The sequence below is a fragment of the Netta rufina genome (genome assembly GCF_964035555.1).
Source record: "Netta rufina genome assembly, chromosome: 8".
NCBI lineage: Eukaryota > Metazoa > Chordata > Aves > Anseriformes > Anatidae > Netta > Netta rufina.
The window spans coordinates 4,115,099-4,187,187 of record NC_140131.1 but is presented as its reverse complement, the minus strand read 5'-3'; the positions used below and the strand labels follow the sequence as shown (position 1 = coordinate 4,187,187).

At 41.2% G+C, this 72,089-nt stretch overlaps 1 protein-coding gene across 2 annotated transcripts; it reads right to left on the bottom strand.

Annotated features, from left to right (window-relative positions):
- Window positions 1–39,084: 39,084 nt before the first annotated feature.
- Window positions 39,085–62,287, bottom strand: OMA1 (OMA1 zinc metallopeptidase). 2 transcript variants are annotated; one of them, XM_084291447.1, is made up of 9 exons: window positions 62,149–62,287; window positions 60,983–61,514; window positions 60,304–60,532; window positions 59,002–59,175; window positions 58,799–58,906; window positions 56,978–57,106; window positions 52,971–53,045; window positions 51,043–51,192; window positions 39,085–43,626 (listed from the first exon to the last, which is right to left on the bottom strand). In XM_084291447.1, the coding sequence occupies exons 2-9, from the start codon at window positions 61,492–61,494 to the stop codon at window positions 43,405–43,407; spliced, it is 1,599 nt and encodes a 532-aa protein (XP_084147573.1). In that variant the 5' UTR covers window positions 61,495–61,514; window positions 62,149–62,287; the 3' UTR covers window positions 39,085–43,404. The 2 variants fall into 2 exon arrangements, with proteins under 2 accessions (XP_084147573.1, XP_084147574.1); XM_084291448.1 differs by lacking the exon at window positions 39,085–43,626 and adding an exon at window positions 48,128–48,201.
- Window positions 62,288–72,089: the final 9,802 nt, after the last annotated feature.

The following is a 72,089-nucleotide window of genomic DNA, read 5'->3' as shown; positions in this document are numbered from 1 at the left end:
GACATAAGCACACGCGTGCTGTTGTTGACCTAAATTCTCCATAATTGTTCAGGATAAACAATCCTAGTGCTAACACTGTGGCAGGGAATTGAGCTCACTCAGTACTTCACTATACAGAAAACCTAACAAAGCAGTTCCCATGAAGGCAGCTAAAAGAAAACAGTCTGGATGCATATCACACACGTGGTCTAAACTGCATAGCTGGGACCAACAACTTTAAGAAATCTTTTAGGAAAGATTACAATGGAGTTATCTGCAGAGAGATTTAGGGCTTAGGGATCCCTGTTTTTAGAGAGAGTGAAAGAAAAGCCATTTATCCTGGCTGTATGTAGGGATGCAGAGATCAAAGTGACAAGGAAGCATGTGGAGACAGAAAGCCAAGAGATCTCCAAGAGGAAAAAGTGGATCAGGGAGCCCTGCGTGCTGGCTGAAGCTGCTGCTTCTCTCCTCCCTGCAGATCTGTTTGCTCAGCAAATAAGCAGCCAACTGAATCTCCATTTAAGAATGAAATCAGCATGTTTTCACATCTGATTGCCTGAACACAAGCAGCCAGGACATAATTTTGAACTTAAATGTGACTGGCCTGCCTTCAGGATTTCAGAAGTGCTGGGCAAGAAAGATCCAGGCAGTGTGTCAGGAGGCCGAGCCCGTAAAGCTCCTGGAGTTAAACAGGTTGGTGATGAAGACAACCTGTGCCAGGGTCCTGTCACTCAACAGCTTGGTTTTTGGTTTTTTAACAATCTCTGACCTGGTTCTTGGAAACTTCGAGCCACCCCACCGTCAATACTAGGTGGTGTTTGACACCAGCAGCTGTACTTGCAAGCAGCCTCCTACCAGCACTGCTCCCAGTAGCGGTGCTTCCATTTCAGTCCCTGAGAAATCAAAGCCTGATGTAAGAGGCTTCTGCAAACGCTGGTCTTTGCTCTCCCGCTTCAATTTTCCCACCTGCAAAGTGGAAATAACAGACATTTCGCAGGGAGATGACGCATCCAGGAGGCAAGGCACTACACTTCCCTCGTGCACTGCGCCGCTCCACGGGCGCCATCCGCCTGGAAGCAGCCAGCGCTCTCCCCAAACATTCATTAGCGGTGTTTAGTCTAAGGAAATCTCCGTGGCCATATGGGCTCCTATAGCCTTATTAATCAGCTTCATTAGTGCCAAGCAGAAAGTTGCATTTATTAGGCTCGTATTCTTTTTGAAGACCAACAGGGGCTTCCCCTTCTGTCTGTGGCTCTGCTTGAGGACTCTCTCGTTGCTGTCCTCGCTGCTCTGGCCGTGTTCCTGCCCACCCACGCTGGCTGGAGGCTGCTGATACCTACTTTCATTCCCCTCTCCTTTCCTAATGCATATTGTCAAAAAATGTTTTTCCCCGCAGCAAGGCTTAGTCATAAATTCATCTGGAACTTTTTACCCTGCTGTTGCATTTGCATGTTAATCAGCAAAGCTTCGTCTCCCGGCCCAGAGGAGCGATCAAGCCACGGGCTTACAGAAACCCTCGGCTCGCAGGGTTACCAATCTCTTATTACTCTCCGAGCCCCTCTCTGAGCTTCATTTAATCTATCAGGACTCAAATCTGGCCTTTAACCTGTCACCCCCTCGCCCCGATCCCGGCCGGGATGGCGGTTTGACCTCCCCGGGTCACGGCCCTGGATTTTCTGCCTCCAGATGTTCCCGTCTGTTCCCCCGCACTAATACCGCTTACCACGAGGATGAGATTGGATTTCTCAACTCATGGGTGAAGCACTGAAAAGAAATGACCGCTCTGATAGCTCCAGCTCACTGATGTTAAAGTGATGCTGTCATTTCACCATCAGTCGGGCCTCTCCTAGAGCCTGGCACTTACCGAGCAGAACAAAAACCACTTTGATCACTTCTAACTAGATGATTTTGCAGGTGGATGCAAAATCCATTTCTGTGCATGAGATAAATAAATATTTAGTTAAAATGCTGTCAGATTTAACCTTTTTGATGATAGAAATAATTTAAAATGCTTAAAGGAAAGGGGAAAATTTCTACATCCCTAAAGTAAGCATTGCCTGACTTTAGCTCAGTAGCAAATATTCAAGTTCGGATTTCTTCAAAAGTTTTTGCCGGTTGCATTCAGCCACCATTTAACAGCACCTTTAAAATATATTTGAAGCAGTCATTTCTGGCTCTAAGTTTCACAAGAACTGAGTTCATGTTACCAGATTTGAACAGAGACCTGGATTTTTCAAAGACCTCCACCTCCCACATCCCAGCCCGGGGCCATCCCCAGCACGACCTCATGGCCAGACAGCACCGAAAAACTGGCAGGGTGTAAATTTGGGTGCTTTGGGCTCCCTGCAGGCTGCAGAACACACTCTGGGTGCTGAGCATGAAGCTATTTGCACATCTCTGATCAACGACTAGATCAGGAGCTTGATGGAAGACGGTCCAGCAGTCAAGCTATGGACTTGGGATTCTTGAGCTTCTGCCTTTCTCCTGCTAAGGATTTCTGTCTGGTCTTGACAGAGAAGTTAGTTGCCACAGTCTCTGAAAATAAATTCATCTGCCACCAGCCCTCACTCTGGAGAAATCAATTCCTTCTCATTAACTGCAAGGAGCACCTAAGGATCTCGCCTAGATTTCAACAGCCAGCCTCGAGATGCTTAGATCAGGTGGGATGAATCCCCGCGTTGTGCACCAGTCTCCTCCTATAGACCAGCAGCCTTGTCTTACTGCCAGCACGCTGCACACTGACAACGGTTAATGAAAAAGGTGGTTTTAGGTATTTCCCTGCTGTGGACTTCCACTTCATCTAGTCCCTTGTCTACAACTGGAAGTCGTGTTCAGAAATAGCACTGGAGGAAGGACTAAGCTCTGTAAGCACCAATTTAAACTCTCCTTCTATTCTGCCGGAGCAAAATGTTTGCTGACAATAAAGCCACTCGCTCCCCTGGGCGGACGGAGTTCGGACTCTGTCTGTTGAGACTGACAAAAAGATTATTGCTGGAGATCCTGCCCTTTGTGGTGGGGACATCTGGGACAGGGATTACAGTCAGAGAGCTCATTTGAGGTAGAAGAGACCACGGCCACGCTGGGAAATGGCAATAGGCAGCATCTGAGTGCTTCCAAGCCGGCTGCCTTAAGGGTGAATGTTGGTGTAACCAGCTGATGGTGGGGTAAGGAGCACGGCCACCCCACAGACGGGTCTGTAAGCACAGCAGGACTGAGCAGACACATAGAGGTCTCCTGCGTGCAGAATGAAACCTTTGAAACACCGTGATTTTACACCAGAAATGCTGGTATTAAAACAGATCCGTCTTAATCGGCATTTTCCCTCGATGCATGTTGAAAATTGCTTTTGGTTTTAATACGTTCTTGTAAGGCTTCAAAGGTGACTTCCACAGTAGCTGCCCTAGATCATTTTCTCCCCTTTCCTGATTTCTGAGAATCAAAGCAGATGCTGGGTGTAGGATTGTTAAGCAAAACTCACAAAAAACAACTGACCACACAGAGGACCCCAAACTCTGGGAAAACTTAGACCAGGGACAGGCCCTAAAAACATTTGTTGAGTCCAGAAATCCCCTGTCCCCTAACTTTGAGAGCACCTACATCCTTCCTCCCTTCTGGGCTAAGAACTCCCATCTTCAGCCTTCCCAACAGGCAGATTTGTCTGAAAAGTGTTGCTTACGGTTCAAAAGCTGGCAGCCTTAGGAAAGCACGGGACTTTTAAGCGATCCCAAGTATTTCTTCATATATTTTTAATCCTTGCAATTGACAACCTTAACTGGTGTGTAAAAACTAATGGACCTCAGTAGGCACCCAGCTGAAATAATAACCGTCCCTTGAATATAAAAAAAAAAAAACAGGAACTCCCAGCATCTCTACCAAGTGATTTACCTTGAAAATGAGGAGTTGTGTCAGTAGCATGTTTTTTCCCACACAGCAAACCCCTTCTCTAAATATGTGGGGCCCCGTTTTGCTTTTACTTACTCTGTCAAGCTCAGTGGATTTATACAGATGGAGGCGGGGGGGTGGAATCATACTTGCTGCATTTAGCTTTAATTTTAAAATAAATGAATTTTCCAGAACAGTGACAGTATTGACCTTACATATTAACCAAATAGAAATTTTAATGAAACAAGTATAACACTGAGTATAACCATAATAGATATGCAAATATTGGTCTTTTCTTAAAGGTCTCCCTATCTGGTCACATGGATTTTTCTTGCACATATGGGGGTGAACTCGGAGAGCGTTTATTAGAAGTGGAGCAGGAAAGGATGGCTGCACAGCTATGGAGAATCGGGCCATCAATTAGCCCTTCGTTCTCATCACAAGGGAGCTCTCCCTGACTTCTCCCTTGAACAATGATCACAGGAGAGCTGTAAAATTTGCTCCTTTCTTAATTTCTTCTTGCTATGTGACAGCATCCACCTTTGCTTTCCATTGGTATTCAAGAACAAGCCCTGCTCCAAAGGAGGCAAAGATGTATGCAGATTTTATTTTAATTGGGCTTGACTAAACAAAAGGCAGCGTAGAGAACGATTCCCATGGATGGTGACTCACCCAAATATGGACCAGTCAAAAAACCAACAGAGGTGTCTCCTAAGGTTCCCAGCTGCAGCCGACCCAAACTGTGTTTTGCTTAAAGCTCGAAGACCCTGGAAAGCCAACAGGAGGCAGGAACCTGGCCTAGATTCATGCATAAGAGCACAAGGGTTATAAACTAGAAGGTTTGAAAAGCAATCAGAGTCACCAGCTGAGAGAGGTTTAAAGCAACAGCCTAAAATCAGAAGCTTCAAAATAAAAGTCAAGTAAAAAACGAGATATTGAAAATAGCTAAAAAAATCCGTGACCTGAAATCACACTGTCTGTATCGTAGCCAAGATCCAATTCCCTAATTTCAACACCTGCCTGATGGTTTGTTACACCTTACTATCTAGGGCCAGCTGGGTAAAGGTATTTAGGTACCTAAGGACGCAGAGAAGTGCCTATGGGGACTTGTCACTCTTCCTAGACATCGAGTTCCCACCCAAGTGGTTTCCACACACTGCTCTGCCTGCTTGCAGGGTACTTGCATCACTCAGCACCTCTTAAAGCTGGCACTTGTGAACAATTTTCCCCAGAAGCTCCTTTCCCCGGCGTTCAATTTCCACAAGAATTGGGGTGTACATCTCCTGGTGGAACCAGTGATGGTCGGAATGAGCCTCAAAACCCTGCCTTTGCATCCCCTGAGGGGGTACCTGCATTGCCTCCCAACCACCTTCAACCAGTCGTGGAAGTGGGGCACTTCAATATCTGCCTCTAGAAGTTTAAAAGTGCTACTTTGTGCTACTATACGGGAATATTAAACAATCCTGTGGTCATTTATACACCTCTGGGTGCAGTCCTTCCTATTGTACGGCTGTGCTACACCAGGATGCTGTACAGGGTCCGTCCCCGGGCAGATCTAACAGTGTGGCCGCCTCTGGCCATTGTCCAGCTCCGGCTCTGTGAAGGACACAGCGATGTGCTCCGAGACCCATGGCAGTTATACGATGAATTAGTTTTATCTACGCCACTGATGAATCCTCCCCAGATTCCATTATAAATGCCCAGGCTCCCTCCACGCACCAAACTGTCCAGTTTCATATCTGAGCTCCAAGTCCCCCTGCTGCTTGCCTCCCAGTGAGCGTCCCGCAGGCTGGTTCCTGTCCCGGTGGTGCTGCTCCTTCCTCCTCTTTGCAAGCCCCCAAGGGCCTGGCCTGGGCTCCTTTCCCTTCCCCTTCAGTGCTCGGTCCCCTGGTTCTCTCTCGCTGCTCCGCTGTCACCTCCAAGCTGACAACTCACAAATCTGTCTCTCCTACCCTACCCCACGTCCATAAATCTCCTCAGCACGTCACCCAGGATAACCCCCCTGCCAGCTCAAGGGCAACCTGGACAAAATTGAGCACCTGATTTCCTATAACCTCCACCCTCCCCCTTCCTGCCTTTCTCCATTATTTCCTTAATTTCTCCTCCCTCCCTGCTCCCCCCACTTCTCCCAGGCTCGCAATGTCAGCGCTGCCTTTTATTCTTCTGCCACCTCCTTCTCACGTGCCGGCTGACAAGATTTACTGAATTCTTTTCTCCGTGCTGTTTGACCCTTTCATTCAGTCACGTCAACTCAAACTTTGCCCATGCCCTTTTCAGCAGCTCTCTAGTGCTGTGCCTGCAGCTCTGTCCCAGTCTGCAGAGAGCCCCTCTTCTCTCACCTTCCCTTTTGCTCCCCGTGTGCCGGCTGGGACAATCCTGGCATCCCTGTTCCATCCTACACCGAGCAAATTCTCCCTGCCTCACAGCTTCCCAGTAACAACGTGCCTCTGTCTGAAATAGAAGCGCCACCACAAAAGAGTTTTTGTTGTATTTTTGAAGTGTGTGTTGGTGGAGGTGTTCGCTGTCTACTGAAGTCTTTTGTTGCAGTAAAACAGCCAATATTGTTTGGAAGCAAAGGTAATGCTAGCAGGTAGGTTTTGTCACAAAAATTGTTCTTCTCTCCTACAACACAAGGTAACAAGGCACAGAGATTTTTCTAGCAGTGGAGCTGCAGGTGTTCAGCAGCTCCTTCTACATCCAAAATTGTGCTTAAACCTGTGCTCTGTCACAGCATTTTTGTGTTGGAAAAGGAAGGGGAAACATTTATGGTGCATCTGAGTCAAAAGAGGGACACCAGCACCATCCCTGGGAATGTCAGCACCAACACCAAGCATCCCTACCATGAGGCCAGGTACACAGAACGGCATCCCCTCCTTTCCTGGAGCAGGCAGACAAGAGATCGGGTCTTAAAAATTAAGGATGAAAGAGATATGCCAAAGTTCCTCCAGTTTGGTCAAGGAAACCTTTCATTTCTTCAGCTGTTTTTACAAGATCCTGAAAAGAAAACATTTCAGCCCAAGGTCAGAAGGAATGCTTTGTGTTACACTAATTAACTTCAGATCAGGATGAAAAACATTAGATCTATTTTGGATTGATCCACACCAAATCTACTTCCTCCAAGTTTACTCTTTGGTTGACAAATGGAAAAGCGATTGCCCGGCCCTGTAGGTGAAATCTTGTGCTTTGTCCCGTTCCTCACTCCGAGCAGTTTCAGCTGGGTCTTTTCATCTCAATGGTAAAAAGACTTTTTCTCAGTTTTTCCTGATCTCTTCCAAGAGTCTCTCATTTTTCAATCTTTCTCTGAAAAATGGAAAAGGACCCTCTGCAGAAAACTGTCCTCTGACCTCTTCTTTTGAGTCCCTTCCCAGCACAGTCAGTTTCCCGGCTCCTCTGTGCATTCTCTTTGTATTTCCCAGCATGAAACAGCTTGGGGTCTCACATCCCCTCGAGTGCCCTGTGAATTTTTCCCTACTCAGGACATTGAGCAAACTACCCAGCCCTACACCCTGGAGAAAGTCCTCCTTTGCCCTTAACAATTCCTTAAGACTTTTTCAAAACAGAGAAAAAAGGAAAAAAAAAAACTGTTGTATTTGCTCAAAAAAGAAAATGTACGGAAGCCAAAGCCGTGCATATCCCAATCAGCCTGCAGCACTTCAAGACCCATTTTGTCAAAAGACAGAGACACTTTGCCTACATCTAGGGGACATTCTGTGCACTTTTCCATCAGTGTCACTGGGGTTGTTGGGAACCCGTATCTGCAGAGGGAAGGGTGTATAAAAACTACCCCAAGGCAAGCGGGTTTAGCTGCCAAGTGCGTTCAACCCCCCAGAAACACCCACAGGGAAGAAGCTCCCACCCCCAAATGGAAATCTCTTGGTCCGAGCAGAAGCAGAACCATCAGCAGGGAAGAAAACAAAGCTGGGTGTTCCCCCAGCCGTCACTAGATGTGTTCCCAGATCCTGCACGGGTCACAAAGCAAAAATGAAGATGTTTTGCACAGACAGGTGCAGGCACTGCTGTGATTAATCAAGCCATAATTAGGGACCTGTCGGCAGGCGCTAAATATATGTTCTAGGGCTTCAACCCTCTTAGAAATCTGTGGATGGAAAACTTGCCAGGCACGACATTTATAAAAACAGGGAGCCTTTGGATGATAAATGCACGCAAGAACAGAATCTTTCACCAGGCTACAATAATGACAATTCTCTCTGTTTCTTCATATCTATAAATACTTTTTTCTCTCTATTTCCCAGATTTTTTTTCAAGTATTTTAGTATCAACTGACTACGAGGTTTAACTGACTAGTGCTACCCTTCCATGGGTAAAGCAGGCACAGTTTCAGCATGTGCAGCAAACCAGTGGGTGTACTGTTTTGCACCAAGCCATGTACCTGCAGCAGCCTGCAGAAGCATCAGAGGGCTCAAAGTACTGAGAAAAAACAGCTCCCAGCTTGCACAACCTTACCTACCTATCTGCACCTCACCTGTCCATCTGCACCTGGCCAAAGGCTCCACGAAACACCTCCATTCGACAGGGAGCAGAGGGCAGGAGTGCAGTGGCACGTTGTAGCCTGCAGGTGAATTAATGCAGCTGGAGTCTGAGATATCGCACTTATTTCTCTGCAGATGTGCGACAGGGTGCCGTGTCAGCCCATGTCCAGCAAAAAATATTTGCTGTCCTATGCTAACAACATGATATACAGAAACAACACGACATACAGAGGCTGTGGGTGACGTGATTAGGTATTTCTATCATGATTATGTTATATAGAGCTATACTACATAACACTATTAAACAAAAAGGGGTTCTGAGAACTGAAATGCTGCTCCGGACAGAAACCTGCCCTACAGACCCATGTCCTGGAAGCTCCATGCTCTGCATCTTTGTGCTTTTCTTCCTGTCAGCGATCAATTGCTCCACCGAATTTACCGAATTTCATTTCAGCTGGATATTGGTTAAAATTTTGCGAGGAAGGCGAAGCGTTAGGTATCCGATTGCGCTCGGTGTTATTAAACGCGAGGGGGAAGTCATCTGATGGCTGTTTAATTGTGGCTGCCTTTAGTGAGTAATATTGATGATTAATCAATGGACCAAAGGGAAGAAGCTGCGAAGGGAAATAAGGCCGAATCGATGCGCAGGAGAGGACGTGAAGTAAGCTGGACCCCCAATCGATGGTGTTGCTCCTTGCTCAGTTAGGCTGGCGATTGGGATGTGCCCTCTGCATGAGCTCACAGGCGATGCAAGGAGGTTGCCTCACAACAAAGACATTTCACTGCTTTTTATTTATATTGATTTCCCAGTGAAGTGTGTCTTGGCATTAGGGATTCCCACAGAGCTGGGAAGAAAGATCAGCTTCTTCCCTCAGCAGGTCAACAAATCCTGGGTGATGAATCTTGGCTTTTCAGAAAAACCGACGGGAGCAGAGGTTTGGCTCTAAGTTGCCTCCGAGAAAGGAAGAACTGAAAGTGTGTCCTTAATAAGGAGAAAAAGGTAAAAATATTTGAAACTGAAAGCTGTGATTAAGAGGGAAGAAAATGTAAAAATATCCAGGCAAGGGAAAGCCAGATTGATGAGGTCAGTGTTGTTAAAAAGAGAACTATTCAGTATGACAAAAATTATTTTTGTATTTATTTAGGGCATTGTTAGTTAAGGCAGGTGCTTTCTGGGGACACCACCACATCACAGGCACAAAGCTTTCTTCTCACCCCACAGCCAGCTGGCAGCAAAGCGATGAGCAGAGCTGGAAGTGCTGTCCTCTGCTGGCTGCAAGTCATTCGCACAGCCCAGCTGTGTCAGTCCCTGATTTAATGTCTGAAAGAGAAAGTCTTGTGACTTAGGGACAGGTAACTTCGTGCCAAAGCAGGAGGGAAGGGTGCTCCCTTGGGCAGCAGTTCCATACTGGATGAAGTTTGGAGATTAAACACAGAATAAGCAGCAAAACTAAGACTAACCCAGGCATGCAAGGTCCTAGCTACTACCCAAACAGCCAGACATCAGCAGTCCCTGCAGCACCAGGGCAGAAAGAGTTAGAGTGATACTGATAAATCACTTGGATATCGCTAGAAATGAAGATGCTGTTAATATTTCATTCTGCTTTGCTCCTTTCCTTATTATTTTTAAGCCTTCGTTGGTTTAGAGGAAAATGTTTCTCACATTGCCGGTGAGCCAGGCTTCCCAGAGACACTCAGAATAAGCAGTGAGGGCTTGTGACTTTTCCCAGCTCCTGTGGCCAGGGGATACTCAAACACTGGGTAACACCGAGGACTCACACGTAGAATAACTTAGATCTTGCCAAGTTTCCGTGTTCATGCTCCATTAGCGCTATATGGGATATTTCCCGGTGTCAGTATGTGGTAATAGACAATAAACGTCGCCCTGTAAGCTGTTCCCGAATGCCATAACACAGCCACCTCTCTTACAAAGCAGAATGGATGAATATGGATATTCTTCTCTCTCCTCTGCCTCCCATCTGCATGAAACATATGCCACGTCCCGTGATTCCAAAGGACCAGAACAGGGCCTACAGTCCACCTGCTAAAATTCGTAATAAGATGTGCATAATAAAACCTTGCGGAGGAAATCACTTCTCTAACCAGGAAAAAAGCCCTCGCTTTTAATGAGGGTTTAATTAATGTCAGGTTGGCTCCGTTGGTAGCATTCTTGCCTCTGGTGCAGAAGGTCACGGTTTTGAGCCCTGTCTCAGGCTCCGGGCTCATAACCAATGCTGACACTGCAATGTACTTTTGCTACACCGTGAGAGGTTCTGACCTTCAAATGAGGTGTTTAAACTCAGATTCCTCCTGCGAGTCTCTGGTGGTTCTTCCAGCTGGAAGCTAAAGGTGTTCTGGCACTTTTCAAGCAGTGCAGGGAGTAGCCCTTGCATCCTGACTTACCCTTGCTGAATAAAGTAGGTTATAATGCACAAAGCTGCGAGTGTCAGCCATTGCTGACAGCTGAGGATACACACTAATGAGGCCCCTCTGTTTATTTATGTGCTGACTCCACTTACAATATGGGAAATGCTTTTTCTTGGTGCTTAAGGAGGAGAAACAATGGGAAGACATTAATTTGATTTCCAAAATGTGAATTCTTTGTGTATTTTCAAAGCAAAACGGTACCACTTAAAATAAGCTAATATTGTAGGCAAGGACGGACAGAAGGAATAAGAGAAACATGAGGCTTGTGAGGTAGGTAAAAGCCATTTCAAGTCTTCTTGCAAACTAAATGTTGCATTAGAATCAAGACTGACCTTCAGCAGCAGTAGGGTTAAAACAGCAGGAAAAGTGTTCATGAAATAGCAGTCAAAGTGATATCAATCTGTGTGATCCTGCTAATCAGCTGAGTCATCACAAAAGCCAGCGTATGAACCCATCTGGAAATTAAGGTCTTTATGATCCGTCCATTCAGACCATCACAGATGATTTAGAGCTCAGTGTCACAACTGCTCCACTTCCAGCCTTGCCAGGCCTCCCCGCCCCTGCCCTCCTCCCCTCCTTCCAGCACACACCTTGCTTTAGAACAAAAAAGCAAAAAAACATCTTGGCTTGGGAGGAAAACAGAACAGGTTACAGAATAAGTTTGTGTACGACATGCCTCCTACACAACAACTTGTTGAAAACAACTGAATACAGTGCTGCAAGCCAAAGCTTTGATTATCTAAAATCCGGTTTATGGCTAGGTAAATAAAATACAATCAGTTCACATATAGAAATTTAATTGGATTTATTTGTAAGACATCCTATCTCCTTCCTTTTATGCACTCTGCTGGGCCTACTGCCACCTGAGCAGAGAAAAATTGAAATGATGCCATCTACCTTTATGAAATTCCATCCAAGATATTTACAGAGTCTCACTTCAGGAAGATGGACTTTTTTATTCTTCAATAAATCATGTCTCGTCTTCAGGTAGCAATTACAATGTTAGAAAGGCCCAAAAAGTAATTTACGGCTCTGGAAATCAGAGAAACTCGACAAGAACGTAGGGTTTTAAAAAGAAGTGAGCTCCTGTCCTATGGAGGCGATCTGTCTGAGCTCCCAGGCAGCCTCCCCTGGGTATTCAGCCACAATGGTTTTGTGTGACTGCAGCGCTTGAGACCCCGAGCAGTGATAATATTCTGACTTCCAACTCGGCTGATAGCATCTGCATAATTCTAGGGATAGTTGGTATTTCTTGGAGCAGGAAAAACAGCTTGCATGGTTCCTTCCGGCTATATTCTTCTGATTATGTGTTTTCTGGGATTTTATTTGCAGCGAAAGGTTGCATTAGCTTCTAAAAAGGTACAAGGTTCAAGCACAGAGCTGTAATGCATGAACAAGGAACTCAAATTTCCAATTATGGGGGGAAAAAAATTAATCCCTGACTCTTTAAACTGAACTGGTTGAGTGCAAATGGCATTACTGCTGTCAGAGGGGAAACCAGACAGCAGGCTGCTAAAGCCACACGCCAGCCCTCTGGGCAAGTGAGGCCATGAATGGCACGGGGCAGGATCTGGCCCTGCGGATGAAGCTGCTGACAGGGCAGGCTAGCACGTACACTCGAGTGGGATTTATCTCACCTAATATTTTTAGCCTAATTCCAGCAGGGCATTAAGTCTGAATGAGCTGTCGAGGTCCTCACTGTACTCAGTGATGAGAGGAGAGGCTTCCCTGAAACACTTCACAGTCTTGAAATGCGTGGGATGAGCTGTTGTGCAGGGCTGCCTGTTTCTTCCCACTGACTTTAGAGGGAATTCAAAAAGGTGAATGAAGATCTTAACGAGAAGTTTGAGAACAGCACGTCCTCAATGCCACGTTAAAGAGTTTCTATTGAAGATGAGGCAGGAAAACAACAGTAGAAAATGTTGGCCTTCTACTCTTTACTGCATAATGAGCTCATTGAAACTGAAATGAAGCATGTGAAACACGTGGGATTCTCAGATTCGGACACTGGTCCCTTCCAGCAGGTGCTCTTGGACTACGAGGGGGTCAGTAGGGGCTCACAGGTCTCCTTGCATTTCCCAACGGGGCAGCCTGCAAGCAATGTCACATCCTGCTAAACTCCAGCCTGGGTTTCCCCAGGCTTTTTTAGCCATGGTAGCTATAGCAACAGGAGCCCAAACAACTCTGTTCCCTACACGATGTGACTTTGTTGGGTGTTTCTTACAATTGGAATTCAACTGAGATCAAACGCAGGGGTGCCAGCTCTCGTGGGGAGGTGTGATGCCCCCAGCAGGACCCCATCGAGCTGCCAAGTAACCTGGGGAGATCAGAGCTGGGGGACCTGCAGGACACAGACGTGCATTCAGGAGCCATGCCAGTTCCCCACCACAGAGGGAAGAAATCGATTGCAATGTCACAAAATAAAGATTGGCAACAGGGGTTTCTTCCTCCACTAAAGCAAGTAACATTCATCCTTTTTATTGTGCTCTTTTATTGAAATGCGCTCTGCTTTTCAGTGCTGGTGGCTGCTGTGCTTGTTACAAGGCTCTTTGGGTGAAGATGGATAAATGATTTGGGAATCTCTGCTTTGGTGGCTTGTTCTGAAGGCCACTGCCCTCACCCTGCTGCTGTGGCTTTGGCTCTGCTTCCAGCAGCGAGCAAGGCAGGGTCCTTGTTCATCCCTCGGGAAGAGATATTTATATGGGTATTGATCGAGCAGGCTGGAGGGCAGGCAGACTGCTACCTGACTGCTTCACTGTATGGCTCAGAAGGATGCCAGTGAAATCTTTTTTTTTTTTTAATTCCTTATCCCCTCTGCCAGTGCATTTCAAAGCAAAGGTAGAATTGCCACAACCGCATTTAACAGCTACTTGCCATAATCAAAACATATGGAAAACACTGAGACCAAACAAAGCCACAGACAAAATCTCAAGTTCCTTAATCATTAAACCTACGCAGTACCTTTTGCTTAGAGTTTGTCCTCACTGGAAGCCCATTTCACAGAGGAGTCATTCTTCCCAGGCTGTGGGAACGTGGCCAAAAACTGAAGAGACTTCTCTCTGGGAGATGCTGTCCCCTCTAGGTGGAACACAGGCCTGACAAATGTTTTTCGTTTTATTTTGTGGGGTTTTTTTTGAGAGCAGAAGCCTCTTTCCTCTAAGGCTTCCACTTAAAGCTCTTTGGTTAGGACTGAATTCAAACACCCAGGCCAGACCAGAAGCCTGCACAAGAGTGGTTTCACTGTTTGCCAACGCTAAGAAGAGTCAGACACATCCTTGGAGACAGGGAAATAATGGAAAGGAAATATTATCTCCAGAAGCAAAGGACAGATACCACAGCAAAATCTTCTTGCAGCAGCAACATTTCTGCAGACAGCTCCCTGTTCCCAAGAGGATAATTTCAGCCACTTCTTGAGGGAAGATAACACATTTTCTGCCTGCATGCGTAGAAAAGAGACCTTTGGAGAAGTGCACGTGCTAGAGCTACGAAGCTGATTCTTGCTAGCAATGGAAGCTGCTACCAACGCCACCAGAAATAAGGCTGCAGAACTTGGTAGAGCTTTGACAGTATGGCAGTCTCTTGCTATTGTTTTTAGTGATTTTAACCACCCCTTACAAAACACAGAAATCAAAATCCTCTCAGCAATCAGTTATGGTGCGAGGCAGTACGGAGCCACAGGCTCACTCCACAAATCCCTCACGTCCCCTTTGTCTCTGTTCTTCTCCCAAGGCAGGGACATCACAAACACCCAGGTCCAGGACTGAACCTTACATTACACTAATCATCCTCCTCACAATGATTTTTTCTGATTTCCATTTTAAAACTGTATTTTCAAGGACAAATTTATCTAAGTTTAAATTTAAAAAGGCAAATCGTTTGGCTAACTTGACAATTCTTAACTCATTTTTCCTCTCTTCTCTTAATGGGAAAGTTGAGAATTCAATTATTCATCTGGTTGCAGCTTTCAGAAGAGTAGCTCCCACCAAGTAGCCAAAAAGCCCATCACTCACCGGCTTTAATCTGGAGCCTGGTGTCAGAACAGAGACATACACCAATTCCAAAGCTCAAGTCAGATTACCATATTTTTGAAGTCCTTTTTTTAGAAATGTGGATCCAGAACAGTAGCTAAGGAAGGGCTGGAGAACAGGGCAGCAGACTTATATTATATTATTTATTTATGGAATATCCTAGAATACTTTTACTCATTCCCAAGTTACAAATAAAGATATGCTAGTGCCTGACATCGTCACTGCATAAAAACTACTGATCAAATCTCAGTGCATTCAATTCCATAGCCTCAATATAATGTCCCGAGACAGATCCCGAAGTACAATGGCATGAACTCACTCATTAACCGTAAGCACTACCCAACCTGACTTGAATTCAGCAAATAATGCCAAATTGGTCATAATTGAGACATAAAACTCCTGTTAGGTCGCGAATAACTTATTTTTTATTCATATTTGTAGCTGGTGAAAATAACTTGAAATGAGAAATAATTCCTCAAAAGTTCACTCCTGTGAAGAGTAGAACAGGTGTGGTCTGTGTTCCTATTACCTGAATGATCCCAGAGATGAGTTTTAATTTGCCATAAATACTTTATGCTGCATCCTTTACTACTGTATTATTCATTTTCTAGCAAAATGTGAGGCAAGCAGTCTCACACGGGGAAAGACTGGCGATGGATATTAGCAAGTGGATTTTTTTTCCCCTTTTCCAATCAGCCCTCAGGGGTTTCTGGAAAGCAGGAAAGCCTGCTGTTACTGAGACACAGTTCCAAGATCGTCAAGAAATATGTAGGGAATATTTTCCCTGTATTGGGAAGTGCTTCAGGATTTTTTAGTTTTGACAAAAACATAGACCAAAGTATTCTGCTAACAGTTTCAGTTTTCTACTCCAAAGTTTATCGTGAAAACAGTTGTGCTCTTCTACTTCAAAAAGTTTCCATCATGCTAAATGTTTGCCATAGTCTGAGAATATACAAGTTTTTAGGCATTTGTTAATGCCAATCATTCCTTAAATTACTCACAAACTGAGCAAAAATTTGTATCTATTCACTCTATTCTTCCTCAAATATTTTACCACTTCACCCCTCAGGCATCTCCCAGCAGAACAGTACTTCCTGGGGAATATACCCCCAGGTAACAACGTGATCCACTTTCTACAGCTGCAAGTTCTTCATTGAATAATAATTTACGCTGAAAAATAAAAGCTCTGACCTAGCTCAAAGCACACTGATGTTATTTAGATGTTTTTTATCTGTCTATCAGAACCTGAATTGACTACCTACAAAAAAAAAGCTAACTCTTGCTGTTTCCCAACACTCGAGGATCCTTCTTGATGGAGCTCGGGAAAAGCATTACAGTTCAGACCTTAGGAAACACTCTCAAATCTCCCAGTCCTTTGTCTGTTCTGCTGAGATCCTTCTCTTTCTCTGAAAAATATGTGTAAACAACCTTGCCTACCCTCAGCAGTGTATCACAGAGTCCATTCCTGGAGCCAGCCCGCAAATCTGCGTGTCTCAGCCACGATGCCTTTGGAGGCAGCTAGGAAATAAATAGATAATAACAATAACAGAAACTGGAGTCCGGGCTCCTGCTCCAGTTTTACTGAAATGTGTTCCTTTTGAGCTACGGGTACAGGTCTCCCGTATGATCTTTTGCAGAATAACTGACAAGAACAAAGCCCACAATTATTAACCTTTCCACTTGTTCCCATAGTTTATTGTGACAAGACAATGCAATAAGCCTGAAGGTAATCAAAAAGCAATTTTGTAGTAGTGAGCTTAAAATGACAAACCTTTCCTTTTCTAAATAAATCACCATTATTCCCACATGGTCCATGCTTGACAAGTTTGTTTCCTTAGTAACAGAGTACTTAAACAGGGTCTGCGTGCACAGATTATACCTTTAGCCACAGAAGTGAAAGAGGAGACAATAGGACAAAAAGTGGTCCACCCACCTAGGTCTGTGATTTAAATATTTATCAGCTAAGGACTGAAGACAGGGATGTGCAGGAGCATGGGGATGCCTCTTTGCTCCGTGCCTTTTGTGCACTTAGTGAAGCCTGTGGACTCCGAGGGGGTTTGCATTCGACAGTGCCTAAAGTGAATTTAACACTCCCTGATGTTTGTTCAATAGCTCACCTAACGGGGAGGTCAGCTGTCTTATAAATTATTGAGCAGATTAACAGCGTTAGGACTCAGTATAAATAAAGGGGACGCACTAGACAAAGGAGACGTACAGTGTGTCTGCCTCAAAGACAAAAGAGTAGAGAGGCCGAAGGAAAGATTAAAATGCTGTGGATCCATTTAAGAGCTTTCTGTTTCATTTCTTCAGGAATTAAGTGACTGACTGCTTGGTAGCAGCCCATGTGTTTGACTCGGGATACACACAACCTGCTGTAACGTGGTGCTAAGCCCACTGCTGGAGATGTTTCCTCAGCCCACTGTTCGTCAGTGCCTAATAAATTCCCAGCTCTCTTCCCTCAGATGGAGACCAGTCAATGGGCTGGCCTCTGAAAAATTTACCTTACTGCATAGCCAAACAATGCCAGCTTTACTAACAACAAGTTAAGTTGGTGCAAAGCAGATTATAAATCTTTCAGCCATTCTTTATTTTCCCCCTAGTCAGCTGATGAGTTTCAAATTCCCTTTGACGAGCAAATGTCATGAAAGGCTTTAGAAAGCCAGCATGTTGGTAACTCTCTATCAGATATTACCAAACCTATCATTTTTACAGCCCTAGATTCAGCTACCAGCCACTCATACTCAAAAAACACTGAGACAATGTCTAGAGATAATCCTGTGTAGCCCAAACACAATTCTCACTTCTCTCCTGACCTGGCCATTTCAGCAGCTGTCCTGAAGAATCACATCACAATAGTTTGTCAAGTGCCAAGGAACTTAACGTGGGCAAAGGCAAAGAAAAGAAGATGTAATATTTCTAACTCCTTGCATCAGCATCAGTACTGGAAAGGCAGCGGTGATAGCGGTAAGTGGTGGGGACCACCCAGATGGTTTCTGCAGAGAAATTGAATGAGTTTAAGCCCAGCTTCAAAACGTAATTTCAAATAAAGCTGGTGGGACTGTAAGGGTGAAAAATTGTATCTGTTGTTTAGAAATAAATTTTCTCAGCACATGCAGGAGATGTTTATAAACAACTATTAAACTTGAGATTTTTTACAAAGTAGGGCAGCACACATTCCAGCAGACATCGCTTATTTTAGATTTCAATCAAAAGCAACAGACTCCAACACTCATTATGATTTGAAGTATTATTCATCAACACTTCTAAATTACCAGGAAGAACAGAAGCAATCACCCATTTCCTTCACTTCCCTGCAGCCACACAGATTGAACAGGCTCCTCAGGATTCCTAAATGTACCGCTGCTACCCGAAACTCTGGCCAAGAGACCACGAGATGGGTAATTTGCTGAAGGTCACCTGCTAGCTTATTGCAACGAACGAGGGGATGAATACTGAGAGTTAAGCTCCTTTTGGGGAGAGATTTCTTCTCTTCATCAAAGTCACCTGAAGTTTAGAGACAAGAAGGATTTATGCAATTTTGTTCAATCAGGATTTGCCTCAAAGTATCCCAGAAAACAAGACTCACAGGCCAAAATGTAAGAGCTCCAGATGAAATCTGAAGAGCTGGTGGTTTCATTAATTACTGAGAATCACCAAAACTGCTCTGACAAACTATTTTACTTACTGTGTTATTGGCCTTCAGATAGTGACCCAACAACTGTGAGCCACTATCAGTGACTCAGCAGGGTAGGAAATGTATTCCCACTATCTAAAAGCTCTTTTCATACACTGCCTTCTGAACACTTTTCCTCTTGCATTTTTCAGTGTAAACAACATTCAATATTGAGATGTAGGATGAAGATCAATACAATTTTGCTAGTGAAACAATTTAACTCTATGCATGGGGAATTATGAGCCCTATTCCTTTAACTCGGGAAATTAGGTTGTCTTTTTAAAAATGTACTGAGATGTAAAACTTGCTAAATCTAAATTACCAGCTTAATAACATATTTGCCCAAACATTCTTGGATGAAATATCAATTTTGAAGAGGCGCCAGATTAGATTCATCCGAAAACATGTTGCAGAATAATTTAGAGAATATTAAAACGTCAACTTCTCTCCAATCCTCCCTCTGAAATGCAAGAGAGGGTATTGTTGTTCAGCTCAATAAGTCCATAGTGTTGCTTTGTTTCCCTTCCCCCATGTTATGTTCTCCTGTACCTGTCTCCTGCTACAGGGGAGGAGCAAAACGATCCTTTATTAAATGTTCTCTGATCAGGAGCAGAACTGTCCCCCCAAGTACAACTTCCACCTTCCCAGTCCACGCACCGAGGTCAGATGCTGTTGTCCTACCCTCTCAACATGTAGGACACTCACACCTAGCAAAATGAAAAATGGTTGAAAAAAAAATTCAGAAATAACATTGTGCTAGTCCATCTGCGACAGCCCCACGTCAGCAATGTCTACCAAGTGTTTCTGTAAGAAAGGAGCACTCGGCATTACAGGGCTGAAGTGGACACATAGTGGATAGATGTATTTGCAAAAAATATTTCCTCTTTGCCCCAATTTCAAGAACTTCAGTGTAGATTTATACACTCTACTGGCAATTTGTATTAGCAATTATCAGATGACAAAGCATGAGCCTGCAGAGGATGACATTTCCCTCTGCACTTAAGGAATCAGATGTGCTAAGCTACTTCCCACCATTTTTTAAAAAAGATTTTTATCCCATTTATGATAATCAAAAGTATCTGCAAGCTAACAATTTTACTTGTGGTTTAGAATGTTTTTTCATTAACAGTCTCCAAGTTGACTTGGTTTACTTATTTATAACAACTACGGGAATCGGATAAAGTCAATCTCACTGCCAAGCCAAGAATTAGGAGTACAGGACTCCAAGCTACCATCCCTGACTCTTCTCCTTTTCCTGTGTGATCGTTGGTAGGTCACTTCCCATAGCTTTAAATGTGAATATTTATACTGAGTGACTGTACAGGGAGCTCACTATGTGGAATGGCCACACCACCAAAGTTTCTAAGCAGAGAAAGAATAACCCACATTCAGATATCAAGGTCATCAGAAAGCCTATGAATTACACTGAGAGGATTTAACCTCTGATAGATAGTTCCTGAAACAATTGGCAAAATAAACGGCAGTAAAATATTAGGCCTGAATCTCTGAGCCTTTGACAGCACACTACTGATGCCAGTAACTCACATGTGTTAGAAGATATCTCTCATCCACATATTGGCTGAGCCTCGTCTCACTTCACTGATAAATCCTGGAAAGACTCTGACTCTGGGAATAAGGTACCCTTCCTCCACAACCCGTTTGTGTCATTTTGCCTTCTGGCACTGGCAGTGCTGCTCCTTCCTCGGGACTCCAAAATTTGTCAGTACCAGACTGTACTAAACCCACACCGCGTGGTGGAACCTCCCTGGCATCACCCACCCCTCTGCAGGTCCGTCACTGGGAGTCCAGCCCCGGAGCAGGAACACGGGAATGCTCAGGGCTTTATCTGCTCCGTGGCAGCCACACCTTGGCCTGGTTTTATGGTGAAGGGATTGTGCTGAAACCCACCCGCACAGAAGGAAGGGTTATTGTCACTGTTTGGGTCTTGGAGCACTCAGCTGCCAAGGAGCCGTGCCGCAGCCCTGTGCTGGCTCCTGTAGCTCCGGCGGTAGGAGCCTGCCTCTCTCCAAGCAGCAGGGCATAAACTGCTTATGACAGGTAACACTTAGAGACAGAAAACCCACTAAGAAGCATTCCCTTTGCTTGCTGATCAGAGAGGCTAAAGACTTGAATGAAGACTGGGCAGCCTTCCTCAGCTCTCATAAGGCCACAGCCCTGTGTCCACAGTCAGTCTTCTGCTAACCTGCAGAAACAGCTGAGGACTTCTGTGAAGCCATGCTTCACATCTCAGCTGCTGTAACTGTACCTCTCAAGAAAGAACTGAGGTTTACAGACAGAGCAGTGGCATCAGGCTATTAATTACCTACTGTCTGTAAGTCTCTTTGAAATGCAACGTGGAAGCTCTAAGCATTATTAATAAATTCCCAGTTACTATGCTGATGTGCAGTTCAAATGCCTAGAATAAACTTATCCCAGCCACCATTCACATCACTAGAATAAACTGTAACATTCTGAAATAGCATTACTGAATGTCTGCACACCTTTTACAACTGAAAATAAAATCCTGAAAATATATTCTAAATGCAACTGGTATGGTGGTGCCCCTCTGCATTTGCAGATACCTTGAGACAAAAACTCTGAAAGAAATGAAAATCCATGGCTTCCAGACTTGGTACTTTGAAGATTCATCAAGATTCATCACACACCCACCCTGACCACCACAACAGTGCAGTGAACTTAACCTGCATGGACAATTTAGAGCATTCTGGGTCTCCCTGCTGCTCATGAAGTCCATTCAGAGAGCACGAGACTTGAGGACAATGCGGCAACACCGCCTCTTTTAGGGAGTGCTGCAGCAGCGAAGAATAAGACAGACTTACGAGAGCTGAATCATTGCAGAGACCTATATTCTGTAACGTCCCCGATGCCCTGAATTGCTTTAGTAATCACTTTAGCCTCAACTGCTTTTAGTGAATACTTTACCCTTCTGTGCCAGCTCTTCTTACGCAGATATATAATTTTAGATGAATTTCTTGATTAGAAGCTCGTAGTTATCCAAGTCCTTTGCTCATCAGTAGTGTGACATTCACCATCTGCCAGCACACCACTCTGGGAGATTAAGTAGAATAGATTTTAAACGGTATGTTATTGACATTTCAATTATTTAAGCTTTGGTAGAAAGTGACCAGACGAGGTTTAGCTTATATGATCCTTCTCAAAAAAGTTCTGCCGGAAGGGAGCGAATGAAAAGAAGGGGCAAGGGGTGGCACAGGTGACCATAGATCACAGCTGAAGAGAAGAGGTAGGCAAGTTGGATAGATTCACTAGGGAGATAGATCCAAGAGTGCTTTATAAAACAGTCAAAGTGATACAAATGCCTTTTCTAAATACCTCAGAAAGACAAAATACATCAAGGAGGAAGCACGAAGAGAAAGGGCATTAGCAGCAAGCATGAAATGAAAGGGCACGACCAGCCCTAAAACTGTTGGTATAAATCAGCCACCAGCAAAATTAGGAAGCTAGTCAGAAGTTTTCTAATCATGAGAGGACCAAGGGTCTGGAAGACTTCCAGTGGAGGCAAAAAAGAAACCCAGCTATTTATGAATGGGATTATAGCCCATACTTGCAATGGGCAGGGCTCAGTGAGTTAGGAAATCTCTCCCAGCCCTGTTTTCCAAAGGAACACAGCACTCCATGAAAACTCAGCATCATATTCCCAGTAGAGAAGTGTAAGATATAAAAGATAAAAGTGATATAAAAACCAAAGATTGCTACTAGTAGAAATTAACGAAGGGTATCTCAGTTACACAATGTTCTGTGTGCCAGCACCTGCATCCTGGACAGATTTGTGAGACAGCAGGCCCTGACCCCAAAATGTCAAAACCACTGGGTGCCTCTTGTTACATGAACCTCTCCCTTAGCAGTTAGCTTAGACCCTCACTGTAAATGTTCTCTGCTGCAGAAGGTCAGCACAGCTGGCCAGCAACATTTACCACTTCTACTGCATCTTACTACGTACTTACATTTCTGCAATAGGCAGGCAGGATGAGGCAGAAGCCCTAAACAGGAACAAAAGCGATGATGTGTTTGCTAGGGTAATCTTTCACTTTTTAAATAAGTGCAGATGCGCTGAACCTCTTGATAATGACTGCGGAGTGGGGAAGAAGCAGTCATGTATTCAGTTTTTGTATTAATAATTATAATAATTAAAACTGTCACTGACGAGCACTGAAAACATGAAGGCCAAAATATTCAGCCACGGATGTCTTAATCCAGGCATCTACATTCAAACGCAGCCAGTTGAGCAGAGACTCTTTTATAGCCCAGCATCTCTGGCTCCGAAGGCTGGCCTACTCGAGGACTCGGATAATCATCTCATTTATGAACAACTGCACAATTGCTCGTCTTTTCAGGAAGATACTTCAGCAAGTGCCTAAATGCTGATGTAAACTGGAACATTTTTTTATGAAATTAAAGCTAGGTGCCCAATTTAAGCATACAATTTAAAACAATCCAGCATAAATTACACGTTTCTGTACAGATGCTCTCACACAAGCGACAAATCAGACCTTTTTTTTAACACCATAAAGCCTCTAGACCAAGTGTGAAGATCAGGATATTCTCTTCGATTTTTAGAGAATATCTGATGCACGTTTATTGCCAGACTGGAAGAAATGCTCTGCCAAGAAAAAGTGAAAGATTCTCCAAATCTTATTCCTGGGAAAAAAGTTTGTCATGCTACCTGGAGCAATGAAAAGAAAACAGTAAATATAATGAAGCATTAACACCCATCAGGCGGCATCTTTATAGGCAATTGTCTGCTTCGCGTACCTTGAATTGTGTAATGAGACCAAGTGGGTTTTACTACCTATGAAGTAGAGTAATCATCCTCAAATGAGCTGCCTGGAAAGTAATATTGTTGTTATGAAATGGAATTTATATGGAAGAATAACAAAACAGCAAGGTTTGAGTATTGAGTAGGTCCTTACTGATGTGACTGGAAATAATGGGAACCACCCAGAGATTGCCCATCTGGTTTATCACGGCAGTGAGTGGGATCTAAGAAACCACTTTTTCACTCTATCACAGATCCCAAAACAATTTATTTTTTTTTAATTACACCTTCCTTGATTCGCCACCCTCAGGTCACCATAAAGTTTTTCTCTGCAAACTTGTCCCTGCCTCAAAATTAGTAAATTGCTCATCATTGAGTCTTAGCTCCAACTGAATTCTCAGAAACCTTAAAACAGGGTTCATAAGACAATGAACTCTCTGCCAACTGCAGGGGCTCGGTCTCAAAGCAGTGCAAAAAGCTCACCTAAAATCCCCAGCTGCAGAGCCAGAAGCAGGCCACGGGCAGCAATTCAACACCAACCCCAAACCAGCAGCATTACAGGATAAAGAAAGAAGAGTGTGAAACAGGCAGCAGGCATGAATTTAAGACACGCTTTGGCTACTGGACTACACAACACTTTTACATCTTTTCCAGAGGGATTGTGATGCAGGGGTGAAAAAATGAAGGGGTCTGTGTGTAACAAGGCAGCAGAATGGATGCAGAAACCACTCCTCTTCCCACCATTTCTGTGCTGAGGCTTAGGCTGGTCTCTGTTCAGCTGGTTGGCCCCCTTTCCATTTTATGGAGTGAAAAATCTGGAGCTGTGACATAACCCCAATGACCCATGAGAAGCAGGATTTCCAGACCTAGGTTCTTCAACACTAGCACCAGGCCCTTTCCCGTCAGTCTCTGGAAGATCTCCTGGTTTGCACAGCTGGAAAAAGACACTGCTAGGTTTAATCTGCTGTAACAGGGAGGCCAAGAACCAAGAAATGATTAACCAGTGTGACGGGCAATTATTTGAAAAAACTTCCCTTTGTGAGCACAAAGAAATTAAATTTTGTGTTGGACTGAAAACAGATGTCTGGTTCCACCTCCTCCTTGCTGGGTGCACCCCAGGGAGCACAACTAAGAAGGACTCCCCTGCACGGAGAGAACCAGGCTAGTGAATAAGTGGGCAAATTATGGTATTTTGGCCCATATGTGCCACTCTGCACAATCACGGGCTTTCTTTACAGGAACAGAAAAGGAGGAATCCAAAGTTTTTTGTGAGCTGGACCAGCTGTCATGTATAAAGATCTCACGCACGCCAGCCTAGTGGATTTGTTTTCCTAAACAAACTTGCAGTCATCTGTCTTTTTAAATATAACTTCCGTGACACACAGATGAAAATCAGAAAGTGATGCTGAAAGCTTTCCATGCTCTATTAATTTTATTATGTAAATCCACTCCCCAATTGATATTTTCATTCAAACTAGCACAAGATCTGTCATTATTCCTCAGTGTAAAGGGAAGCAAAACAAGCAGTATTCAAGCAAGTGCTCTCATTTGGATTATTATTTTAATGCAGCAGTATTGTCTGTAGGTAATTTCTAAAGCAGGTTTGTGTAGCAATTCTAGGCTGCTCCTTCCCAGAGGCTGTTTAGCATTGTCAACATTTATTACTTTTCCTTTTGTAAATATAATAGAAAGCAGAGATGTTTGACTTTAAACTAATAAGCAGATTTTGAGAAATGGACAACAAGATCGCTTTTCTGCTTTCTGAGTTATCTGTCTCCATGCCTAATGATACAGCAACGAAAGGAAAGCAAAACTCACACAGATTGAAAACCCAGGGAAACGCGTGCAAAGCATCCTCAGTGTTTTAACATCTGTATTATGCCATCGGGGAGTAGCAAGTGGCTGGGTAAAAACTGCTTTTAAGGCAGTTAATGTAACACTCACCTAGTGCTATCAACAGACAGACATATGGATTTCAATAACTGGCATATTCCTTAACTACCTGGAGGAGGCGATCCACAATGGCATAAACTGCACTTGGTCGAAAGGCCAAAGACCTGGGTTTTGACTCCACTGTAAATATTGTAGCTCAGTTACTCAGACCCAAACAAACTGAAGAATTTAATTGGAATAGCCGGGAAAGCAAAGCAGCAGAAACTCCTTTTCCCTACAGAAAGATATTAATCAAGTTTTCTCCAAAGTACTATCAAATTATGCTTTGTAGTACAGATGCACACAGTATTTTCTGTAAGATTTTTGACTAAACGCTCCAAATACACAGCAAGAATGAATCCCCAAAGCAACAAACTTTGAAGCAAAGGTGGCAGTGGAGAAATCAAAGCATCATGAAGGTGACATGATTCACCCTAGCCAGGAAGAAACCACACAGCAGTGTGGTGCATCATTTGTGACAACTTGGGGAATGAATGTTTAACATCTGAATTGCACGTGGCAGCTTAAAATTGTTAGATTTATTGAACCATGGTATGCCATGATGTACGGATTGACTATTTCCTACTGGAATTTGCTATTACCTAGCAGAGACCATATCATGTAATTGTGAGAGCGTCAAGGCTCTGAGAGGAAAAATAAGCCTCAGCTGGGACCTCCACCCACACCTGTGAGACCAGGAACCCTATTTAAGCCCAGGCCTTGGCCCCAAGTCCTTCCCGAGCTGTGTTACAGCAGCACTGAGTGCTGGTGCAGCTGCAGCCCTACCTGCCTGGTGGTTAGGGATGAGTGCTGATCCTCACCCGTGGGCTGACCTCCTGGCTTGCCTTCAGACCTGTTTCATGGTACAGACTCTTGCTGTTTCCTGATGCAGCAGGTAAAAATGCCCTGAGCTATTTATTAGTTATGTTTAAGTGGAAATGGCTACTGGAAACAGATGGGTTGTAACTAAGACAGGTGCTTTTGTCCACAGCCCCAGATGTGAGAAGAGTTTGGGAAATGGAGAACTTCAGCCCCAGAGCCCTTTGGAAAAAATACACTCCCTTCAATCTTGGCATTACCAGTTAGGAGCCTTAGAGGACAGACACTCAAAGTTGCTGACTCAGATAGGTGTTAGAAGCAACACCTGAATTTTCTGTCCCATATATAAGGGGGAAGAATGTTGTTTCTCTATGGAACCTGGCAAAGCTAAAGAAAACAGATCAGAAGCAAAAAATAAAAATTAGGATTCAGGAGAAAAGTCATTGCTTAGAGGCAAAAGAATCTGGGCAGCCTGGAAAAAACTTGGAACTCAGCTCAGAAATGCTGTATATTGGCAAATCTGCAGGTTTTGGTTGTGCTTAAGATAGTTAATGTTGCAAAATTTATCTAGGGAATAGCGTCTTTATTTTGATAGTTCTCACGTTGGTCCTCATCCATTCTCATCAACTCCACTGCTTCCAGAGCCAGTTTTATTCCCAAGCCAAAGCATCTGTTCTGCCTTTCCTCGTGCGGTCTGTCCACAAACCCTCTGTTTGAGGCTTCAGCGCTGACTTGAAGCCTTAGCTCAAACCCACTGGATCTCTTCTTCCCAGGGGGTTCTGCGGAGAGGTGACTGAAACCTGGCCACACCTCCAGACTAAAGATGGTCCCAGGAGCTCTGAACTCCTTTACCTTTGAGCTGAGGAACAGGAGGAATGCCAGGAGCAGCTCTGTGTTTGTCCCCCTCTACCTCTAGAGGCGGAGGTTTGAAGGATGGATGCTTCTGGGCATAGCTGGAGGGCTGCCACGTACCCCCGAGAGCAGGACAGTGCACAACTGTCCCAGGATCAAGGCTGGAGCTCCCTGGGGATGGTTCTGGTCCCAGCTGAAATCTTAACATTTGGAAACAGTTGGCAAGACTGGAGGATACATCAGTCACTTGACAAAAACAATTAAATTCCAGCCCACATCCAACCCAACATTCACTCTCTTTACGTTGTGGTTCACTTCAAGGGCCACTATTTGTTTTCTGACACTACGAATTTCAGGTTGGGATGGAGGAAGAGATTTTGAAAAATTACCTGTACAGGAGTGCCTGTCATGGGGGAACTCAAAACTAATTTCTCATACTTCTCTTTTCAGTCAGTTTGGAGCAGGGCTGGGTTGCTTGTGGTTGCATTTTGCTTATCCTCAAATGCTATGGGCATGTTTTGGGTGTCTGGGTTTTATGGCTCAATTATTTTACTAAGGAATAACTACAACAGCATCGATGTTTTTCCTTTGGTAAGGAAAAAGGCAAGTAAATTTTCCAATTATCAAGGCAATGCAGCACTTGGTGTATATCATTATGAAGCTGTTAACAAAAATGCTACATTTTCATTAGCTAAAAGGCTATTTATCCCTAATGAGTTCTTAAAGACTAAGGGCAAAATTCTGCTTTTGGTTACACCAGTGTAAATCTGTAACCCATCTGAGTGCCTCTGGATTTATACGGGTGTCAATGGAAGCAGAATTTGGCCTGAATGCTCTTGGATTTGACTTTGTAATCTGTTTCCACTTTAAGAAAGCCATTATTCACTAGTAAGGACCAATCAATAACAGTAATACTGGGGGGAGGGAGGAGAGGAGGAGGAGAAATCACTTTTTTTTTTTATCCCATCTTGGATACTTGAGAAAACAATACATCTATTAAAATATAAAATACAGCCTAAAACATGTGAAGCAAATTTCAAGACTGCTTTGTAGCCTGGATGCTCATGAGCATCTGCATCTAAATGACAAACAGAAATTGAAGCAGGCCGGTTCCTGGAGCTTCCCTTTTAAAACACTGCTAACTAGCAAGCAATTGACCAACAGCAGGAAAGAGAGCCAGGGTTAATAAGAGCTTACTGAAGAGCAGCCTACTGCAGCAACGTGTTAAAGGTGAAAAACACCTTAGTATGATATTCAGTCTTACAATCAAATGTGAGAGAGTTAATTTATTCATTTATTCCTGCCTTTAAATGGGAGATGACTTAAATTTGATGAGTTTTCTATTGGTTTCAGAGGCAGATCTTAAAAGAAATCTACTGAACTGATTGTATATAATAGATGCATACAATAAGGCATATTATAGGTGTATGAGGGCCCTACAGGCCATAACATGTCCATTAAGGTCAAATCTGCTGTAACAGTGATGTTTATATGACTGATACCTTTAAATATATCAAGTGTCAAGATTTAAAGCCTTTAGAGCTGCAGAGCTAACACCTGTAAAAACCCCAATGGAAGGTAATACTAAAGAGCTGGAACAAAGATGAGCTGTGAGATTGGTCCCCTTGTAACATCTTAACGAAGCCTGACAATTAGATTTAATAAGTCAAAGTGCTAAAGAGAAGCTGCAATGGCCAAGACCTTCAAAATCCATAAAACAATTAACTTTTCCATGGTGTGAACGCTGTCACATTAACGCTTATTAGGAACTCGCTGCTGACTGTAGGGATTACTTAAATGGGAGACATTTGACCACCCAGGTTGCATTTTTGGGCACAGGGGACTCTTGCAATGAGCAGTGCAGCCCTTCATCTCCCAGCCTGACCTCCTTTAAATGAGCCTGGTAGGTCTGTTCCTTCTCTCAAGCTTTGAAGGCAGAGATGAGTTCTGTTCCCTACTCTACTTCCTCATACAGTAGTAGTACAAAGTGTAACCAGAAAGCATTACAAGTTCTTGCTTGCCCCAGTTTTTCATAAACAAGAGATTGTTGCTAATGCATACCCTTCCTATCTTCTGTGATTGATTCCTCTATTCCTTTCATCTACTTTCATCTCTGAAAGTATTTGCCATCAGTAAACAAATAATGTAAATATAATTAAATACAAAACAGAAGGCTGATGCCTTGTACTGGGTGAGTTATTACCCAGGAAAAAATATTATAATCATGAATTAAACAATGTTTACTGTAAAAGTAGAAACATGCAGCTATATAAACATTTTGCAGGATTAGAAAAAGTATTTCTCTTTTCTTTACTTAGATGCATTCAACTCTATAATCCTACAATCTACTAAACCCTGGAGAGTAAATAAAAGTGGAGTCACTGAGGGCTGGCATTAAATCACATTGTATGACAGGCAGCTACGAGTGAAATATTAACTTACAATGAAACCTAGCATTTAGGAATCAGTGGGTCCAGTCTAAATATTTGTGTGGAACTGATGGAAAAACCTTTTCAAGTATGAGCTGAGAGGAGCTCCTAATCACAACATTTCAAGATTAAGTGTCCCCCAGCATCTTCCTTCCGAAACATTGCCTTCTCATGGTTTGATCAAGAACAAAAAGTTACATGCAGATAGCAAGGGACCAATACCATGATATCACCAAACACACTTTGGTCCTTGTCAGCATCAATCAGCTCTGCAGTGTAACACTTGCACCTTCCTCTTTTTTGGAGGTAAAGAGGCAATTAGGTCACTGCTGCTGGACTGGAGCACAGCTGAAGGAACTGATTTGCTGGGGTTATGCATCGAGTCTGTGGCAAAGCAATGAAATTAACCTAAGACCCTCAGGCATAGTCCCTGGCCTCTGAACTATTTGTTCATCCACCTTGGGATTAAAAGGGGAGAGAGATCTATAGTCTCTAGAGGAGAAGAGAGGAACCCAGTTCATGAAGGATTTTGTTGTGGTGATTGTTACTGCATTGTTTATCCACACTGCAGCATACATCTCAATCTGTCATGTTTCCAGTCTTTGTTCGAGTTCTCCATTTTGTTCGTTTCCACCTGTTTGTTTCCCCATTAGTACCTATTGCCCTGAGTTCTGCCTTCCAAGCTACATGCTGTTTTCTTCCATTTCCTCTCTTTTCTCTCTTTCAGCATTCCCATCACATCTCTGTATGGTGTCTCACTGTTGCACAAGTGCAGAAACTGTGTGCCCACTGCTGGTGTGCAGAATGTACAACCGGGTGCCTGCTGCTGCTGTGTAAAATACACAAAGGGTAAGATCAACACAGCTCTCCTTTGCATCTTGGGTTTCTGAGTAAGGGATAAGTAAGGACTGTAGCTATCTCATCCTCCCACAGGTAGCTGCCTGGTACTTGTGTACCTGGGCTTGAAGTCCTGGGAGAATCTCAGCCACTGTAGAATTTGCTTCACAATTCAATGTGAAAAACCCAGGTTCAGTGCTCTGTCTGTAAGCAGAATGACTACTTCAAAGCCATAGGGCACAAAGCTCAAGCCTTAATTGTTTCCAGGTTGTAATGAATATGAATGTCACAGCAAGCTAGCAGGTCCTCTTTGGAGAGCATAAGTGAAGAGCCAGCCTTGAAAGATAGCCCCTGAATGTGCTACTGAGGACCTTATAAGTTAGCAAAAGCACTTTGAGATCAATATAAAATGTCAATCATAAAAATAGGTTTGTGCCTGATGTGAAAATTGGAATGAAACCATTGAATTAATTGGTATTTAAGACTTAGAAGAAGCCTTGGTCCCAGGCCTCTCCAGTCAGACTAGTACAATAAGCACTCAGTTGCACACACAGTTTGTCTTCCTTCCCTGTTTCAACTTCCAAGCTTCACCTGATCTTTGAGTGCTCATTTCCTCATCTCTAACCTTAAAGAACTTGCACCAATTCTATATGGGCTTCTGAAGGTCCTCACAGCCCTATCAATCATGGAGACCTGTTCCAAAGCATCATCCCAATTCCTTTTACTTTGTGTCTTTTTATACTTACTTTCCCATTAGTCTACTGACCGCATTAAGAAGCAGGCTCTGCTGACAGCACCCCTTACAGCAGTCCACAAAATGAAACCTCCTATTTCCCACAAGGATCCTAATACATTTACTTTAAAATTTCAAGGGGAAGCTGAATCCTATTATTGATATGCCACTGATTTATACAAGGAAGGCTCAACACCCAGATATAATTTATCTTGGCCTAGTGTTTAGAAAATGAAGCATTCAATACTGCATCCTTTGACAAATGTGTATAGGCACTGGATCCCAGAGGTAGCTCTAACAAATAGCTTTATTTTTGCATCTTTCTGGAAATGCCTAAAACCAGTAGCTTCACAGAATTGTTTTTGTCAGTGTGCACAAAGTAGTCTCAGCTTTTGGAGAGAAGAATTTTAAAAAGCCACTAACCCTCAAGCTCAACAGCTGCAGAGCTCATTTATTTTAAAGCAAAATAATTAAAAGAAAAAACACTAACCGCAAAGACTTCACCTGTAGAGTCGAGCAGCCTGACTGAATTTGTTCCTGGAAATCCTACAGCAGTAGGGAGAAAAATGCACATTAAAGCTAGGGTTTCCCTTCTAAATGAATGTCCTACCAAGAAGCAGGAGTCTACTTGCTTTGGATGCAGTCATGTGTCTAATCTTACCATAAATACTGTATGACTGTGTTAGACTTATTTAATGGCAACTCAATAAATGAAGTTTTTAAAGTGCCTTGACTTATGGTATCAGCTATGCTGCTGTGTGGAGTCAAAATGCTTGCTGGAGCTGAGGGTGCAGGGCAAAGTCCCCAAGCTGTGTCCCTGCCTAAAAGACCTGCTATTAACAGCTGCAGCTTGGATCCTGCCTTCCCTAAGTGGCTCGTGTTGAGCAGGGAGATGGAGACTAGCACAAATTTTCATGTAGCAGGGGGCGACTTGTGAGTTGTTTATGGAATGCAGAGAGAAGCTCTGGGATTGCCAGCAGGAGGCTGACATTTACTGCTGGAAGTGCTCTGTGTTACCATGGCACTCAGGGTGCTTGGGGCACCGCAGCAGCTGTGTGCACATGTTTATCATGGGGCTGATGGCACCTGAGCATTAAAGGCTACTTGTTCTCAGCCCAACAGCCAGCTTGCTCACCCATACTCCGTGGCACCTGAAGGATGGCTTCACCCTTCCCTTGCTTCCCCACGGGATTGTCCAGCAGGTAGCTATAACCACCAGTGGACACCACACAGAAGTGGTTACAGCCATGGCAAAACACTGCCCTCAGAGAACCAGCCTTGCCTGCGTCCTTTCCCCAGCTACCCCTGACCTGTGAGTGATGAACACTCTTAGTTTTCCCAGAGACATTACGTCCCGTACAAACCTGCTTGCTGGCAGTGAGGGAACAGGGCTCAAATGGTGTAAAAATCCATCACGTTATCAGTCCAGAGAACAAGACCAAGCTCAGAAATAAAAGCTCAGCTTACTGGGCAGGACTGGGGTGCCTCACCGAGTTCTGCAGCCAGCCTCACTGCGGAGGTGCCGTCCCGATATCCAAATGAAATGAGACGATTTAAATGCAAGGCTGCGGTGGCGTTAGTAAGATGTGAAAATGAAACTAACTCAACGTAACCCCACGGGGAGCAAGTTACAGTGTGAGAGGGAAATAAAACAATGTAAATGCACGTTACGCCGGGCATAAAGAGCCCACCGAGGCCAGGGTCCGTAGCTGAATTTGTTTGGGCGTTCAGATTAATCTGTGCCATACATCTTGAGCCGGACGCGTTGTTTTACTGAATAGCTATTAACTAAAATTAACATGCAGGGAAGTACGTGAGCGCTCGGGCAGGGTTCGACCTAAGCTGGAAAAGGCAAAGAAACCCTAGAAGCCTGGCAGTTCATTGCTACATGGGGAACGCTACTGAAACAGCTCCCAAAACAGGGTCACACAAGAAGGAGTACTCTAGCACACTCACAGAGGCCTTGACTGATTTTTTAGAAACTCCAATGCAAAACCATTAATGATAGAGTGCTGCAGGCAGCCGGTCTGAACAGAAGCCATATGGGTAGGAACAGGTCAGTGAAAATGCTGTGTCATCTGCAAGTCTCTAAAGGGTGAGAACAGATGATTTTCATCATCAGAAGATGAAAACACTGAACTGCGTCGTCACCCCATCCCAAAAAAAAAGCCTTTGAAAATCTGGAGCAGTTATGGTTGCAAATTATTATCCCAACCATATTTAAGGAACAGACACAGGTGCAGAGTAAGGACTAGAAAATGGTGCAACTTAATGTAAACAGACTTAGATGTGATTTCTTATCTTTCAGGCAGCAAGAATGGAGAAGGAAAAAAAAAAAAAAAAAAACAAATGAAACTGTAGAAGAAGCCCCACCCTGTAACTTGTACCATTGCTTTGTACCTCAATCAGCTTGATACATACATTCTGGAACAGGGGTCAGGTAATGTGGCTTTCTTAGCATTTGCCTGTTGCACCTGCATTTTGCCTACACCTTACCCCCAGCCAGTGAAATGATTCCCCTGCCTTCACTGCAGCTCCTACAAAGAAACAAAGCAAACGAGAGAGACAATTCCAAAACCAGCGAGTTGAAGCGACTGTCCATGTTTTCAGAGGTCAATGCAAAATGAATACTAAAATTTAAAGCTACTGTGCTGCAGGCTGGTGCCTATTGTCTAACTTTAAGAGACCCAAACTTCCCATTTCCCTGCCTACTTCTCAGGCCTGGCACCTCCACCCTTTTTTAGCGGCCAGGCCCGCGAGCAGGTACAGCCAATTTCCAAGCCATCAAAGGATCGGGCTGTGGGAAGATTCTGATCTCTGGGCGCCTGACAGTTACAAATGGTGTGTGCAGGCCCTGTGACAGGCTGTTCACTTGGTAACTGATGAGCTGGTGTCCCGGAGAGCAGAGCCTATGTATTTAGCAAATGACAGAACTGCTATGTTGATCGAATCTATGTGGATCGTAAAGAAAAGCAAATACAGGCTTTACACTAAATGCCTATGATGGATAGATTCATCTTGCTGTGCGCTACTCTGATCCCAATGTATTCATCCAAACTACACGTGTAATTCTAAATTTTCCTTGAATTTATTCGTGTTTACAGGAACTCTAAAGCACTGCGCTTCCAAGTGTTTGCAAATGACAAAGTACTGTACTCCGCTCCAGGGAAGGATTTGAGTCCATATCCTGAATTAAGTCTGTAGCACACTCTTGCTAGCTACGATAAATAAAGAATAGGCTTTGATTTGTCTGTGTGACAGTGTAAATCGGAGGAAGCAGAGAGAACAAACCCCGGAATCCATGAAACGAGACGAGGAGGGGTGGAAAAGGTGGTTCTGTTTCTCCCACAAAGCTTTGACCAAGATCTAATTGGCTCTGAGAGAGCAAAAAGTGCAAACTTCCCACCTGCAGGGACCTCAGGCACTTCGTGGCCCACAGGCAGTGTGTAAATCCACATTTCACTGACAGAACTGGTCACAATACTGAGGTTTGAAAAGCATTATTTGTACTAAAGGAAAGAATTCTGCAAGATTAAGTTTCCTAGGTGACCACTTTGGGGTCTTTGAAGCCCACATGTGGGGAGTGGGAGGCACAGATGGAGACTCCCTTTTTTAAAACTCTTTTCTTTACCTTTATGAGGTACATTTACATCAGATTCTCTGAAGTCTCAGGCAGCCTGAGCAAGCTGTAGATTTGCCAATGTATATATATAGAGAGAGATTCTCTATTTAATGTGGTTTTGGAAATAAAATATGCTAATGAAATTGTCTCAATATCAAGTTTATTTGTTGCACCTTTTGTTATACTTTTTCACTGGGTTAGTCTGATGGACTGGAGAAGGCCCAAGAAAACATGATTTCACTGAGCCCAACTGAGGTACTATCAGCATACAAATGTGAAAATGTTCTATTTTGATATTCTATTCTATTTTAAAAGGTGTAGGATTTTATGTTAGCATTTTAAACTGACAAAGATGCAGAGTAGCTGTGTCTGAAAATATGGAAGTGCTCCAATCTGCCTCCAAGACGGGTTTCAAAATTCAGATTTTTACCCACCAACCTGCCCATCAGTCCCCATGACCTGGCAAAGGTCACTCTCTTGCTGGATGAGTTTCCTGACCTTCTAAAGGCAGGTGAATCAAGTTCACTAAGCAGCTTCAACGGCAGCCCTTTCATTTCTGACCTCCAGGCTGGATTACTGCAACTCATTAGCCTGTTCCCGTGAAACATGCTAATAGATCGCGCACTAGGAGCCACTGATGTATCAGCACCTGGGGTGAAAGTTTCTATGGGAAGAGTTCAAGGTGCCACGCATTACTTGCAGCCACAGCTGTACTCCATGGGTTAAGCCACTTCATCTCACCGAGGCTCGAAGCTGTCAAAGCTTTTCTTATTATTTTAAGGGAGACAGAAAGGAGTAGTAGCTAGAGAGGCCAGCTAGATTTATCCCTACACTTTCGCAAGCAACCAAGTTTAAAGGACAAAAGCAAGTAAGAGGCAAAGAGAAGGTCAGAAGGACGAAGCTTTTGCAAAGCCTTAGAGGCAGACAGATCACAGAGCAGCTCTGTCAGGTGTCACAGAGGAGGAACTCTGCTTATGACTGCTACAGGAGAGGCTTGCATGCATGCGTTTCCCTCCTGTTGTTCAGGCAGCAGACCCAAGCAGTCTATAAAAATGACACCAAGCCCACATGCTGTAAGGAGCATTTCACTGATATAGGGGAATTTGTAAATCATTCTCGTAAAGTACTTCTAAAGCATCTAAGGATGCCTTTAGTTGGTGCACAAGCAAAACTGGTGCAAATTATTGTTTCTTTTCCCCTCTAAAATAGTTCTGCTTTTATTAAAGGATCTTGATGTGACCACTCAGACCATCAGCACCATACCCCTCACAACCATGCCCAACAGCTGTGCTGGCAGAAGCTGTTAGTGAGCTACAGCCTGATGCCAAAGCAGGGGCAATAAAAGGCAAAGCTGCTTAAAGACCCCTGAATCTGCTGTACCCCTAGAAACCAATCACAGCATCAGTGCATTTTACTTTCTGAGCACTTCATTTTGCTAACGTTGTGCTCATTTTATTAGCTGACCTTAGTATTCTCATCAAATTTAAGGTTCTCTTTCTTGAAGTCATAGATGGCTTATCATAGCCATCAAGATGGCTGTGTCCTGTGATGCCTCTTGACATACATGTCCCACAGGAACTAGGGAGCATTAAACAACAAAACAAAGTTCAACATGAATAGATGGAGATCTTCAGGGCCAGCCTGATAGACTGGGACCTGCTGACAGAGAAGAATCAAGACATCCCCAGGTCTCAATGGCTTCTACAGAAACGCCCTCTTGCAATACTGACCACAAAGATTAGGAGAGATCTGCATATCAAAGGCTAGCTGGCATCAAAAATAGAGCTGTTTGCTGCAATGAAAACAGACCAAACAACCACAGGGAAATGAAGATGGGGCATGTTTAAATACTGCACCCTGAGAAAGCCATGAGAAGTTCTCCAGCAGCACACAGGGACATGTGGAACACAGATGTGACAACAGCTATGCCCCCAAAATTCCTCCAGTCATTAAAACTGTAGCCAAGGCAGGACGGAGCTCAATCCGTCCTGCCTTGTGTGGGTGTAGAAGATGCAGGATCAGCAGCATCCACAACCACAGTGCTGCTAAAGATACGCTGGTACTCCTGGCACAGCCTCTGGATATACTCACCGAGCTCCAGCTGAAATGGAAGAGTTTGCCTTTTTAATGCCCCGGGGTCACAACGCACCGTGCTGCCCAGGACCACATCTGTCGGAGTTATTCACAGCGATGAAGACAGAGAAATCACCAAAACCTTCTGCACACTTACCTGAACCCCAGTCTAAGGATCAGCACGTGATTAAATTGTGCCACCATGCACCAAACCCTGAATGGAAGTGCAGTTTACAAGTCCTGAGGAATAGCTGGGATCTCTTATTCTGACACAGCAGCAGGAATGTGTGAGCTTCTTCATATTGCTTCAAAAATAAGACTTGGCATTTGGGGACAAACTAGCTTCCTTGTCACCAAATGATCATCATTAATTTAACCACCATCATTACGGCTGAACTTTCCAGCCCAGCCAACAGAAGTCAGTCAATTCCTTCTGTGTACTTTTTTTTTTTTTTTTTTTTGGTTGTTTTCCTTCCTCTGTGGCTAATTATTGAGCATTTTTTCTAAGCCCTAATTCATGCCTCCTTCCTGCTTACTGAAGCTAAAATGTCATCTGTGCAGCTCATAATCAGCTGATTCTGACAAGCAGAGGACGAAGTACAAAAGGAAGAATATTGTTTTAAGGAGGGAGAAATCCAAATCTAACTTGCTGGGACTTTTGCCAGGGATTTCAGCACAAACAGAATAGAGGCCTCACTGCTGACAGTGAAAATTGGACCTCGTTGCTTTTCAAGGGTTTTGCTTCCTTCTAGCTTATAGACTGAAAAAATGGTGAAATACAAGCCAGGTACCTCTGTATTAGCAAAGTAATGGAGGGTGGTATAGCAAAGCAGAAAAAAAATGCCAAATATAGTGACAGCAGTCAGAACCTCAGCTGTTTTGTTAAGTGCTTAAAGAATCCACAGAAACCTCCCACAGGCTCAGAAATTGTAGACAATCTTCTACCTGCCAGTCTCCAAAACCCAGCTGACACACATTCAGCTGCTCCGACTGCAAACATTTCTGGTATCCAGGTAAAAAGGGCAGAGAGCCTTCAACAGAACAACCTAAGATTCAGTAGCGAACAAGGACAATGTTTCAAGTTTACTCCAGGGAACAGTCGTTGCTGTTAACACTGAAAGGGAAAATCACCTCAGTAATTTACCAAAGCCAGACTAAAAATGAAGGCATTGCAACGCAGCGGTTTCGAGATTCACTCAGGCAGCCCAACTGCCACCTCGTGGCTAACAAATCCTCCTGCTGCAACTTTGCTGCATTATTCCTTCATCATTTACTCCTCCATTATTTATTCCATACACATATAGAATAAATCTCAAGACAACATACCCTAGGCACAATAAATACCTCTGATTCTCTGGAGTCCAAGTATACAATATAGATCAATGTTGTTAGAAGGGAAAAGGAGATAAATTCAATTACCTCAAGCCTTAGATTGCAGAGACCTGTATGTGGGGAAGCATCTGGGTTGGGGTAGAGTCATGTAAATGCTGGTACTGTTCAGCACATGCTGATCTGACAAAGGAAACCAACTTCAACAACTTATTTCATTTGACGATTGAGTCAAGTACCCGATTCTCTTTGCAATTCTAGAGAATTAAAAAGAAAAAAAACACCAATTTTCGGGGAGATTCTTTCATCTGTTGTGGCCCTTTCAATTAACCTAAACAGCTGTTTGAAAAGATCTAATAGTCTTTGAGGCTATGAAGAATCTGCAAGGAATCTGCAAGGAAACATGCACAAGAATTCTGGAGCTTCCTATAAATTCAGTATCTTCTGTTACTGATGCACATATCCCTTTGCACCCTTTTTTCACACTGACTTGATGCTGAAATTTTGGTTTTGCCACCAAATGAATTTTCTGCATTGCAGAGAAGTTCAGCGCGGTATGAGTCTAAGAGAAACAGGAGGGCCCCAACCATGGTGTCACTCATGAAGAAGAAAACCCCCACATTTTATCACTTTTATGGAACTCACCTTGAACAACAGTCCTTGTACCTTCCATTAGAAACAAAAGACAGAACGACCCAAAGGCTGCAGCATGTTGCACTTACCACACACACATACTTCCACGAACATCTACAAACCATTAAAAGCTGAAGGAAAAAGTATGCAAGTCTGATCATAAAGCACATGTCACGAGCCAATTTTTTTTTACTTCCATTAGTTAAATCAGAGGTTCGCAGTATCTGTGCCTCCCCTAACTTTCCACAGGAAGGCAGCAACAAAATGCTGCAGATTCCAAATCATTATTACCTCTTTATCCGTTCCCTACAGTTCCAACTGGAATTGCTATTCCAAACTGTGTGAGTTGTGTGCTCTGGAACAGGTGTCTTCAGATGAAGATCTGCGAGATGAATTCCACAACATAAACATGTTTAGTGTGGGTTTGGGGTGCTGTCAGCCAGTAGTGTTTTTAGCAAATGAAAATACAGAAGACAACCATAAAAAAACAACTTTTTTTTTTTCCCAAATGTGTATTTTCACATATATTTTGTTGGTCTCCAATGCAAAGAAAGACTGCACTAAGGACATTATAGAGGTGACGAGGTATATTTAAGGTTTCTATCAACTGTTTCACCAAACGTTGATTTGCTAATTAACCCAGTACTTTCAGAATCACATTTTAAATTGAAATATATTAGTAAGCTGTAACAAAACATTTAGAAACATCATTTTCAGAAGGTGATAGGTATCAACAAATAATAGAAGAGTGCTTGAAAAATGTTTATGCTTAAAATATAATGAATATTGCACATATCCTGTTCAACAGTTACGCTCTACTCAATGTATTATAATTGAGCTCTACTGAATTACTTTTCTAGTGAATAAATACTGTACACGCTGTACTGTGAAGAGACATCATGTAATGTATACTAATTAAGCCATTATATCTGTAGAGAAGATCATATCTGAAATATCAAATTAGCAGGAATTAAACATCTCAAAGGATTAATGAAATGTTATGGAGCCATTCACTTCCAGGTCAACAGGTTCAATTTCAGCCTAGTTTAATAGTTATAATGAATTTATGTGCTGGAGATAACAATTCTCTGCATCCGTTCATAAATCAGGGTAAGAACCTGCACCAAGCAGAGCAGCCTTTACTCTCACAGCCAGGATGAGGTAGCCAGAACCATTATGCTTGGCCTGCATGTGGCATGGGGCCTTGGGCTCCGGGAGACCAAGTAACGTAGTTGGTGGGTGCAAAACAAGGAGGCAGCAAGGAGGGACACCAGACACACTCTGTCAGTTATCTTTACTTGGCCAAGAATTGCCACCCCCAGCAATAAAGCTGGGGCAGTTTACGGGCAGAGCGTTCAGCTCCTTCTCTTTTATTTGACCTAAGAGTCCCCTCTGCTTATCCTGGTTCTGATCGCAGCAGCCCATGCTGCTTCTAGCAGAGGCACAGGCAGCACAAGAAAAAGATGGGGGGGAAGAATTATAGCCCACTTTCACAGTAGCTAATAATAGACTATTACACTGGAAATACTTCCTCAATCAGAAGTACTGATACCACCACAATGCTGAAAATAAACTGTGGCAGCCTGCATGATATATGATAAAAGTGTAAAACTTGCAAGGTTGTTGTCTTTCAACAACTACAAACAGAATTCAAGAACAAAGAGCATCTAACAGATGTTTACTTTTCTTTCCTGGCACTTGTGTATTTCAAATAATTTTATTTTTTTCTTAAAAAGGCAAATATGACAACCCAAAAGTTGTAAGGAGCCATTCCAGGACTGCCTTGTCTGCACATTCCCTTGCTTGTCATCTCTCTCAATGCTCCAACAACAGTAAATGCATTAAGATCTTTAGCACAATTTGTACTATATACTTAAACTTTGTAGGGCAAGCTAGTGAAGCAGAGCATGCAGTACTGGCAGTAGAAATGCAGACGCATTTTTAGTGATCCATCTACCCTTTTGTCACTTTAGCCACTAATCTCCCTCTTGTATGGTATGCGTCTTTCAAGTACTGAACTCCTTCAAACACACTTCTAGATCTATTTTTCCTGTACCATACTAAGTCACCCAACTGCGATGCAAAGCTTCTACGGATCATCCAGTGCTTGCAATCACCATTATTTTACTAAGGTATATATTTTTAAATTACTTTCATTATAATTTAAAATCATTATATGCTCTCCAATTTTAAAAGTGCAATTTTCACCATGGCTTCTCAAACCAGTGGAAAGCACCATCTGTACTTGTTAATTTTTATCTGTTCAAGCAAGAAAAAAGAAAATAAATAATATATGCAGATGCAATGTATAGTTAAGTAAGAGTTTAAGGAAAATGTACCTACTGAGATGCAGATGAGCACAAGGCATTCTTGTACTGGGCAGTCAAAAGAAGAAGAAAGAAACCCCTCCTAAAGCACTTGAGAAAAATGTTAGGAATAATTCAATATGTAAAGTAAGAAATGAAATTTTCAGCATCCCATTTTGAACATTAAAAACTCTAGTGCTTTAATGTAGAGGGCTAATTCTGTGCTGTGTGTGTACGTGTGTGTGTTTGCATGTGCACCTGTGTATGTTCAGCTAGACAGAAGATACCTTTCATTACATCAGTATTGTTGGGAAAAGCACAACAGCCCTTTGTCGGTCTAATATAAGCCGATACTTCTCCCTCAAAACCTTGCCTTTCTCATCACCACCATCATGGCTACAGACTATTTACGTACAAATTAAAGAAAAAAAACATCTCCCTTGGTGAGCTTTACAATTGCATCTCCAACATTCCAGTGCAATACTTAATCCACTTAGAACAGGCAGTAGAATTAAGAAACTTGTGTATTGTCACACTTCATCCTGAATGCTATAAAAACTCTTCTCTGTTCTCCTCAGTCCTAACAGACACAAACATCAAGTCGCATGTCATGCAGGAGCCCTGGGTAACGAAACAAGCTTTGACACTGGAGCGAGAAAGAGGCAGCAGCACTGGGGTCGTGGTGTTGCTGGATAAACTATAAGGTCCACAGGGAAATCTAAGTGGTGTATTTTGCTGTTTACCTTCAGGTGACAATGTCCAAGTGCTTTAACACATCACTGAATGTCTGGTACAAAAACTCCTGTCACTAAGAATAAAAATGGATGGATGAATAATGGCCAGGCTGGACCTTCTGCATCTTGCCAGTAGGACTGGGCAAAGATTTAAAAACAGCTTGTAAGTAATATGCTGCCAATCTAGACCTATATAATCAGGCCTAGAATCATCAGTGTTCAACGTTACAGACACATCGACTTACCTCTGAACAGAAGTAAGTTAGGTAGTTGCTGGCATTTCTCTAAGGACCCCCAATTCATTGGCTGAAGTCAGTAAAGAAATTACTTGTTTCACAACCTTTTTATCCAACTACGTTCACAGACAGCGATGAATAGGTTGTTTTTTCCTTCTTGAAAAACTTGCATTCTGATTAAATTGAATAAATATGATAATCTGTCCTCCACCACGAATAAAAAAGAATGTTTCAAAATACAACACACTGTAAAATGTTTTGAATGTCCCCTCCACGTAAAACCCCACCACATGTGAAACAAAATTTTGTTTCAATACAAAAGGAGAAACAACAACAGAACAGCAGATACATCTGAACAGAGAAAAGAAAGGGATTTCCCTTTTTTGTTTTCAATCTTTCTGCCTCTTTCTATGTCTTCCTGTAAGATAACATTCAGTAGTTTCATCAGGTGCAAAGCAACGATAACTCAGACAGTTGCAAATAAAAATTAACATGCTGGCTATACGAGGTATTCCATCAGAGAAGGCAGAGCTTTACCTTTCTTGTGCGTATTGGTCTCCACAGCAAGAAAGGTGTGGCTTCAGGAAAGGCTGCAGGGTTTTCTTCTTCTTGGGTAGTTGTTTTTTGGTTGTGAGTTTTGTGCTTTTTTTTTTTTTTCTTACACGCACAGCATTAGATGGTGGTTTCCTGCAGAGTAGTCGCCCTCTTGGATAAGGTACAACTGCTAAAGCTGTGCAGTCAAGAAATTGTATTTGTCTACTACCCAATGTACTTCCACATCAGCAATCACTTCTATCCAGACTGATCTATCCAGATCAAGTATCTCTAAAGTAATACTGGCCTCTGATAAGGCACCCTCATAATTTAAAACACACTTATCCTTGTAAAGCATTCTAGGGCTAAAAATTGTGGTTCTTATAAAATGTTTTTTAGAAGAAAGCCTTCCTTGAAAATAATTTAACTTATTTTTTTTTTAATTGAACTTTGTGCAACCCTTTCAGGTTGCTTTGAAGAAAAATGTTGAATTAATCCATACCCTCAAATGCCTTAGAAAGGAGAAAAATCCCAGCAGTAAATCCACCTAATTAAGTGGGGGTGTATCTAGCCCATGGGCTATTACTGCATCTCAGCTTAATATTTTTAAACATTCTATATGTGGAACAGGCGGTAAGCTCTCATCATTATTTCTCAAATGAAGCTGAACAGATCTAACCCAAATTACAGCAAGATAAACCAGACAAGTTAAGTGATGAAAATTGTACCTTTTCCTCTGCTTTAGGGACGCTTCTGGCTCATCTGTCCTCTGATCAAGGTGAGCCTGATAAAGCTGAAAATTACACTGTGTGACTGGATTGTACGAGATTATCTTTCCCCTGAGAAGTCATTTATTTTAGTAACCCTTGATGAATAAGAAACTTTCCGCTCCAACATGATGATCTTCTTGTGTGGGCACAATTCCTTATTGCTTTGAGTGAGAGATCACATAAAAGAAACACAGAATAGGCGGCTAGATCTTCTTTATGTTTCAAAGACAAATGTGCCCTAAAAGACAGACCCTCAGAGACCACGAGTTTCATAAAATGGAATAATTATCGTCATTGGTTTGTAGGTTTGACTGCAAAAGTTACTGGCATGTCTTCCACTTTTTGAGTGTGAGGAAAATCCAGTTTTGGTTTTGAGAGAGGTTGCTCTGTAGAATTTTGAGTTTCTTGAACTTTAGACGATTCCAGGAGATGTTGCATGTTAAGTTTGAAAATAAGGCGAGGATCAGGTCCAGAAAGAGATGGACAATTGCAGCGCTCTCTTATTTTAAGAGCCTGTGAATACATAGGAAAACAAATCAAGCTCATTTAAACAAGATTAAAAAAAGGTTTCAGACAGTGATTTGGCTTTCCAGTAAGGTCTGCATTTGCATATAAAGCTTAATGAGTATAAAATTGAGTCAGGATTGTTACTGAAAATCTTTTCAACAGAAACCAAGATTTCCTGAGAAGAAACACATCTTTTAATATGGTAAAACAATGGAAAGAAAATGAAGAATGAAAAATGTTATCTTGCAGGCAGTCTCCCAAAGAATGGATAATCTAAAAGGTACCTCTTAAATAAGTATGAAGTTCTCAAACTCTTTCATGTGCTATTTGTGCACATCAGTAACTTTTACCTTCTAATTTACATTCATATGTAAATTAAAATGACTGCATACTTCATCAGCTATGTTTCATTATTGAAGTAATTATATATACAGGCATCTGGCTGGGAAAAAAAAGGAGGGAAAAATCTTCAGTAATGTAACAGACATTTAACTGTTTGGCAGAGAAATCCAGATGGTTTATCGGTATAGTTAAGGTCCAGTTACACAAGTGATCTCATCTTCAAGAAACATTTGAATACACAGCTTCCAAGTGTTCTCAGAAAACAGATGTCTTTAGAATGCAAGAATCTATCTGGATTAATAGATTGGCACTAGGAGACAAACTTTAATTAATCCTGCTTACAAAATAACAGAAGTGTCAGAGCTTCCATTTTACAGATTAGAAAGCAGAGGCACAAAGGAGTCAAAGGATTTCATAGAGAAGCAAAATCCATTAGTACAGACACATTTCCTCCAGCTTTGTGTTCTGTCCAATGGATCATTCTGCCTTGGAGGTAATGACACTGGATGAATCTTCTCAAAGGCATTGTGGAGCATTGGTATAAAACAGGATAAAGTCAGCTGTTCTAAAGGATGCTTAACTTGTGTTCATTTTAATGAAGCCAAACGTACTTTACCTAGTCCATTCAAACAGGCAGTTTATGTTAAAGATGGCAATGGGTAGCACACAAACCAGTTTGACGCAGTACTTTCCAACTGGTTTTACACCGGCCTACCAGTATCCGTGGATTCTCCTAGAACACTCATACAGCCTTACCAAGTAAAGCAAGCTTCTATCTATTACACAGAAAATTTGATGTCGAATTTTAGAGGGTTCTACATTTCCAATGAGTGCTATTTTTTCAAGATTTTCAAATAAAATAAGTCAAAAATTAGCTTGATATTTAGCACTCATCAATGGCCACAGTGATAGTTGCTTTTATGCAAGGTTCACTGTATCTTAGCCTCAATCTAGTGACAGAGTAACATCCAGCTTTATTTTTAATATTTTCATGGGAAAATAAGTTCACGTGTAGAGTTCATTCCATTTTCTTTATAACCATATATTCTAGAAAAGTAATGACCACATCTGTCCTGAGTTGTGGCCAGGTGCCTCCTGCCAGTTCTAGGGACAGCTATGAGAAAGTGTGTCCGTTGATTCATTCTGCATGGATTACAGAGGAGGAAGAAAGTAAGAGGTTTTTATAGCAGTTCCACAGATGCACTGAAAAACAGAGTGGGAAATTTTAGTCTGCTTTATATGCACTTGATTTGGTTGAAATACCAAATCAAATATTCCAGTACACCTGTGTATAAGTATTTACCCATCATTCTGAAACAATTTGGTACTCTTTCACAGGAGACACTGGGAACAGCTTACTACAGGAGATTGTAAAATAGAAAAGCTGAGCTTCTTAAATAATTTCTTTGTATGAGGAGGTACCAAAATATTTCTCCCAAACTTTAGTACAGTGAACTAATAAGAGTTTCATGTAAATGGCTATAAACAAAGAGAATTTAAAGGCAACAACTGGTTTTGGAAAAAGAAAAAATGCATTCTAGGAATGTAGGAAGAGTTTACCCAGCTGTTTCTTGTTTAAGTGCAACATTTAAGTTACTGCATATGCAAGTCTGGATTAGGCACGCAAATATTCCTCTTGTCAAACTTTTAAAGAACATGAATAAAGCTCTCAGTATTTGTTTTTCTACAAGGTGATAGTCCATGTAGTCATCAAGTATAACCATACCACTGAACACTTCTGCCTCAGTGATCAATTAAATTCCAAAGTGATGTTTTTGACAAACCAAGAGTTTTCTCTTGTTCTCTTACAGAACAAACTGCTGCAAGACTACATTAGCGTCAGGCAGCATTATTCAAGGCAATGGAAATATAAAGATTTAGACTGTATCCTGGAAAGGGCAACATAATCCTCTTTTAAACTAATTTAGCAATTTTAAATCTCACGGGGGGGCTTGCTATATGGCGCCTGGCTTATTTCCATGGTTTCACTTATCTAAAATACTGAAGTCACAACAGCAAAGGTCCAAAACAATACTTCAGAGTTAACACTTTCACCCTGTGGGTGTCTTTGTTTTCTTGCTACACATAAAGCTGTTGAAGAGAGAAGGAAGCATCTATTCAACACCATCAACCCACATGCCATTAAAGAGACTGCAGTTATGAGAATGCAAAGCTGTGTTGATGTATAGTCTCACTGTTAAATACATCTAAGACTAAACATTCTTAATAGAGGTAGGCTTTGCATATACGTATGTTTGTGCCAGCTGTGAAATATTCAACCTTATTCAGGTGTTCTTTCCCTGTCTCTGTTAACTACTGCACTTCTCTTTTGTGCTACCAATGCTGTAGCATCATTACTGTGCCAATAACTGGCTGAAGAGCTTATAGTATATTTTTCCTGAGAGATAAGACAGCCAACCATGGTCAGCCACACTGTACTTTCAAGATCACCAGCAACTTCAAATCTGATAATTTAATATTGCTCAAGTAAATTGATTTCTGTCAGTTTGGGTAAAAGGACAAGTAAAAGCATTCTTAATGAAGCAAATGCATATCAATTTCAAAAAGAAGATGTTTCATCATCTGTATACTGAAGAATGTTCTAAATAAAGACAACGGACAGAACCGAGACAAGGTTAACTAGCTGGAGTGAGTACACAGAGGCACCTGGAAATTAAAAGCACCATAATGCTATTCTTTTCAGATTAACTTTAAGAAATATTGCTGTTCAGAATACAGACCACCTAAATGCTTACTGGCTCAGAAGACATCAAATAAATATCAAAATTACTGCTTGTAAGTAGCAAAGGTGAAGCTGTTTTTCTTATCAATATAATTGCAGTCATCTCCTGCAACGTACTGAGAGGGAGGAAGGCGTAAGAACTAGGGAGGCCTGTCTCACCCTGATGCTTTCAAATAAAAGCTAACAGCAAGACAAATGAAGGAGAAAAAAAAGTATTTTTTCTCTCTCAGCGCTCATCTTTCACCACTGTCACAGGTAAGCAGGCTAACTGCATCTCAACCCCTTATAATCTTTTGGAGCCAATCCTACCTCTCAGGATAAAAGTCACCCTCTTAAGTCCACAAACAAGGCCAAGGGTTAAAATTCTCTTTGTATAAACTGTAATTACCTCAGCAGAGCTGAATTCTGGTCTGGCCTTGCAACTCTGACAAAAACTACAGAATAGCACAAGCATGCAGCAAAATAAATAAATAAATCAGGAAAGCTGAGCTGCAAACTGAATTACAATTAGCAGGCATAGAAGGCAACAACGGGTTCTGCAAATGAAGTAGCAGTACAAAGATGATTAGTAGTGGATAGATTTGTTACTTGATAGAGAAAAAAAGCAACTGATATATAACGCTAACACTTCACATCTTTCAGTGATTCTGTGGGCACAGAAAAGGAAAATTGTGACAAAATATTTAAATTTATGGAGAAGATAGAAACATAGGTCAGTATTTTTTTGTTATTTTCCTACAAATACTTACACTGATAGGACTTGTACTAATATGCTCTAGTACTAGAACTATCTCAGGTAATCTTCACATCATTAGCAAAGGGCAAATATACTATCCCCTTTTTGAAAAGCAAGAGAAAAAAAAAAAAAAAAGGAAGCAAAATAAACGTATCTTCAATACCCCAACAGACACCTGAAAGAGGAATAAAGCAAATAACTACCCAAGCAATACAAAAAACGATAAACAGCCAACATGGACTTGACAAGTACAAATCTTGCCAAAATACATTGATTTACTTTTTTAAATATTTTTTTTTGACAGTTAATTAGCCTAGCAGGCAAAAGAGATGCAATAGAAATGACATGTCCCAACTTAGTAACTGACTCTGGAAATGATTTCAGTATGGTATTTCCACAAGGAAGTGTTGGAAACAGGTGTTAGAGTAAATCAAAAATGGGATCTGAGTGAACAACATGATGCCAAAAAAGCAAATGTCATGTCAAGATGAATTTTTGTGTCACAGGCAAAGGCTCGGTAGATAACCTTCTGCTTTATTCAGTCTTGCTGAGGCTTCAAGCTGATGTACAGTGTTCAGTTTGGAAAACTTACAAGGAAAAAGGTAGACAAGCTGTAGTGAGTCAGAGAACATTAAACGAAAAGGTTCAGAGATGAACCAGCAGATCCTTCAGCTGCTCTCTGGCTCTATAATTCCATGGTTTTCCTCTCCACAACAATGATAAGCTACTGTGCTACAAAATCATTTTAAGATTTCTTTTTCTGAAAAAAACAAAATGTGTAGGGCCTTTGAGTATTTCAGCACCTTCCATGTAGGAATTCTAGGAAATTACAGTCTCCCATTTAACAGGGTTATCATTTGGCTGGCATATTCTGTTCTCCTCATGTACAATCCAAATTGTTCCAGGCAGAGGGGGAAATCCTTTAAAAACATAACAAATCTTTTTCATTTTCTCTATTTCCTTTCCAGGAGTGCGCTACTTTGCAACTGTTTATAGTTCTCTATTTATTAATTCCTCAGTTTAGCTGTAGCTTGCAACTTGTTCAGAAATGCAGATGCAAGATCTTTAAAACTCATTTGATTGCTCCCTGTCTTTTAATTATGTGAAAAGAGAATCCTTGTGATATTGCTGCTTTAATTTACATTTCCTGAGACTGTTAAGTTGCCTCATTGAGACAAGCTATTTCATTACCTGAACAAAAATTTTTCATTTTATATCATCAGAGTTTATTGTGAGCTTGATCAGAAGTCTGTGAAGAAACATCTTCACATCCTGAGAAGACCAAAAACTTGTCACATTTTTCCTAGCTATGCTAGCTGGACTAATAATAGGTATTATCTTGTCCTAAAAAACATCACAGCTTCAAAACCACCAGTAAACACAACATTTATATCTGTATCTTTAATACAAACTGGTCTATTTAGAGAAAGGGCAATTTCAAAACCAAGTACAAATGCAAAAGCCAGCAGATTTTTTTTCTTTAGGATTCCAGCCTTTGTTCCTTATGATGGATTTGATGCTGAATCTAAGTAGTAGTTTCTTCATAGAGAGATAAAAAGGCTCTTTTAGCTATCTAGCTTCTCTTGGGCTCTGAACATCTAATGGCCATAAATATATGGTAAACATACGGTTCTAAAATGCTTTAAGTATGTGAGTGGTGACATAAAAAGTTGCTGACATTGAACAGCAAAGCCCTGGGATTCCCTTCAAACGCCTGAAATTCAGATTCAAGGAGGCAACTCTCAGTCAAAGGAGAGTAAACACTTCAGACAAGAAGCCTCCAACAACACTTCTACATAACTTCTTTAATTTTTATTCCATTTTTTCCAGTATCAGCCTCACTTATCTGTCAATCTTTGTTAAAAAGAAGCCTTCAGCCCCTGCTTTCTAAACCTACTCCAAAAAATTTGCAAGGTAGAAGGCAAATGAAAACATCTCAGTCTCTATCATACTTTGGAAGAAAGTTTCCTAGCCTCCACAGCTCTTGTAAGTGAGAGCAGTGATAAAAAGATGAGAGGTTACTCCACCTGCTAAACCACAAGAGATAAGACAAAAATAATACTATGTCTGCTACAACTATACAGTTGCTAATTTATTTAACTTATTTGCTCAGTCTTGGAGTAAAAAACAAGAAGGTATTTATTTCTATGTTATAAGCCAGTCAACAATTGTATCAAAAAGAAAAGATTGAACAAAGTGTTCAGAATCCAACTAAAACAGAGGCTCCAGGAGTGTGTATCATTTTCTATTCAGCTGCTCTGAAAATATTACTCATCAGAATATTCTCACAGCCTGTTTTTGCAAAGTACAGAATTTGTGTGTATTAATTTAAAATATTCAGTCTAGCCGTTCTCCAATCTCCTACCCCTTATCTCTGTTTTGATTTATGCTCTCACTTAGAATATTTACTGCATTCATTCTCAAAGGATTCGTGAAAATCCTCCTCTTTTCCTCCTTTAAAATCAGTAAACACCTCAACATTTTAGCACTCTCTCTGCCAATAAATCTTCAACTGTCTTTGCAGCTTAGAACTGAGAAAGATGGTAAGTGACTGGGAATGTAACGGGGAAAAAAAAAAACAGGAAGAAGAAATTGCCAGTTTGTTATAAGAAAGGAAATTTGCTTTACCTTGCTTGCAAAACTATGCTGTTGTGAAGTGCTCTAACAAACAACAACTTAAAAAGAAATCTAATAAAAAAGTAGGCAAAAAAATCACGTTATTTTAATGTAGTAAAGAAAAAAAATCTGCTTAAAGAAACAGTAAACTAAGACTACTAAACTTGGAACAGTTCTCAAATAAGAGAACTAACACTTGGTTAACAGCAGAAATTTTTGCTTAATCCACCAGTAAATAACACACCCAATTAAAAGAATCCCCAGGTAGCTATCTATATGGCATTCTTCTGAGGGGCAATCCAAAAGAAATAACAGAACAGACTGCAGATAGATGGGCAATCACATGAATTATCTCAATTTCCTTAGAGTGGGGTAAAATGTTCTCCCTAATGTGATGGAACAAATAGAGAGATTTGAAGGAAAAAAGCAGGCTGCAAAATCTACAGAGAGCTATCGTAACTAGGGCTATTCAGAAATCTACTGGGGATCTGACATTCTTCTGAGGCATCGTTATACAAGGTGTGTTCAATTCCACAGCAGTGGGAGAGACAGGATAGTAGGGAGCATTCTCTAGTTGACAGTCTTGGGCTAGTTACTAAAGCAATGAAAGGGAAGACAGTTTAGAGACAGTTTAAGGATGCAACTTAAAATCTGGCTTTCAGAACGGCATAAAAGGGACAAGATAGTGACACAGGTCTCATTCATTCACATCTATACTTGAAATGCCTTTAAAAAGCAGAAGTATTACAATCTGATTGGAAAACAGGAAACAAGCCACTGGAATTAACTGCATTTTACCTGTGCTAGCCTAATGTTTCCTTTTTAATAGAATTATCAGGAAGGCTGAGAGTCTTATGACAGAAAATTTCTGTATGGGTAAAGGGAAAGGTAAGCATGATGCAACAACAGCTGCCCATGGATTAATGCCAAACTAATTCAGGCAACCTTCCTCAGAGAAAAAGCTACAATTCCTTCAACTGCTCACCTCTGGAATAAGGCGGTCCAAGTGCTCAGCTCTGTTCTCATGTGAAGGGTGTGTGGAGAGCCACTCTGGTAACTTGGGCTGCCCTTGAATGGCTTCTGCTAATTCCATTTGCTGCCAAAATACACTGCTTGCTCTTACATCCACACAAGCCTGAAAGCAGAAAAGAATTGTATTCACCACTGCTTTTAAGGTAATATGATACACATTCTAATTCCACTGATCTTTAACAAAAAAACTACACCTGAATTAGGTAATTCAGGAGAAGGAATAATAGGATTCACAATTTCTGCCATGTGCTTGTTCTTTTAAAAAAAAAAAAAAAAAAAAAAAAAAAACGCTCAGCTGTTTGTTCCATGTTGTATTTGCTAGACACAATATAGCATAAGGACAAGTTAATCATCTCCACAGATTTAAGTAAATTTAAAGGTAAGAGTCAAAAATAAGAAGTGATAATAATTCACACTTAAACATATCTGAAAACAAGCTGCAAAGGCTTCTCTGCATGTGATTACACTGCCTTTTAAAAGGGTGATTTTTTTTTGTAATCCACAACAGGTAAAAGTAATTATTGCAGAGAACTATGACTCTCCTATCTCTCTCTGTAGAAGTACCAATTTAACTATAGAAAGCTGTGGAACATTAAGAATGGCACTTGTGTATCACCCACAATCTCCTTTATACTTTAAGTAGAAGGAAAAAAGAACAAGATTTCTTACATTGGTTTTCATTTCTTTAAGAGAAAAAGATGAGCGCTCATAGGGGAAGACTCCCCTCCCCAGAACTGTATTAGTGGTGCTTTGTCCTTCAAATTTTATTTCTTGAAGGTATTATTACAAAATTATATCTGCACAAGCAGAGAAATGCTGAGAAGGCACTTTGCTTGTTTCTCTCTGATTTGCCCCTACAACTTCATTGCTATTACAAAGCACTGAGTTACCCACACAGCAATTATGTTTTTCCATGGATTGCATTAGTCCTCTAGATGACTTTAAACTATAAATGCAGTTTCAGTCCCAGAACTAAAGTTCATTTTAAAAAGTCTGCATTGAAGAAATATTAATAGGTAATAAGAAAACGGAAATTCTCCTTATGAAATATTAACGCTAGATGGTGCTGCTCTCATACATATCTAACACTTAAGAATTATTTATTTCTATTGCACCTAGCTAGAACTGATTGCTATTTAATTTTGATGAATTTAGAATGAAAACTCGCAGGAACAAAAAAAAAAAAGGTGACTCTAAAATGAATTATGGAAAAAGCTTTGAGTAGTTTCTCACCAAATTTTTGTCTTACTTTAGCAAAGATAGCTTACTTTCACAACTATACTTAAAATAAATTTTAAATACCAGAAGTGTTGATATACTTCATAATTATAAGAAATCACATAAAATACAATCATAAAATCAGAGTTCTTAATTTTTACTGTATTGTTATGAAAATGAACGCTATATATAAGATTATTTCAAATGCATGAAAACATAGTAAAACATTCCTCAAAAATTCTTGCAATAGTGGAAGCTAAGTGAAAGATAGAAACTCATAGTACAATTTATATCTCAAGATACAATTTAATACATTCTACATATGAAAGATCACTATTTGGCTTCCTTCTCTTTGTAAAGACATAGCTATTTATTCTAGTAATAATAAATTATATAAGAAGTATACTGTGTCATTGATAACACACAATTTTACAAATTCCAATTTGTTACATAGAATTTACCTAGAAGGACTTTGGATTTCCTCATAAACAGTTTTTTGTTTGTTTGGTTTTTTTACCCACTACTTCATTAATCTGCATTTCTTAAAAAAGGAAAAAAGCAACCACAATTTACTTCTGCATGAAGCACGAAACTCCCTCTGGTTACAATGGAAAGTGAAAAGTGTCTGTCTGGTTGCTAATAAAACAAACCAGCTGTAGTTACCTTTGCTGCAAACTGAAGTCCCACTTTGTCAGCTTCAGCCTCCAACGTTCTGCTGTACGGTCTATCAAACATAAACTGCAAAAAAAAAGCACAGAGCTCTACTCCATGCTTTAAATAAAGCATTTTTCTAGCCTCCTCAGAACAAATGGCGTTTATATATCATGTTTACATTGCACGCAATCAGTATTAATTTGTCTTAATATAATCTTTAATTACATTATATATAATTCATGGATCCCGTATTCAGTTGAAATTCATTCAAATTATACATATTTTCATGGCCCCTCTAATCAGCCAGCATCATCACGTTTTGCAGTGGCCAAAGGGTCAACATCAACTTTAAATTAATTGATTTAAAACATTATAAGCAGAAATATATTACTGGTCAGGGTTGTACGGAAGATTCAGAGTCAGAAGAAACAAGCTGGTTATGAACAAAATGGAATTTTCTCATTTTGATTCTATTAGCATTAAGATTTTAGCTGTAGCAACAGTATGTAAAAAAAAAAAAAAAAAAAGAAAGAAAGAAAGAAAAGTCCAGTGGCTTATATGATTACCTTCTTTAAACCCAGCACAATCTACTTTGTATGGTAAGCAGCCCACAGTACGGAATGCCACCATAAACATTTTAATGGAAAAAAAATCCCTTATTTGCCATGATTATTATCCCTCACCACAAGGTGCAGATTGCCCTTGAGAAATCAGACTGGAAGACATAAATATGACCAAATACTCTCCCTTTTGTCTATGTTCTGACAATTTATTAACAGGCATTAAGAGACAGCGGTAGCTTTGTCAAACTGTTATTTATTCATACAACCCAGGATGTTCTGGCACATATAATTCACGTACAGTTGGGCAGCCTTGCCCTACTATATCAGGTTAGAGTAAAGGCAAATCAGGACTTGTTAAAACAGCCTGCTCCTGCCGAGATAAGCAACGTGTCAAAGCATCCTGATCTCAGCATAGATTAGGAAATACAAACAGAAGAATGGGGATGTGCAAGGTTAGTGAAGAAGAAAAAGGTTTCATCAGCTCTTTATTTGGTCAAAGAAGCAGATCTTCCTTATGTGTTCCGGACAAAAAGAAGTAAAAAACAGTTAGAAATGAAGAGCACCAAAGAAACGGTCCAACACTTTGAGTACATAAAGGTATCAGTAACTTTTTGTTTCTTTCTAAAGTAGTGAATGTGCTTTTTTTTTATTATTATTATTTACTAGGTGAAAAATAAACTTAGAACCAATCAGAGCTTGCCCTCTGCAGTTTTATCCAAGCCAAATACATGGACATAAAATATCAAAAAAGTAAGCACTGAAGACAGTAAGCATTGAAAGAACAACAACTGAAAAGTAAGCAGTGAAGCTCTTCACTTCTGTACAGATCTTGCACATTGCAATTACAAACGTGTTTCTAAAATCCTCTGAAGATAAAGTCATTGTTTGAAGTGCAATATGCGTTTTTAATTGCCCCGAAAAGTGCTCCAAGTCTACTGGAGGCAAAGACACCCCCAGCTGGTCTGTCACATATTCCTGAGGCACCATTTCTCAGTTAGTTGGATCTAGTTGTTGTTGCTGTTTTAATTATTAAGCACTTTCCAATGAGGAATAGAAACTGGTAATGGATGAGAGGACAACACAAAGCATTAACTGAAACAGATGTTTACACAAGCAGGTTGTTTTATACTTATTCAATTACAGCCACTTTCTGGAAGCTTTACAGCACTTTCAAGTAAGAAGGTAAATTTAAGAGCTAGGAAACTGCTGGTGTGAATGCATGTGTAATTTTAATAGACCATCTCGACAGAGATTTGGGACAGCAAGAAGATGGCCACAAGATCAGCTTTGAAACTCCTACCTCTTCCATAGCTTTGTGCTTACAGTTAAGCAGCAGGGTAATACTACCTCTATCCTAATCTATTATTACCTCTATCCCAAAACTGTACCCAAAATGTGGTTGTATTCTGAAAAATAATTACAACTATTTGTATTGTTAATGCAATCCCTAGTTCAGGACCAGCCTATGCTACAGAAGCAAGGATGCATCAAAGGAAAACATCACCCTCTATCTGCTGCTGTTTGCTTTACTTTTCCTCTGTGCATCAGCTACTAGCAAGTCAGAGACAAGCAGTAACCTAAACAGACTCTGATGCGATACCACACAACAATTCTCATTGAGTGCATAGCATTCCCAGGCTTATGTTCCCATATAAAATAATTTCTGCTCTAACAGCAAAGGCAACATGTTTCAGTTCAGAAATACATGACTAAAGAACAACAACGAATGGATCCTATGAGAAAACTCAAGGCAAGTGAAATCGCTAGCACTGGAGAAAAAGGCAGGGCTGAAACTAACATGTGATAAAGCCTATGAAGAGTCACTAGAAATTACTTACAGTCAACAACAGAAAGCAACCCATGGTCAGTAAAGGAAAAAGTAAAGCACCTGAGGTCATAAAAGAAGAACAAACACTGAAATAGAAGTGAGTACTGCAATGTGGCCTAAGCAACCACTTCATAGCCAGACATTGCCATGATAATAATGGCAAACTGGGATTTTAAAAAATTAAAGAGTAAAACATGGCTATGGAAAAAGAAAATGAAGCATCCTGACAAAATGAGTAGAAAGATTTTTTTCCATGTAAGTACAATAGAAAAATGTGGAATGGAGGAAGCAAACAGACGTTGCACTCACAGGTGAGTAGCAAACAAAAATTCCTATTCAGCATCTTTTGTATATGGAATACATTTTTGATGATATTAATTACTTATTTGTTCAGCATTATATATGGATACATTTAGTTTTATTTAAGGTAAGTCTAACCACTGTTTTAAACCAAGACATTACATACAGCATCTCAGAAACGATAGATCTTTCCTGTAGACCAAGTAGTAGGAGCTTAAAGCCAGATTCCATTTGCAATCCAAAGCCCAACTCCAGCCTACAATGCCAGAACATCAGCTGCAGTAGCCTAGGAGAAAAGATGCTGACAGGGAACTAAATCTTGCTGTCTAAATTATGAGCAGTGTCAGGATTGATTCACACTTTGCTTTTTCCCGAATTCAGCTCTTCAAAATGCTGACTAGCATTCAGCAATGTATTGGTTTCTTAGCTGCTGGTAGAAATATCCAAGCTCATTAGAGGTAATTTATGCTCACAATCCATGCATCTACCCATTAGCATAACTACCAAAACAGATTGGTTATATTTAAATTTCTGAAGAACCAGGTGAAATATCAGATATATCATCAAGGGAAGTCAAAGAAACCAAAGAGCTGCATTCCAGATTCAAGTTTTATGATTTAAAGAAAATTAAAAAAAAAAAAAAAAAAAGAGAAAAAAATGCATAAGTGTCCAGAAGCAGGCAGTAAACTAGACAGCAGGGAAAAAACAGCACCACAATAACCACTGAATTTTACTTTATGGGAAGTACGCTGTCTGTAAAGATTATTTCAGTAAGTTTTATTATAGTAGAGTTTCTACTTTAAAAGAACATTTAGACTCACAACTTCCTTATCTTGAAATCCACAAAAATGTATTTAAAGATACTCTTTCCATATATTTTAGTTTGTTTAGAAACATTTTAGCAACTACTCAAGATAAAAACATGGCATTTTAAAACTTTAAAACGTGAGATACATTTCAAACAGGCAATCATTTAACTTAATTGGCAAGCAAGTACTAAGGGCCCATCCAACTAAATCCAATCATTATTTAAGATCTAAAGTTTTTCAAGATGACAAATGAGAATATATATCAACTAAAGCAGATGTATATTTATAAAAACATATTTCCTTCAAAAACATACTGATATATTTATTTTTGCTTATAATCTCTCCTCTGCTTTTTTCCCCAAACATACTGTTCAGTGGTACTATCTCCCCAAGACTATAAATGTTTTTCCATGAACTCTAGAAGGATTATAAGAAATATTTCAACACGTTTGCAATGAATGTCAGAAACAGATGTATTCAAATAAGTTGTGTGAAGTATTCCATAGTCAGCCTTACCTCCTGCAACTTACTCTGAATCCACTGGCCAACAACCGCCAAACTATCACGAGGACAGATGGCCCAAATCATAGTGAGAAAGATGAGTGATAGGAAATCCAAGAAGTGAACCAGACTGGCTTTCTCTGCCTGGTAACAAAAATGGTTCAGTTTTCATTCATTACCGCCTGTTTTTTTTGTTTTTGAAGAACACAATATACTTTCAGAACACTATAAAATCGCTAATTTTTATTCTATGCAGCCACAGGAACAAGCTCCTGTGCTTGAACCAAAACAAAACAGGAAAAAACAACACTAAACCCCAAACCAGCTGGATACAAGGTTCTTTCAGTATAGAATCCACACCAACTACCTAAATACAGCTGGAACAAACATATTTTGCCTGTCTCCCAATTGGAAAGATTCAAAGCTGATGGCAGTATGCAGATAGAGTTCTTTAGTAAGAAGGCCATGAAACAGTTGGAAGGAAAAACCCATAAAGACCTAGAAGACTGTTGTTTACATTAACTTGAGAGAAGACAGACGTCAGACAGAAACACTAATAGAACAAGGGGAAAGTAAGCAGCTCTACTTTTTTTTCTTTGTCTATTGTGTTCTTTTAATTTCAGAAACTAAAAAAAACCTGAAGAATGAAACTGAAATAATTCTGTTTTTCAGACTTCTATCTGACGCAGAACAAATTGATCTGAGCACTGGGAAGTCAGATCATGCCATACTTCTCCATGCCAGGTGGGTGACAGGTTCCATACAAACAAGGTACGCTGTTTTTATTCTGAAAAACATTTCTAATAAATTTAGCAAGTCTAATTTGGCTTAACTGAACCACAAGCAACTACGATGTGAACATTGTTGCTCATCCAAAATCCTACAAATTGCAGTAAAACTGTTCTGGATTTTCACTGCCTTCAAAACATATTTACCTGTTTCCAGATTATTTTGTAATTTCATCAGGACGTTTATGCTTAAAAGGTCCTTGTTATGTCTTCTCAACTGGTGGATAGGTAATGGATGCATTTTATTTTTAAACTACATGTACAGAGAGAAGACATTTTGTATGCAAAGCAGCACTTTCAAGCAAATCACCTCAATCCAGAACAGTATGAACCCTATTTCTATACCATACTCTTTTTCATAGTTGTACCTTCAAAGCACAACAGAATGATTACATCCATTCTTCAGTGCTTAAATGGCAAAGAACTACCAATTTCAACACATGAAGTACATAAAAAAAAATAAGTTTGTGAAGGCAATCATCTCTAAATGCAGAATCAAGCTCCAGGCATTCTGGAGTTGTGCATTCCAAAACTGTGCCACTAAAATAAAAACACAATGCATTTCAGAATAAGGTATTGAAGTATATCTACTTATGTAGATATAACAAATCTAGGAGTAACAAACTGAGTTGCCGAGTGCCTCCAGTTCTTTAAGTCTACGCTATAGGAGGAGAGACATCTACAGACCAAGTTCTAAATGACTGTTAATAATGAGCCATAATCCATCCGTGCACTTATAAAAAATAAAAAAAACACTGGCAGACACTGTGCTAACACTGACTACTAAAGGAGACTTCTGGCAGTTCTTATATGGAGTTCTATTATTCATGTAGTAATAACTTATTTCTTATAATTTAACTTATAACTTAGAAGTTAAGTTATAAGAATAGAAGAATGAACTGTAGCAGAATACTCTCATTTCAAAGTCAAATTTTCGTTAATTAGAAAGAGTCACAGTGAAATTTTGGTGGGCAGTGACTGAAAAGATCTTGATTATAATTAATTATAATTATTTAAAGAAAGCTGTCTAAAATTCTTAAATACTTACTGCATGTTGCAGCACAGCATGAGCTATTTCATGTCCCAGAATGAAAGACAGCTGATGGATATCAGAAACCGCATTCAGCAACCCAGTGAAAACAAATACTTGACCGTTCTGTGAACAAGATGGGGTGAAAATTAAGTAGAAAGTAAATAAATCAAATGCTCTTTCAATATTACTAATAATTTTTCTATTTGGGTTCAACTTACTGGAAGCACAAAAGCATTTATTCCTGGTTCATCTACCACATGGATAACCCAGTCGAGCGCCGAGACCTGTGGGACATCCTTGTTGCTCTCAGATAAATGTCCAACAACGCTCTTCACAACCTGATAGCGCGCATCTGTCTCAGGCAGCATTTTATTTTTGAATTCCTCCATCCACTGAAAAAAGAATTAATTGATTGCCATGCAGAACAAACACACAGTAAATGATTACTTGGTAAACTAATTTAGAGGCTATGACCAACTTCTTTAAAGCTCATTTTTTTAAAAAACATTTTTTCTTTCATATAGCCTAACCCAATATAGTAGAGTTCATGCTTTCAGACTCACTATGTAAGGATTCATCAACTTAAATGGAAGTAAACTAACCACAGATCAAAAATAAGATAGCATAAACTTGCCTCCTGCAGCCTCATATAGCTGGTATTTTCCTAATATACAGTTAAGCTTGGCATCACAATGTTGCACAGCTTTCTATATCTTTCTGAATTCCCATTTGAATTTATAATTTCTTTATATCTCTGTATTTCTTTTGTACCTTCTAAGTTGGACAAACTTATAGCAAAAATGTAACATAATATGTCCTTGTACTTGCTATGTTCTTTCACATTCTCTATAATTCAGAAATACAGTGACATTTGTATATGGCTGAATATTTCAAGTTCATTTCGAGACATTAGAATAGCAAGTCATAGAACTCAAAGCCACAGAAATCAGAACAATGGGCAATCTAAAAGAAAGCAATTAAAGGAGAAGGAACTGATCAAATGGAAGAAGAAAAAAAAAAAAAAAAAAAAAAAAGGAGAGTTGAGTGTATTCTCAATGGTGGGGAGTAATACCTTACAAATTGACAGCTTACAAAAAAGGACCTTAAACAAGTGCCACGGAATGCTCAAACCAGCAAAGAAAGCGGGACAGATCTAGGTATGTACCTATTATACTTTTTTGCCTCTATCAGACTTTCGTATTTACTGTATTACGTTAACACCTTCAGAAATGTTTGCCACGTACATGTGATGTGTTCTTCAACCATCACACATCCCTGAATGATTTGCTGATAGGAAGGTAACTCTTAAAAAGGATAGGGATAAGACAAGGGGGAAACTTAGGGGGATGCTCTGAAGGGTTCTGAGCACGAAGTACAACAAAGTACTGCATAATTTTCATTCCTGTTAAGAGGTAAAAGGGAATCTGCTTGTCAAGAAGTGTGTGAGAGAACAAAGCTGTAGTCTTTACTTAAGCTATACTTTAAGCTATAGCCTTAAGTACTTTTCTTTAAAATCTTACCATATCATACTCCATCTGTGACAGCTGCCTAAAATGCTCTTTTCCAAACACCAACAGTCGGGCACGCCCGGTGATGGGTGTCTCCTCCAAGTGAGTAAAATAAAACACGACAAACAAAACTCCTAAACCACTGACACCCAGGAGTATCTTCCATTTATTTCTCCTTGCACTTTCCTTAAAAAGTTCCCGTTTATTAGGAGGAAGTGCCTTCCACCAATTTCTTATGCTCCTGTAAAACAAAAACAACTGTCAGCTTAGGACACAGTTAAAAAGGGGGTTGTTAGCATCTGCCATTGCTCTACTATTACATTCTCACCTTGTGAGACTTTAAGAAAGGTTATAATCTACTTGACTCCTACTCACCCTCTCCCTTTCCCTTTCTTCCCTCCCACAGGAAGAGAAGGGGGCACACCCTTAGTGTCTTGGAGCATTCTACCCTCTCTCTACCTGTATAGGCGAGGCTTTGAAGGTGAAAAGACACATGTAACACCTCGGATAATGGAAAACAATTTCTTATTGAGCAAACTGTCAGCCTAGGACCCAGTTCTGCAAAACTTTCAAAAATATTAAAATGAAAAGACTACAAATACACCTATCATTCTCTACAAAGAGTGATGAACATATGCACATCTTTGCACGACAGAGTCTTACTTTGAGAGTAAGCAAGGTAGAATTTTACCTGCCAAGAATGATAGCAAATAGTTTCTGAGCTGGCTTAACAATAATCCAGAAAAGAGGTACAGGTGCAGCTTGAAGTGATGGTGATGTGTGAAAAAAACTGGCGATCTGAATGTTCCAAGCAGAGAAATGACTTGGGCGTAGCCCTGCAGAACTGATTTGGAAGGATGTAACCTTCTCCCCCTGCAACAGAGAAGACTGAAAGCAAAACCTTCCTGAACCGTGAGGTGCATTCTTCCATACTGCTGTTTTTGGGACGTTCAAAAGACACCTCTGTCCTTTACCAAGAAAGTTTCTACAGTAGTCAGTCAGGCTTCCAGTCAAAAAACAGTGTCTATTATTTCCACTCAAATCCAGCCTCCGGCATCTATCTTGTATAGAACTGACTTGAATTTGGCAACGTCCTGTGTAAGGCCCGTAGAACTTATTGTACTTCCCCTGCTTGGTCAAGGAAGCCAAATGAAAGAAAATACAGCTCCTGCCCGGCAACTTCAGACCACAGATGATATTCATAACCTCTTTGGTTGGTTAATCTGAAACAAAGAAAAAAGGTATTAAGGAAGTCACCCAAGGGAAACCTTGAAACGTTACTTCATTTCTTCTGAGCAGGTATCTCCTGTTTCTTTGCCCAGGCAAAAAGAGCCACAGTTACAATGCACCTTGTTGTAGATCTAACATATGACCCTGCCTTCAACTGTAACAAGCCCAGCACCTCACATTTTATTACTGAGAGCAAAAAAGTATCCTTGCTGTTTAATTACAAAGAGACCAGAACGACTGCAGGTGCTCCTCGTGGAAAAAAAATCCCCTTTCCACCCTGGGCTCGTTGCCACAGGTGCCGTTCGCACACCTTGAGGAAAACCGGGATTTAATGAGCATATTGAGCATTTCGCTAACATTTTTCTCCTCAGCACAGAGCTCACCCGGCCTGCAACCACAGCAGCCCCTCAGCGGCTCCCGGCCGGGCAGGCCCCAGCTCCCGGCCCCAGCCCCGATCCCCTCAGTGAGCGGCTCCCCCCCGCCTATCGCGACTATCGCGACATGTGCAGACGTGAGGAGGCGCGGGGGGAAGAGGGAACATGGCACTCTGAGGCGGTCGGGGAGGAGGGGGGGACGTGCTGAGGATCCGCTGCGGGAAACACCTCCTCAGCCGGGCTCCCTACTCACCACCCCAGCAGGCGGAGGAGGAGAAGGAGGAGACGCCGCCAATGCCGGACCGGGGCGGGAGGAAGACGGGAGGAGAGGAGAGGAGACGGGACAGGACATGACAGGACGGGACGGGCTCTGCCCAGCACCGCCCCGCGCCCGTTTCCGTCCCCGTCCCGGTCCCGGTCCCTCAGGCGGTGGCGCCCCTCGCTCCTCCCCCCACCCCTCAAGATCCCGCGGCCGCCATTTTGTGGCGGTGCCGCCGCGCGGCCGGGGCTCTGTGGGGCGGCGGCCATGGCCCAGGGAGCTCCTCAGGGGCTCCTCAGGTGCTCCTCAGACTTTCACCAGCCCTTCTTCCCCTGGCTTTGTCCCCCCCCATGCTGTTTTGAGGCCTGTGTGTGTGGCCCTGCCTGCATCCACTCTCATCTGAGTCCCTGGGTTTGACAGTGTGGCGGTCCCAAGCCTGTCCTTCAGCTTTCTGAGGTCGTGAGGCGTGCCTTGGGCTCATCTCCTGCAGTTTGTGGCAATCTGAAGTGTCAAAGTACTTACTGCTACAGGAGGGCTGCTGACAGGCCTGCGGAGGGGAGCAGTGAGCTCTACAACAGTGGGAAGTGGGGTCTGGCTATGACCCACCACAAGGAAATGTCCAGTTGCGAACACTTTGTAACTTCTGGCCCACCTGTCTAGCTGACAGGAGCACATCTTAAATGATACATCTGGCAAATTATGTGAAAAACAGGTTCTTTGACAAATGAAGGGGTGAAGATGGAATGTGGTTGTTAAGGATTGGCCATCCAGGCTTTCTATGTGTCCTGGGGCTTTGCTAAAGGTCCTCTTACAGGGAAGGGAGGAAGATCTTTATGTTCAGCAGTCACATATAATCACTGAACAAAGTCAGGTATCGTTCGATTTTTGCTGATATCCCCAGTTTTCCATCCCTTTGTACTATTGAAGCCCTCTAGTGTGACAGTTCTTAACCATTTATTTCAGTTCTTAACCATTTATTTCAGCTGCCTGAGAAAATATATAGCAGATTTTGGAGTCCAGGCCGAGAAGGAACCTCCTGTGGTGACAGGTACAAAGTGTGTTTTCAGTAGACACAATTCCCTTAAGAACTGCCCAGCCTCCACTATAGTAAGGTGCATTATAAGTAAAATCCATCAGTCAATTAGCACAGCATTAATTTTTGTGATTGTCAGCTCCCGTCACGGAAGCAGATGAGCTGTAGCAGGAGAAGAGCCCTTAGTCTAACCTAAGGCCTGTGTGTGTCCCAACTGTCAAGAAATAAAGAACTAAGATGGAAGTTTTCATGGATGTCTCTTGAGGTTTAATGTCTTTATTTCTTAGACACTGTATTTGCCTGCTTTTCTTATTTTCTTCATCTAGAATTCTCCACTCCTAAGCCAAAAATGAATACTTTTCTACCAATTGCTCTGTGGAGCAAATTTCATTCTTCCACCCCACTGAGTCTCCACTTTATTTCAAATCAGATGAAAATTGAGTGTGTTTTGTTGTTGTTGTTTTCTTTGAATATTTCTTTTTGGCATTATTTTTTTCTCCAATCACATTATTTAAGTGTGCATAGAGGGTATTGGAGCTATTTCTGCATTCCTGACTTACCTAAATTCCTGTTAAACTCAATGGATGTTTTGAGTGTGTAAGGATGGGACTAAAAATTGTATTCTGCATTTCTCCACAAGCGGTATCACTTATAATTAAGATTTCAAAGCAGTCAAGCAACAAATACAGCACAGGCAATTATAGTATCTTTTTATCAGATACCAACACAAAATGTCTCTCTATATGAAAATCTGGTGAGCAATTGGATAATGTGGTGTTTTCCCCTAAATAGAAAGCTAGTTTAAAAAATAAAAATAAAAATCCCACTAGTCATTTATACATGGTTGCTCTTGAATTTTAATGAGTACATATGCATATAACTTTTTCTAAAGGAAGCAAGAGAAACTTCTGTGATTTAAAGAGATGGTTAATACTGATTTTGCAGCTGAGATTTTGGTTACTAGCCCCGTCTCTTCATGAAAAGACTGCAATTTGCATTTCTGATGAAGACCAGAAGACCTGTGTGGATGTGTCCTTTAATATCAGTGTATCACTTCATGGGAGCGGTCATACCGAACTCAATGAGATTTTGTATGTTTATGAAATTATTCACACAAGCAGTTGCAATATCAGTGTCTTTTTTTGATGCTTTGAGTCTTTGTCTCATAGAGTTGAAGCTTTTGTTCAATATTTAGTGAGAGGGTGTGTGTTACAAAGAACATTGAAACATTAAAACTTACAAATCTCTTCAGACTATGTACTATTCTATGTAGTTTATTCTATCCTGAGTTCCAGAATCAGAGTAATTCAGGTTGGAAGGGATGTCTTGGAGGTAATTTGGTCCAATCCTCTCTTCAAAACAGGGCTAACCTCAAAGATAGATCCAATAGCCAAATATGAAATCCAATACAAGTAATTAAAAGCAGATTACCTGTAAACATAAAAGATTTTTTTTGTATATTCTGGTGGAAACCTTTTTCTGCTGAAGTCTCCCTAGTATCATTTTTAATCGTCACGATTGAATAGTTGACAGATAAAATGTATAGCATTCATTTTATGTGAAAAAAAAAAATCAAATATTTAGCTTTTACATCTAAGCAAAATAAATAAATATTAGCTAAGTGACAGTTCTGTCATTCAAGTTTCAATGTAGCTCACGTCTGCTTATTAAGTGTCAGGCTAAAATCTTGGCAGAAACAATACACTCCATCAGCCTTCTGCAAGTCATAAATTGGATTTAATGCCACTTATGCTTGTTTGACCAGCGGGAATCCCAGGAGTTCATGTGAACTTAAAAGACTAGTTAACACCTCATTAGCATCAAGGGTCTTCCAAATGATGTTTGCTAGTAACTTGTCTAGATCCACTGAGTGTACTAACTCATACTAACTAACCCTCCCTTGTCCCTCTGACTTACCAGTCTGTGGATGCTATTAGGTATTTAATCTTTGTTAATAAGTAATAACTACTTCTGCTTATTATCTAAATTGTTGGAAAAAATAAAAAATAAAGTAGAATCACAGTCCAGAGGAAGTTACTCAACTAAACAGAAAACTACCAGACAACTCACCTATAAGTCGTTTTTAAATTGAGTATAGTCCTTTTTTTCCAAAACTTGTGTTAAGAGACTGTGTTAAAAAAAAAAAAAAAAAAAAATCCACGTAATTTATCTCTAGATCTCTAGATCTCTAAAATGCAAAATTTATTTAGAGACTTAAGAGAGGGAACAGTAACTTTCTGTACTTGAGATTTCACTGAAGTCCTTCAGCAGAATTGAGACAAAGACAAAGCTAGCAGATTTCCAACAACTGAAAAGAGCACAAGACAAGAAGAAAAAAGGAGAACTCAATAGACCTGTGCCAAAATTGGGGAAACAGCGTTAGACATTGCAATGGCTACAGCAGAGCCACACACACTGTATGGTTCCTCCACTTAGCTCTTCTGAGTGAAACGACACAAGCAAAAATGCTGAGATTCCTCATTGCAGGGCTTATGTGGACATTTATTTCAAACAGAACTAATACTGTTGAGCCCATATGTAAAAGCCTCTCCAGAAAATTACAAATACATTCCCATCCAGCCTTTCATTTAGATAATATGAAGTATCCCTAATTGTTTCTGTGGCACTTGATTTGTGCTGGAGGAGGACAGTAAGAGTGTTACCCCTCGGGGAACAGGGATTGGCATGAAAATGAGATGTGAGTCCTGTCGGGCTGCCTGGCGTGTATGAAATTTTAACCAGATAAATCCCGATACAAGGAATTTTGTTGGGAGATGCTGAACAGTTGTGCAACTTCTGAAAGTTGATTTTTCCTGCTCTGATAGTAATTGCAATGACTCAGGATTCATTTTAGCATAAAAAGAAAGGTAATGTCAGTGCTTACAGGCCTGAGGCCAATCAATTGAAATGGTTTGGAAAGGATAATTATACCTGCACGAGGACTAGCTGTGTAATAGCACTTTCCAGCCCAATTAAGACCAAATGAAGGAAGGGCCAATTTGTTACTTCCTTAACTACTCTGTGAAAAAGTGGTTTCAATACCCTAGCAATAGAAGCTGGTTTATTATTTTTTTCCTGAGGTGATTCCCTGATACTTTTTAGGGACGACTGGGGGGATCTTGTGTATAGTCATGAAGTGAAGCATCACAGATGTGCTGGCATTTTAGTATCCAGAAGAGAGGGAGTGGGGTGCTTTTACACAGCACTGCATTTTGTTTCACGTAGTTAAACTAACCTGGCCAGAATCCCAGCCTAAGCAACCATAAAGGGATTTTTCTTAATCAGGGAAAGATGAGACAGGAGAGGATTCTCTTTGCCATCCAGAAGAGCAGCAGGTTTGGGCCATTTTACCACTGATAAGAGCTAGATCAGGCTTCAGGCTGCCTGGATGTAGGACCTGCTGCCATGCAGCTTTCCCTAGGGTTTGCCTGCTCCAATGTGAAAAAAATTGCAACGTGCATCTTTAAGTGTAGGTGTGGGAATATGCATGGGTGTGCAAACACACCAACCCTTTGCAAACTAACGCAGGGATTGTGTGCCAATGAGCACATACTCACATAAATAAGCGGGCATGATTTTCACCAGGGGGATGGAAGTAACAGAGTGTAAGAGGCTTTTAATCCTTCCATGAATCCTTATCTTTCATTTCCCTGCTCTTGTGCTGGCAGCGCAGCTGGCACTGGCCTCAGCTCCCCCATGGTAAAAGAAAGTTGGTTCTTTTGTTTTGTTGTTTTTTAATCAAAAGTTAAAAGTGAAGGCCCAAAACTCATTTTGTGCAGTTAGACCAAGATAGCAGTACTGTACAGAAAGGGCAGCACTAGTCTCTTCAGGGTTGTATCACAGTACCATGTGTTTTTTTTTTCCTCTGCCAGTCATTCTTTTGAGCTTTCTAATTAAGGCAGCCCTTCCCTGGTTAGAAATGCAGGCATAATTTAGGCAACAGATAGCTCTACCTTTAATAAAGTGACAAGACCCTTGGTCACTTGGTGCTGGTAGCACGCAGCCCCTCCTTCATAGTTGTTTTGGGTTTATTTTCATCTCAGCTTCTAAGACGAAAAGCAGGAGTCAAAGCAAGATGCTGAGACAGGGACCTGGTAAGAACTTTCTCCAACCATTTAGTCACTTCTGCCTCTCCTAGTCAAAATGATGCTCACATTTATATTGTTTTCTGCTTAATGTGTATAGTGTTTTGGTACAAAATGTATTTTTTCTTCTTATGACAGAAACTAGAAAAATTAAGTGATGTTAAAAGACCACTGAAAGCCAGAGTAGATCCCCAGAAAAGACTGCACAGCTCATGATCTTTAAGGAAAGGACAGCACTAACCTCTCAAAGACATTGCTCTTACTGGTTCTGTGTATATTTTAAGGCAGTGGCTAAGCAACATACTTGGATCTTTATTGTGAGGGTGACAGTCTCCAGCACTGAGGGATGCCCAGTTCCAGATTTCTGGTTTCATCATTTCTGTAAAAGAAGGGTTTTTCCTATGACCTGGGAGAATTCAGCCTAGATACTCAATCCTCACTTCACCTATTTGATCAGTACTCATGTATATTCCTGATTGAAAGACAACCAGATTAGCTTTGTTGCCATAAGGCATGCAATAAATAATAAACCAAGAACGTTTTGAAGGCATTAATATTGCTAATACAGCTGCATTAAAACTGCATGGGGGAAACACGATGCATCTGCCCATCCTATGGATCCAAAGCCCAGGTTTTTCCAGTAAGTAAATAACAATGAGATTAAATAGAGATGCATTTACCTGAGATGGGAATTCAGTAGTTTGCCCCAGAAGTGGCGCAGTAGCGACTGTTGCCAAGATGACCAACTAGAGATGCCGAGACTAATTAATAGAACAACGAGCTGACCCTGCTGGGATGCCTGCATGTAGCAGTCTCAGTTTAACTGTAACCAAATGATGCTGATCAGGACATCAGACATCCAGACACAGCATGGGCAACAAAACTGCCAATATTTCTACATCTAACTAGCATTATTTTCTTTAAAATAGCCTTTGTGGTGAACATGCCCTCCCAAACAAGGACGGCAGTAGATGAATAGGTAGCAAAGAAGTCCACTTCCAGTATCTTGGCCGAATTCCAACTTCAGTAATTACACTGCTTAAATTCTCCCTACAGCTCTACTAAAATAAAGCCTTTTTCAGCTTCTCCCGCAGCATTGTGCAGTATTTCTGTGTAGCTGTTAAACACTAAAAAACATCTCCTCTGATTAAAATTGCAACGGGAATTTAGGCAGACAGAATGCTATTACCGGAGTCTGAATTTGGGCAGAACACCAAGATTAACTTACACTTGCAATGGGATCAAGAGATCTCTGCTGACCCTTTTAAGTGTCAGAGCCTTTTAAAAAGGCAGAACAGGCAATAGCTCACTGTGCTGCCTGAATGCAAACTCAGGCTTGGGACCTCTGCAGCTGGAAGTGGCTGCAGTACTGTTTCCTGACAAATAAAAGCCTTTGGTGTTGAGGAGTATTTTATCAGAATTTACTTAGTTAGAGATATTTATGGTATGAATTGTTGACAAAGAGAAGTTTCAGCAACTTTAAAGATCTTTTTTCTTGTTTGTAAAAACTTAAAATATTAAGCCTAAGCTTAATATTAAAGCAAGCCGAACAAGGCCTGCAGTACTAGCAAAAATATTCTAGATTGTGCTAAGTATCTCGAATATTTTTTGTAGCCTCTAAACTGGGACCAGATGTTTCTTGGTGCTTCAGTTCAATGTTGATCCGTCCTAACCAGTTCGTTGCACCTCAGGTTTCTGCCAACCTTTTCAGCTCTCCTTACCCCGGCAGTGGTTGCGCACCAGAAGCATCAGCTTGGTTGCACTGCCTGGCTTTGAAGATATCACTGTCCTTGCAGTTTGGATTGTGAATGCCATCATTATCTAGCAGCCCACAGGGATGTCCATGGAAGTGCTTCTCCTTCAGGGACGTAATTCCTGCCTTTTGAGGTCAGTGTTGAACAATCCACCCCGCAATCTGAACCTACTAGCACGTAGGTGCAGCTGCCAGACATGTCCACTGACTGGTCACACAGGTACAACTCCACCCTGATGAAGCTACCACCAGAATCAGACCCAGCAGAAACTCCAGCCAGCCTCCATGGTGCAGGTGGAAAGCGTGGGTCCAGGCTGAAGTGACAGCAAGCAATACCTGAACCTTAAATCTGCTCAGAAAGTCTAATTTCTACAGCACAAGCCTTCACTTAGCCCTTCTCCTCCTTTAGGATTTTTAGGCAGTATCCATCTTTACGGATTTCCCTTTTTTCTTTTGGAGGAAATCCCACTCCTTGCCTGAGGCAATCCTACTTCCATCCTGGTTTTCCCCACCTCTTCCATCACACAACTCCTGGACCATTCTGCTGTCTCTATGTTTATTAGTTATGGACATTCTCCTTTCTCCTTTCACACAGTTACGTGAGATAAAGCCTTCTGGGGGTTTGTTTGCTCTGACAGAACACTGGAGTAGCTGTCAGTTCAGATGACAGGTGGAAAGACAGTTCATCACTTTGCTGATGGCTCTTTTAGTTAGACTACAGGAGTGCAATCTCAGCGTGCACCACAGAAAGCTCCTCTCCCCCCTTTCCTTTGGTACATGCTCATCCCAAGGCAGTACTAGGAATGACGATTTCCATGCTTTCATTACCCTTACAAAGTTGTTAGCAGTTTCTGATGGAATTTTTCAGTCTGAACTTTGAGTAATGCCTTTCACAGCACACTCCAGTAGCTCCCAAGTGTCCTAATGGTCTACAAAGCACAAGCTGTGTTTTCCATGCGTTTTGGCAGCAGCTGAAAGATATTTTCCAGTTCTGTGTTAAACAAGTCCCACTCATCTGATTTGTCAAACAGTCAGACGCTTTATAAATCATTATTCTGGGACCAGTAACAACCACAGCACCATTCTCCCAGCCACACAACTTGCACGCTGCCTCGCAGTCAGGTCTTTTGCCTGCACTGTTGTTTTCCTGAGGGCCTGCCCTGCTTTAAATCACTGCTAGCAGGGCTACTTGTAACAATGACTCGTGTCTACATGAGCAGTGTGAAGCTACACTTTAGAGTATTTATAACACAGTATAGATTTAAAATTAAAGCTGCAGAGGTAAACAATCCCTACCACTAGAAAAGGACATTATCTGAGCATTGCAGATACTCCTATTTCTACACAAGCCATGAAAATACACAGTACTTAAGGGACTAAGGACAAAGAAAGTTCTTCAAATTCTTACCAGCTCCTTTTCAGACCTGTAACACATTATGGCACCTCTCCACTTCCCCTTTTTTCAGATAAAAACAACAGCAGTTACCAGTCTTAAAAAATAATTGTGATCTACAGCTAAAATTATTATAAAGTAACTAGGTATTTCAAACTTCCACCTTGTAGAGTCTTTGCTAGTAGTTTAAATGTCTTAACTGTTTCACTGTTTTTAATTTCCAAGCTACTCATTTACCTACAATAACCTGTGGTTTTATTAGTTCCATATCCTTCCCTCAAAGTCAAAATCCATTTAACTATCAACTCCACATTCACATCTTATCTTTATTTGATATTATCAATTTAAGAGAGAACAAAACCAAAACGTGATCTAAAGTTCTTTTACTGGAAGACGGATCCTAAACTGCTACAAGCTGTTATAGCTCCCAACCAGCTTTGAGGGAGTTATGGCAATTCTGTACAGCAGAGCTGAGCTGCCCTTGTGCTCAGAAAGCACCAAACGAATGAATATTTGTAGGTGGCACTACTTGGCTTGCACGATGTTTAGAGACATTCAGCCTTGGTCTCTGCTTCATACAGTTATTTGACAGTTTCCCCTTTTTCACAGACAAGTACAGCAAAGTAGAGAAAAATTAAGCGGTTTGTCAGAAGTAATATATGGAAGAAAAACCACAGGCAAGTAAAACAGATGGTCTGTTTTCCCTGCTGGTGAAGATTCTCACTGCTGTTACCTTAATTAAAAATTGCATTCATTACTGCTTCCCTCAAAGGTGGCCAGAAGTACAACAGCAGTTTTAGAATATAACCACCACCAAGCAAATAACGTAGAACGGTGGCAAAAGAAAGGGAAAGAAGGAATAATTTTAAGCATCCCTGACTTTAGAGTGGTACAAGTTGCCCCAAAATGTACTTTTCCATTGACTTTTTTGTACTGATGGATTTTTCCCCTCTGTAAATAAGAACAGACTTATTACTTTTTTTATTTTCCTGCCTTTAAAATGACATGTATACATTTATAGAAATATATATAAAATCATGTCTCAGATACTAGAAACAAAGCATTTCCTTTAATCCATGCTAAACTGCAATGACACAGGAGTTAATTATTTAGAACAGCAGGCTGTAAAAGGAATCCTGTAGGAAACACAGAGTGCGTTATTTCTTTAGTGATCTCTGCTTCCATGGAAACAATTTCTCTGCACAATTTTAAATCTCATAAAAATAGGGCACTAGGTCTATGTAAAACAGCAAGACATTTCCAATTAAACAACCGGAATGCTTTTATCTAGGCCATTAAATATTTTGTTCAGTATCAAATATGATTACAGTGTTCAGTGGGATGTGAACAACCAGCTACTTGCCATGCGCTGGCTCTCCGGGGCCACACAAAGTCACCCTGCACGTACCCTCGCTTCTCTGGTGGGTGTCACAGCGACAGCACAGCAAGTTGCCTTCCCCCGGCACTCGCCAGGGACACATCAGATGCAGCACGCTGTGTGGTGTGCAGTAATGCCTCCCTGCAGCTTCTTTCCCACTTCCATGGTGTCTCTGCCTATACAACCCGATAGCGCAGGAACTCCTAGCAGAGAGCTGGAACCGACTTCCTTGAATCAAACTTGGGTAATGAATGTAGTGGTTTAAAAGATATTTTCATGACCACCTTTACAAT

Excerpts from the sequence above, each read along its gene's own strand:
- OMA1 (XM_084291447.1), bottom strand. The coding sequence starts at position 61,494 with ATGAATATCATCTGTGGTCTGAAGTTGCCGGGCAGGAGCTGTATTTTC. Across the intron at positions 58,907-59,001 it reads TAAATGCTTTTGTGCTTCCA|AACGGTCAAGTATTTGTTTT; the intron begins GTAAGTTGAACC and ends TCTTGTTCACAG. Across the intron at positions 53,046-56,977 it reads TTCAGAGTAAGTTGCAGGAG|TTTATGTTTGATAGACCGTA; the intron begins GTAAGGCTGACT and ends TTTTTTTTGCAG.